Raw genomic sequence first — 72,089 nt, forward strand, 5'->3', positions numbered from 1 at the left:
GGGGGAAGCCAGGTGAGAGGAGGGTGACTCGGCACCAGGACACACCCAGACCCCTCATAAGCTCCCAGGGCAGCGGCAGGCTTCGGTGAGCCAGTGCTTCCTGGGGCACAGGCAGTGGAGAGACGTCCGCTTTGGGCAGTCTGTCTGATCCAGGTGCCATCTTGAGAGAACCAGATGTTAGAATGTGAGCTATCCCAATGCCCCAGATCAGGGACAACAAGCCCGTGCACAGCTGCTTTCCTCGATGCTCTGACCAATGACTGACTAGAGGCAACTTCAAACAAAAGCACACCGTTTGCAGGGCAATGGACAGAAATGGAAGTCTTTATGGAGATGGAACCAGACTCAGAAAGACAAATACTGCAGGCTGGATTTAAACTTCTCTCTACGTGTGTGTAAGTGTAGTGTGCACATCTGTGTGTTGTAGTGTGATGGGGGATGTCCTGTATATGCACATATATGTTTCTTTTATTGGTTGATGAATAAATGCTGGTTGGCCAGTAGCCAGGCAGGAAGTATAGGCAGGGCAACCAGACTAGGAGAATTCTGGGAGGAGGAAGGCAGAAAGGAACCACCAGGAAGACACTATATAGCTATCAGGAAGATTGGACACCAGTAAGCCAATATCATGTGGAAATACATAGATTAATAGAAATGAGTTAATAATTATGGGAGAGCTAGCCAATAAGAAGCCGAAGCCATCAGCCAAACAGTTTATGATTAAAATAAGCCTCTGTGTGTTTATTTGGGGCTAAATGGCTATGGGACCAGGAGGAGCAGGAAACTCTGTCTACAGTAGTCTCTCTCTCTCTCTCTCTCTCTCTCTCTCTCTCTCTCTCTCTCTCTCTCTCTCTCGTATTGTGTATAATGTCTTTGGTGTGTGTGTGTTTGTGTGTGTATGTTTGTGCTGTATTTTGTGTAATGTGTGTCTTTGGTGTGTTTTGTGTGTGTTGTATTGTGTGTGTATCTTTGGTGTGTGTGTGTGTGTGTGTGTGTGCGTGCGCGCGTACCTGTTTGTAAGTCATGAAACTAGAAAAGGATGATGAAGAGGAGAAAGAGACCTAAAGGGAGGTACTAACGGGGAATAGGAATGGAACAAACCACTGAGGGATAGGAACCATGAGGGAGGACAGTAGGGGAAGGTGTGAATCAGAACAAAACAATGATATTAGGAATGAAAATGCTACAGTAAAGTCCATTACTTTACTATAATAACTTAAAATGAATTTAAAATTTTTTGAAATCAGAAAAATGTTATAGACTGATCAAGATAAGATTTTCCAGGCAAAAATACTATACTAAAATACTCAGTAAAAATTATAATAGAAACACAAGATGAGGCAAAGGAAGGGTTTGCAATTTATTTTGCAGAAAGAAAATAAAATAAGATATCTATCTATCTATCTATCTATATATGGAGATAGGGTTTCACTATGAAGCCATGGCTGGCTTGGAACTCACTCCTCTGTAGATCAGGCTAGCCTTGAACTCACAGAGATCTGCTTGCCACTGCCTCCCAAATGCTGGGATTTCACTTGTCTGTAAATGATAATTTTTCTGCATAGCAGTCAGCAAATGATGCCGAATCCATCGTGGAGACAGTCCACAGTCAAGCAAGGACCCTAGCACCAGCCCCTGGGCTTCCTGCTGAAGCCCAGCAGCTCCATGGCTGAGTGGGAGCCCTCTGGCAGCCTGACTGTCTCCCTGCAGCCTCCACAACCCCAGCTCTTCTTTGTTTGTTCTCCTCTGTCTTTCATTTCCGCCTGTGGTCTGTCAGACTCTGCTTCTTTCATCTCTCAAAGCCATGTTCAGCCTTTTGATGAACACTTTCATTCTGGCATTTTGACTTTGATTTGAGTCCCCGACTTTCCTGTCTCTGTAACCCACAGCTTCCCACAAGAAGCACGACAAGTAATTGCTGCTGGCAGCGACTTGAAAGGGTATGAGACTTTCTCATGGTGACGAAATGAGAATGAAAATGAAAGGCTTGTTTTTCTTCCCTCTGACGTGTTGCTATTCTGAAAACACAGGGCACACAGTCAGGGAAATGGGTCTTGTGTGTAACTGGACCCTAACAGAGAGAACTGACATGAACACACCCATCTCCTTGCTCTTGGGGAAGGGGAGTTGGAGGGAGCTTGAATGTCCAACTCACTATTGCACTTCTACTGATCCCCATTTCCCTACTCAGAAAAAGAGAGACCCCTATGAGGTAGCATAAGATGCAGAGCTCTAGGTCACACATTAACTCTGCCCTTCTCCCCACAGCAACCCTTAAGCAGAGGTCGCTTGCTGTGCTGGGGGAGAGGGAGAAGGTTGAAGCCTTACCTTGACCTCAGGTACTGCTGCCCAAGCCTCCATTAATGAACAACTTGCTTAGTGTTTGTCTCCTCAGTGCCTTGGGGGGTGCCTCTTCTCTTCCTTCCCTGACCTAAGAGTCAACAGCAATGGACAACTGGAAAAACACTCCCACATCATTAAATGTTTCAGAAACGGTAAAATTTTGGAGAGGTATACCAGAGGAGAGAGCACTTATCCCATGTACATGTGTGTATTTGTATGTTTTCTAGAGCTCAGCTTAGATGTGTGTGTGTGTGTGTGTGTGTGTAACACATGACTTTTCTTACTTCCACGATCCTTTAAATGGTACAGTATGATAACTATCTAACATTTATATTGCTTTAGATATTATAGGCAATCCTAGAAGTTATTTGAAGTCTATGGGAAGATTACATGCAAATACTTCACTATTTTATTTCTTTTTTCTATGACACATGGTCTCATGTGGCCCAGGCTGGTCTCCAACTTGATATACAGCTGAGGCTGACCTTGAACTCCTGATCCTTCTGCATTACTGCTCCCGTGCCTGGCGTCTCCCCATTTTCCGTAAATGACTGGAGCATGATTGGATATGGGAGCTGTGGGAATTCCGTAGTAGATCTCTCATAGACACTTGTAGCCAAGATTCAGTGTATTCTATTAGCCATAATATTAGGAGATACACTGTAGCTTCATTATGTACATAGAGATTAGATTTTCTCCTTGACCCGGCCGAGGGCCTGACACTTAGCAGCAACTGGCTTTCGCTTTCACGTGGAGAGAGTACTTGCAGTCTTGGTCCTCTGGCTTACACAAACAGTAAGCAATTGCTGGGTGAAGGGAGACTCTTGAGTGGAGCTACCTGCATTTCGTGCAGGGGACTGTATCCAGACAACTGTCAAGCGGCCGTCACTTGGGCTGGGATGGGGCGTGGTGGTAGCGCAGTTGCCTTGAGCTCTCAGGATGCCAGTGCAAACTGCACGAACGGGACTGGACACACCCACCACACCCATCCCAGAGAGCACTCTGGCTTTGTTATTTTTTAACTGTAAACTTTTTATTGTGTCTATTCACTGTGCACGGCATGTGTTACATAAGAACCCTTTCATTCCTGGGTATAACACGTGCTCCGCACATCCCCATTCCTACGTTCTTTGATTCATCCTTTTATGAACTGAGGGGACTAAAGTCTTTCTACTACTTTTCCAAGTTTTAAGAACAAGATTCCAATGGATTAAAAACATGGCTACGAATCCCCATACATCCATCAGCTACTGGCTTAATGACACTGAGAGTCATTTGCACAAAATCAGTTACTGTCATCAGGTTACAAGAGACACCAAGAAGACCCTGAGGGCTTACCCTTAGCCACATGCTGTTCTAAGTCTCTCCTGTGTAGGAACTCAGTTTTCAACCAGCCTCAAGATGTACAGTCTGGGAACAGAGGGACAGGAGGAGAGCGGGGAGGGGAAACGATGACTTGGATGTAAAATAAGTAAATAAATAAATAAATACATAAATACATTTATTTATTTAAAAAGGCATGCAATCTGTCGATTTCCTCTTTTATACACACGAAAAAGTGGTGAAGGACTAGTCTTACTACCAGGAAGTGAAGGAAGATGACCGGTCTCCAACCCAGGCTGGAACTTGGCTTTTATGAATGTGTACTGAGGTTTTCTAGAGCTACTCATGGAATGTGTGTTACAAGGACAAAAGTCATGAGCAAACATAGCTCAGGGCAGGAGTACATGCACTGTAATGGGAAACAGCAGGACACAGAATTACTGTTTCAAGAAACACTTGTAATTTTAGCTCTGGGAGATAGAGGCAGGTGGATTCCTAGGGCTTGCCAGCAAGTCTGTCCAACCTAATGAGTGAGCCCCAGATTCCCATAAAGACTATCTCCAAGATAAAACAAACAAATGAACAAAACTCCCAAATCAAAACAAGGTAGACAGCCTTTAAGGAATGGAACCCGAGCTTATCCTTTGGTCTCTACATGCATACAGGTCTACCTTCACACACGTGTGTACACACACTATGTGGACTGTAGGGGGCACAAGTTAATCCTAGCATTAAAAATATGAGGGCATGAGTGAAATTGAGGGGAAGACAGCTAAGGTATCTAGATGTGACTCAGCAACTGAGGGGACTTGGAGGCTCAGGCAGGTAAAAGGACACAGCCTTTCTAGGAAGCTCTCTTGTGGGAACAAACAGCAAGAAGATATCAGAGCCCTGGAAGAGTCATACACTCAGCCAAGAACAAAGGAGCAGTGAGCCTTGAGCCAGAGAAAGATGGGGAGGGAATAATAATAATAATAATAATAAACCCCTGAAGACATCAAAACCAATTTCCCAAGGTCTGATGAGACACGGCATTGGAATACAAATTTGATTGAATTATTTATTAAACATAAATGGCCTTTCACCCAAGGCAGATCTGGGTTTGTGAAGCAAAATGGACATTCACCTCCAAGGCAAATTGCTTTATTTCTGTGGAGATAATTGTTTGGAAGGAAGCAGGGGTTGGAATGGAAAAAGAAAGGCAGAGTGTGTGGCCCATCTTCACCAGGGCTCTGAAAAGTGTGATCTTGGCTGATATGAGATTGGGAGTGGGAAAAGGCATCTGTGGTTAGAGGTGCTTGCAGCAGCCCAGGAGAAAAGATAGAGTGCCGTGATCTTTCCAACACGTAGGTGCCAGGGTGGCAGAAGCCATGTGTTTTGTTTCCTACTTTTAATTCAGTTTGAAAAGGCCAAGGTCAGGTGCCCAAGGAATGCTTAATAAACGGGAGGACCTCACCTCCCATGACTCTCCTTCCTACTCCATCCCACAAGCATGCAGGGAGCAGCTGCTTCTTCGAAGACAGCTGCTAATGATTTCTTTTGTACCAAAGACTTGTGTGCAAACACTTGAGTGCATACACACGTACACATGCACAGAAGCAAACATTTTACATTATCTTTGCTAAAGCAAAGTTGTTAATATTATCTTCCTTCTAGTTTTTGAAACTCCTATTATTATATTGTTATTGTTATGATTTATTATGATTATTATTATTAGTGTGTGTGAAGTGTGTGTATGTGTGGCTTCCCAGCTAGGACTGAATGAGGCCACAACTTGCAGCTCTGTTACCCAGAATGTCCTAAGTCATTGGTCACCTTTTTCCTTCTCTCACACATCAAACACATGAGAAAATGCTGTCGACTTTACCTAGACTATGTATTTATCCCAGAGATGCTGTCAGGCTCTGTGACCCTTCCCGGGTGTGTGAGGTGTATGTATGTGTGTTCACGTGCCACAGTGTGGAGGCCAGAGGACAATTTCCAGGAGTCGGTTCTTTCTTTCCTTTCTGGGACCCTGAATCAGGTTGTCAGGAATGAATAGGATACACAAAATCAGTCCCAAGTCTAATAATAAATATATAAAACACATGTTAATTTAAATAAATGGTATGACACCCTTGAAGTGATGCAGTTTCTTATGAGAAAATTAAGGTTGAAAGGGAAAGAGAGCCATCGGAGCTTGGGGACAGTGTCATAGATGTGAGGCAAGATTTTACAGTAAGAAAACGATATTTGTGCAGAACCTTGAAGACCCACAGGTGTGACTTTCACACACCCGGGAGGGGTCACAGAGCCTGGCGACAGCTCTGGGATAAATACACAGTCAAGGCAAAGCTGACAGTATTTTCTGATGTGTTTGATGTGTGAGAGGGAAAAAAAAGGTGACCAATGACTTGGGTCATTCACTCCAGGTGACAGAACCGCAAGATGTGGCTTCATACAGTTGTACCTGGGAAGCCACAGTTGGCCGGAGACAAAAGCAAGGGCAGTGGAAGAAATCAGCCTCCAGCTCTGCACCTCAATAGACGGTCAACCTGGAATCCTTGCTGCCAGAGTCAGATGAGCCTCAGCGCTGGGAACCTGTGCACCTTCTCCCACTACTTGGCATAATGCGGTTCAACTTTCAACAAAAATTACAAGGCAGAGCAAAAGGCAAGGTGGGGGGCTGGGGGGGAGCACCAAGAAGTTGGTGAGATGACTCAGTGTTTGCTGCTCTTCCAGAGGACCTGAGTTGGTTCTCAGCTCCCACAACTGACTATAGCTCTGGCTCCAGATAATCTTATGCTCCCTTCTGGCCTCTGGCCACATGTGCACACATGCATGCACACACACACACACACACACACACACACACACACACACACCAAGCATATATACACATATAAATAAAATACAACTTTAAAATAATGCAGCAAATTGCATGGCGAGGAAGAATGATTGACAGATTTAGTCAAACTCTGCCATTACAAAGGTTCTGGGACTATCAGAAAAAGACTTTAAGATAGCTCTCTAATCTATGCTTGTCATGTTTTTGTTGGGTTCTTACTTGTTTTGAAGCAGAAGCTGTGTGTACAGCCTGGTCTCAAATGTTCTGCCTTGCCTCAGTCTTCCAAGTAAGATCCCAGATGTGCACCAGATGCTAAGCCCAGAAGAGTTTTTAGCCAATGCAATGGACACAGTTAACAAGCTCTCAGGATGCAAGGGATGTTTACAAGCATCAGTTATTTCTGTATACCAGGAATGAACAGCTAGAATAAGGATTTAAGAATTTATATACTTACAAGATTAAATTTCAGACTTGTTCACCCAAGCATGTAACACAGCTCTGTGCTCTGGAGACCAATGTCCCTAATTTACTGTATGAAAGATAACATGCTAGTTTTGAGTCATGGGATTTTTATGATATGAACTGTGTTATAGATGCTAAAGAAGTGATCTAACCCACATCAATGCTACGATATATATACACACACCCAAGGCTGGAGAGATCACTCAGTATTATTTTTAACTAAGTCTCTATTGTCCTATTTTATCAATAAAGACTTAGGTGTCAGGGGCTGGGGTGGAAACATGTTAGCTCAAAGAAGCAGAGAACGCAGCCAGCTGACCTTCCCCCTCCACTGTTATCCCAGAAAGAGACCTATGTTGCCTCAAACAAACTCCTCAAACTGAATGACCCTCCCTTCTACTTCCTGTGAGTCTATCTGTCCTCCTAACTCCATCCTACTCTCTATGTTCACTTCCTGTCAACCAGTTGCTTACTCATTCTCTTGACCTATGATTGACTTTAGTTAATCCTGTTTACAATAGTCAAGCAGAAAGCTCTTGGATTAAAGGTATGTGCTAAGGCTGAACCACACCACAACTAGAAGCAGGCTTTTTTTCCCCAGTAAATAACACAGTCTTGGGGTTCATAGTGTAACCAAATATTCTGCAACAGCTCAGCAAGTAAAGAGAATTTTTGGGGACCAGGTAAAACAGGCCCTTCATCTGGGCCTGTGTTCCAGTGCCTGGGGATTGCCTGGGAACTGCACAGAGCTTCCAACCCCAGTGGGAGCCAAGCCCCCCAGATTCTAGGTCTTCTTTTCCACCAACAAGACCAGGAAAACAGCAGATCCAGCAAAGGGATCAGGGGACCAGGTGGGAGGCTAAGCAACCCAGATTCCTGGCCTTCTTCTCCACCCATGGGACCAGAACAAGGACGATGTATAGAAGAACTACCAGATTATTGGACTTGCTACCCACCAGACCAGTAAGGGGCCCTTTCTGCACCCACTTGAAGAAGAGATGGGAAAGAGACAGTATAAAAACACACTCAGCAACAGGAAAACAAATATGACACCATCAGATTCTAGAGACCCCACACCAGCAAGACTCCAACATTCTAATGCAAATAAAGTAGAAGAGAATGACCTTAAAACGACCTTCATGAAAATGATAGAGGCCCTAAAAGAGGATGTAGGAAAATCCCTCAAAGAAATGGATGCAAAACCAAACCAAAAAATGCAAGAAATGGAAGAAAAAAACAAAGCAAAAAAGGCAAGAAATGGAAGAAAAAACAAAGCAAAAAAGGCAGGAAATGGAGGAAAAAATAAACCAAAAAATGCAAGAAAGGGAAGAAAAAACAAACCAAAAAATACAAGAACTGGAAGAAAAAACAAACCAAAAAATGCAAGAAATGGAAGAAAAAAGCAAACTAAAAAATGCAAGAAATGTAAGGAAAAGTAAACCAAAAAATGCAAGAAATGGAAGAAAGAACAAACCAAAAAAATTCATAAAATGCAACAAATGGACGAAAAGATAAACCGAAAATTGCAAGAAACAAAGCAAACAGTGCAAGGGTTGAAAACTGAAATACAGACAATAAAAAAACACAATCTGAAGAAAGGCTGGAAATAGAAAATCTGCGCAAATGGTCAGGTACTACTGATACAAGCATTACCAACAGAATACAAGAGATGGAAGAGAGAATCTCAGTTGTTGAAGATACACTAGGAGAAATGGATTCATCAACCAAAGAAAATCTTAAGTCCAACAAATCCTTAACACAAAACATCCAGGAAATATGGGACACCATGAAAAGACCAAACCTAAGAATAATAGGCATAGAAGAAGGTGAAGAAAACCACCTCAAAGGGGCAGAAAACATATTCAGCAAAATCATAGAAGAAAACTTTCCCAACCTTAAGAAAGACATACCAATGAAGGTACAAGAAGCTTACAAAACACCAAATAGAGTGTATCACAAAAAAGTCCCCTCGCCACATAATAATCAAGACCCCAAATATACAGAATAAAGAAAGAATATTAAGAGCAGCTAAGGAAAAAGGCCAAGTAACATATAAAGGCAAACCTATCAGAATTACACCTGACTTCTCCATGGAAACTCTGAAAGCCAGAAGGTCCTGGATAGACATTCTACCAACACTAAGAGACCATGGATGCCAGCCCAGACTACTATACCTGACAAAGTTCTCAATCACTATAGATGGAGAAAACAAGATATTCCATGACAAAACTAGATTCAAGTAATACATGTCCACTAACCCAGCCCTACAGAAAGTTTTGGAAGGAAAACTCCAACCCAAGGAAGTTACCTACAACCAGAAAAACATATGTATTAGAGAATCCCACTCTACCAACAGCCAAAAGAACAAAGGGGTGAAATTCCACACATAATTCCACCACTACCAATGATTCCAAATCAAAGAAGAATGAACAATCAATGGTCACTAATATCCTTCAACATTAATGGCCTTAACTCGCCCATAAAAAGACACAGGCTAGCAGAATGGTTTCGAAGACAGAACCCATCCTTCTGCTGCATACAAGAAACACACCTCAGCCTCAAAGACAGACATTACCTGAGAGTTAAAGGCTGGGAAAATTTTTTCCAATTAAATAGACCCAAGAAACAAGCAGGGGTAGCAATCCTAATATCTAACAAATTAGACTTTAAAATAAAATCAATCAAAAGAGATGAAGGAGGTCATTACATACTCATCACAGGTGAAATCCACCAAGATGAAGTGTCTATCCTGAACATCTATGCCCCAAATACAAAGGCATTCCACATTCGTAAAAGAAATGGTACTAAAACTTAAATCACATATAAAGCCCCACACATTTATAGTGGGAGATTTCAACAAACCACTCTCACCACTAGACAGGAATACCAGACAGAAACTCAACAAAGATGCAAAGGGTCTAATAGAAGTAATGACCCAACTGGGATTAACAGATATCTATAGAACATTTCATCCACACACAAAAAAAGAATATACCTTCTTCTCACCACCACACGGAACCTTCTCAAAGATCTACCACATTCTTGGCACCATATCTAACTTCAGCAGCTACAAAATAATTGGAATAACTCCATGCATCTTATCAGACCACCATGCGTTAAAATTAGAATTCAACAACAACACAAATTGCAGAAAACCTACAAACTCATGGAAATTGAATAATGCACAACTGCACCATTCCTGGGTCAAGGAAAAAATAAAAAAAGAAATTAAAGACTTCCTAGAAGTCAATGAGAATGAAGACACAACATACCCAAACCTATGGGACACTGTGAAAGCAGTGCTACGGGGGAAGTTTATAGCACTAAGTGCCCACATGAAGAAACTGGAGAATAGTTATACTAGAGAATTAACAGCACAGCTGAAAGCTCTAGAACACGAAGAAGCAAACTCCCCTAGGAGGAGTAGATGCCAGGAAATCATCAAATTGAGGACTGAAATCAATAAAGTAGAAACTAGGAAAACAATACAAAGAATCAATGCAACGAAGAGTTGGTTCTTTGAGAAAATCAACAAGATAGACAAACCTTTGTCCAAACTTACCAAACAGCAGGAACATGCAAATTAACAAAATCTGAAATGAAAAGGGGGACATAACAACAGACTCTGAGGAAATTCAGAGAATCATCAGGTCATACTTTGAAAACCTGTACTCCACAAAATTGGAAAATTTAAAGGAAATGGACGCCTTCCTGGATAGCTATCACTTGCCAAAATTAAATTAAGAACAGATAAGCAATTTAAATAGACCTATAACCCCTATGGAAATAGAAGCAATCATCAAAAGTCTTCCAACCAAAAAAGCCCAGGTCCAGATGGCCTCAGTGCAGAATTCTACCGGAAATTCAAAGAACAGCTTATACCAATTTTCCTGAAAGTATTCCATGCAATAGAAGCAGAAGGGCCTTTGCCAAACTCTTTCTATGAGGCTTCAATAACCTTGATCCCCAAGCCACACAAAGGCACAACTAAGAAAGACAACTTCAGACCAATATCCCTCATGAACATTGATGCAAAAATACTCAATAAAATACTGGCAAATCGGATCCAAGAATACATCAAAACAATCATTCACCACGATCAAGTAGGTTTCATCCCAGGGATGCAGGGATGGTTCAACATACAAAAATCCATCAATGTAATCCACCATATAAACAAGCTGAAAAACAAAAATCACATGATCATCTCACTAGATGCTGAAAAAGCCTTTGACAAAATCCAACATCCCTTCATGATAAAGGTCTTGGAGAGATCTGGGATAACAGGAACATACCTAAACATCATAAAAGCTATATACAGCAAACCAACAGCCAACATCAAACTAAATGGACAGAAACTCAACGCAATTCCTCTAAAATCAGGAACAAGACAAGGCTGTCCACTCTCTTCATACCTTTTCAACATTGTACTTGAAGATCTAGCCAGAGCCATATGACAACTAAAGGAGATCAAGGGGATACAAATTGGAAAGGAAGAGGTCAAACTTTCACTGTTTGCAGATGATATGATAGTTTACATAAATGACCCAAAGAACTCTACCAGGGAACTCTTACAGCTGATTAACACCTTCAGCAAAGTGACAGGCTACAAGATCAACTCAAGAAAATCAGTAGCCCTACTATATACAGATGATAAAAGGGCTGAGAAAGAAATCAGAGAAACATCACCCTTTACAATTGCCACAAACAACATAAAATACCTTGGGGTAATGCTAACCAAACAAGTAAAAGATCTGTATCACAAGAACTTTGAATCTTTATAGAAAGACATTGAAGAAGCCCTCAGAAAATGGAAAGATCTCCCATGCTCTTGGATAGGTAGGATCAATGTAGTAAAAATGGCAATCCTGCCAAAAGCAATCTACAGATTCAATGCAATCCCCATTAAAATCCCAGCACAATTCTTCACAGACCTTGAAAGAATAATAACCAATTTTGTATGGAAAAACAAAAGACCCAGGATAGCCAAAACAACCCTGTTCAACAAGGCAACGTCTGGAGGCATCACCATCCCTGACTTCAAGCTCTATTATAGAGCTATAGTCCTCAAAACAGCTTGGTATTGGCACAAAAACAGACAGGTAGACCAATGGAATGGAATTGAAAACCCTGATATTAACCCACACATGTATGAACATCTGATCTTTGACAAGGAAGCTAAAAATATACAATGGAAAAAAGAAAGCATCTTCAACAAATGGTGCTGGCATAACTGGAGGCTGGCATGTAGAAGAATGCAGATCGATCCATGTTTATTGCCATGCACAAAACTTAAGTCCAAATAGATCAAAGACCTCAACATAAGTCCAGCCACACTGAACCTCTTAGAAGAGAAAGTGGGTGGTATCCTTGAACAAATTGGTATAGGACACAGCTTCCTGAACATAACACCAGTAGCACAGACAGTGAGATCAACAATTAATAAATGGGACCTACTAAAACTGAGAAGCTTCTGTAAAGCAAAGGACACAGTCAGCAAGACAAAAAGGCAGCCCACAGAATGGGAAAAAATATTCACTAACCCCACATCTGACAGAGGGCTGATCTCCAAAATTTACAAAGAACTCAAGAAGCAAGTCTCCAAAACACCAAAGGATCCAATTAAAAAGTGGGCTGCAGAACTAAATAGAGAATTTTCAATAGAGGAGTCTAAAATGGCTGAGAGGCACTTGAGAAAGTGCTCAACATCCTTAGCTATCCGGGAAATGCAAATCAAAACAACTCTGAGATACCATCTCACTCCTGTCAGAATGGCTAAAATAAAAAACACCAATGACAATTTAAGCTGGAGAGTATATGGAGAAAGGGGAACACTACTCCATTGCTGGTGGGAGTGCCAACTTGTTCAGCCACTTTGGAAATCAGTATGGAGATTCCTCAGAAAAATGGGAATCAATCTACCACAATACCCAGCAACTCCACTCTTAGGCATATATCCAAAAGATGCACATTCATACAACAAGGATATCTGTTCCACTATGTTCATAGCAGCATTATTTGTAATAGCCAGAACTTGTAAGCAACCTAGATGCCCCTCAACAGAAGAATGGATAGAGAAAATGTGGTACATTTACACAATGGAGCACTATTCAGCAGAAAAAAAATCACTGGAATCCTGAGATTTGCAGACAAATGGATTGCACTAGAAGAAACCATCCTGAGCCAGAGAGTCTAGGAAACAGAACCTTCATTCAGTGGCTGATGGAAGAAGAGGCAAACTCACATGACTAAGCACTGAGCTGAACTCAAGAAAGCCAGTGACAGAGAGGGAGGACTGATGACCAAAAGGATTAAGACTGGGCTGGTTTAACTCCCAGAAACAGCTGACCTGACAAGGATTAGCTCTTGAATCCCAGGCTGTTGCCTGGGAGTCCAGCATGGTACCGATCAAGACCCCCCCGAATGTGGGTGTCAGTGAGGAGGCCTAGGTAATCTATTGAGCCTTGGGTAGTAGATCAGTATTTATCCTGGGTATACAAATGGACTTTGGACTCCCATCCAACAATGTGAGATGCTCTCTCACCCTGAACTCTTGGGGGAGGGTCTAGACCCTGACCTGGATGAAATGACAGACTATGGACACCCCCATGGAGGGCCTCACCCTCCCTGGGGAAATGAAGGACTATTGGGAGGTTGGTGTGAGGGCACGGGAGAGGGGAGGGAAACGGAGAGGGACTTGGAATTGACATGTGAAGCAACCTTGTTTCTAATCTAAATTTAAAAATAAATTTAAAAAAAGAACTCACTTTACTTTTTCAGTGATAGAATTGTTTTCCATCCATGTAGAGAACCACATACATAAAGTTAGATAATCAAACACAAATCATTTTTGTTGACATTTCTTTAGAAAGTACATGAAAACAGACTTAAGCAGATAGAATCATGAAGAAGGGTAAATTATAATGTGCAAACTTATATTTAAAATGAAATATAAAGAATTAATTTGGCTCCGAAAAATATGACCAATGATCAGAACAAAATGTCATCTGTAAAGAAAAAAATATTAAACGTCACTCAAATTTTCTATGCTTATGAGAGAACTTGAGGCCTCAGTGAACATTCAAGATTCTGAGTACACACATACACACACTACAATGGAACTTCATTAAAATTTATATTAAGTAATTACTTCAAACACATGTCTCACAGTATTTTTATTTATACCTTATTGAGATTCTGAACTTAGTCATGATTTGTCATTTTCTTCTAATTTGGTAACCAGACTCCATTATCTTAGATCTAATTTTGTAATAACATTTGAGGTTCCCTCTAGGAGCTCAGCAGGAATGAGCTCAACATTTTCTCCTTGATATTTTGGCTTTGAGAAAATCAGTTTTCTAAATATATATATATACATGTATATATATTTCATTAAGTCCAAATAATTATAAGAAAAAAGGAAACATACTTACTACTAATCCATGTTAAAATATGTTCTGTAGCCTGGTTAAATTTTTGAAATCAATAAAAATTGACCTGGGCAACCTATTGGGCCCTGGGCAGTGGATCAGTGTTTATTCCTGGTATACAAATGGACTTCATGTGTCCATAACACAAAGAGGGATGCTCTCTCAGCCTGGACTCTTAGGGGAGTGCCTGGACCCTGCCCTGAGTGAAATGACAGACTCTAGATATCCCCTATGTGGAAGGAAGTGGGGATAGGGTGGGAGGCTGGGGAAAATGGTGGGGGGGTGCAGCAGGAGGGGAGGGAGAGGGAACTGGGATTGACATGTGAAGCTAGCTATTTAAAATTAAAGTAATAAGAAAAATTGGCAGCCTAATAAAAATTACGTGAATAAATTCAATTTGAATGTTTTAATTTTCATTTTAATCATATGTGTTCTTGTAAGTCTGTGTTGAAGTATATACACATGAATATAACTGTCTGATGAGGCCAAAAGAGGATGTTAGCTCTGCCTGGTCTGGCAGTTACAGATGTTTGTGTACTAAGAATCAAACTTGAGTTGCAAAAGCAATATTCGCTCTTAATTAGTGAGCCATCTCTCTAACATTTTAAATCATATTTATAATAATAATGAAATGTAATATGTAAACATGATAATATAATATATGTAAAAAAAGAGAGAGAATTACTACCAAGCCTCGTGATCCAAGTTCAATCCATGGATCCTCAAAAAAGTTGAAGGAGAGAACTGATTCCTGTAAGTTGTCTGACTTTCACATGCTCTGATATAGTTAGAGTGTAAGGTCTCCAATAGGATATGTCCTGTGTGTGTGTGTGTGTGTGTGTGTGTGTGTGTGTGTGTGTGTGTGTGTGTGTAGGAGAGCATGGAGTTTCTAAAGCATAAAGGTTTCCAGTCTTTTGGAATATTGTGTTCATTGTGTTAAAATAAATTCAGCATTTCTCCATACCCATTCAGGAACAATAGCCTACATACCTTCAAAAATCAAAATTCTTTCTATCATTGCCCTCATATCACTTTGGACCAGCTTACTTGGAAAATTTTGTCTGTTTAAAGATTTATTTTATTTACCTGTGTATGCATTTGCCCATGTTGCAGGTGCCTATGGAGGCCAGAAGAGGGAGCCAATCCCCTGGAGCTGGAATCACAGGGAGTAAGGAGCAGCTTGCTATGGATGCTAGGAACTGAATTCAGTTCCTCTGCAAGAGCAGCGTGTGCCCTTAGCCGCTGAGCCATGTCTCCAGCTGCTACTTGGAAAGTTTTAATAAATTCATCACAGCCAAGAACGCACTAGCAATAGATGTGTTTGCTGCTGAGAGAGTCTTCAGTCTGCAACGGGAGCCAATGCTCTTCTGTACGGATCCCAGAGACATCACTCCTGCATTTAATTAAAAGGGGAACTTTGTGAGTGGCTCAGCAAGCAACAGGGCTTCCTGTCATCGAGCCTGCCAACCTGGGTTTGACCCCCAAGGGAGAGAACCAACTTAGAGAACCAGCTTCCTTCTGACTCACCACTCCTTGGCACCCCTCCCACTAACACAAAGTAAATACAACAAATGAGATGAAGAGCAAACTTTGCCGCCGCTGCCACAGACGCCACGGATTTCAAGCCTGGAGGAAGATGGCGTGTAGGTTTCCTGCTATTTTAGGATTTCTCTGGGGGTGGATTTCTGTGGTGGGACGTGGAGGAGTTGTCTTTGCTGAGGGTTGGCAGGATGGAGGAGGCTCCCTGTGAACTGCTGACACTTCTCACCCAACTCGGAGATTGGTTATGAGCGAAGCAGAGAGATGGGGTGGCGTGGGAGAAGCGGAAGGTTCCTCACTGGGAAGCCTTGAGGTGGTGTGGTGATGAGCTCGGGCGAGAACAGACTTATCAACCTTCTGACTTTGTGTTGGCACACTTCTCAATGGCATACTGGTAGGACCTAAGTTAACTGCCTTGGGGATGCAGTGTCCCTACTGGCTAGGAAGACTGTTGCTGAGCCACCATCTGCTTAGTGGTAAGAGCTAAGGAGGAAGCAAGCTGGACCTGGCAAAAACAAGGTCAACTCAGGACCGTCTTCACCAGCACTGGAGTTCAGAATCTTCCGAATGACTTGGGAGCAAGAATGGGGAGTGAGACCAGAAGGTGAGACGATGCAGAGAGAAACAGTGAAAAAGTGGAAGGGAGCCCAGAGAAGTCCCTAATGTGACAAACAGCTTGATTTGCTTCAGGAAGCTTCTTTATTTTCTGTATTAGGTGTGTGTGTGTGTGTGTGTGTGTGTGTGTGTGTGTGTGTGTGCACTTGTGAGACTGAGAGCATGTGCATAGTAATACAGATGGAGGTCAGGGATCATTTCTTAAGAGCCACCCACCTTGTTTGCTTTTTTAAAAAAAAGATTTGTTCATTTGTGTGCATACATACTGTTTGCACGAGATTGTGTGTACCATGCACATGAAGGATCCCGGAGTCCAGAAGAGAACATCAGCTTATCCTAGGACTGCAGTTAGAGGCATTTGTGAGCCACCATGTGGGTGTTGGGAACTGAACTGGGGTCCTCTGCAACTGCTGAGCTATCTCTCTAACCTTGCTTTTGGAGATAAGGTCTGTCATTGGGACCCGGGGCTTAACAATTAAGCTAGGTTAAGTGGTCATCGAATCCCAGCATCCACCACTAGCTCCCAGTGCTGGGATTACAAGCTTGCACCATTGCACCTGACTTTTTCTATGGGTGTTGGGGATTGAACTGAGGTTCTCACACTTGTGTGGCAAGCACTTTCTAGACTTGAGCTATGGTCCCAGTGCCCTGTTCCAGGGAGCTGATGTAAGTGGGCAGGTGTTGGCTTTGGCAGATCACAAAGGAACCGGAACTTGACGGCTGGCGAGGCTTGTCTGTTCTCTGGAGTTTGGGTCCGACTATCTCTGCCAGTTGTCTCCAGTCTGTGGGGCAGCGTGCCAGAGCAGACCCTGTGAGCACCTGACCTGGAAAGAGCTGCGAAGGCGATGGTATACCCTTCAATTGTAGCTGTCAGTATGTTCCTAGAGATTCTGGGAGCGCCTGCCAATGTGACAACAAACACAGATCCCCAACACTTTGAGCTTGTCAGTAGAGCAGGGGAATGTGAGAAAAACCAGCCCATAAGCCCCACAGATAGAAATAGGCAAGCGCAGAGAACAGGCGGGTTGTGGGCTGCAGGGGTGGCCCTGACACTGCAGTGGGCCAGGGCCAGCTGTTTTCAGGGTGGCTTCTTTCTGTCTTCCCTCTTTTTGTATCTTCAGAGCTCTGTCCTGAGACCAGCCTGATTTGACTTCGCCCTGGTGTGACTGCCGCATTCCTGACCTCCACAGTCTAAAAAGTCAGGTCTTGCACCCAGCTCTCGGTCACCCACCGACCTCCTACAAAGGTGATTTTTGTTTGAATATGTGTTATTCCCACCCAGATGTGAAGCTCCCCCGAGACGGGAGACAGCCCTCCACCACCGCTCTTTCCGCTCCCTACAGGGAGGGGGCACACTGTAACAAGATTTCTGATTAAGTAGGTTGAGCTGTGTGATACATCCACTCAGTGACAGAGTGCTAAGGAAATGTCGGCATGCAAGACCCGACTGGCTCAAACTCTCCACCTTTGTTCAGCCCGGAGCTCAGAGAGGGGTTGGGAAGTCTGCTCTCTGGCATCTATGCCTCCTTATGATCAGCACCTAGGCAGAAGGGTCCAGCAATCATCTTAGAGAGAAAAACTGGTTCTCCGAGTTCCTAGTCTGCCCAGAAGGCCTCTCTGAGGGACACAGTGTGGGTCCAGAGGCAACCAGGACTGCCCTGCTGGGCTGCCTCTGCCATCCAGGCTCTCACTTTTCACTTATGCTGGTGGCAGGAGCCTGTCTCTCCTTTGTACTTGTTCCCAGTCACAATAAGCAATGTGGCTATTTCAGTGTTCTCATGTTGAGGGTGAGGGTGGACCCTCACAGCTGCTGACATGCCCCCCAGCTGCTGACACACACCCCTTGCATCTGCTGATATGTCCCCCTCCCCCACTCACCACACTCCCTCAGATAACCCACCCTTCCCCTTGCTGGTCCCTCATTCTACAACCTCTTATTTCATCTGAACAATGCTTCTACATTTAGGTTTCAGTTGGGTATGGTGTAATGTGTCCATAAATTCCAGAGGCCGAGGCAGGAGGATTACTGTTTTATGTTAGGCTGGGCTATACTGAGTGCAAGGGTAGGTTGTGAAACTCTCTCAACAAGCAAGCAAACAAACGTAAAACAGAAATCAGCAAAATCTGAAACAACAGTACACCAGCACATTCATTGTCTTTCATGGAGAGGCTTCCTGAAGGAGCCCAGACTGATCCTGAGGGGCAAGGACTCCGTGGAATCAGAGTGGTCCATTTTCTTTCACAGTGCTGAAGATGAAGTTATGCTAATACACTTTGTGTAAATTAGGTCTGAATAACTCTGTGTGCCACAGGGAGAATCTCAGTTTGACTGAGACAAGCAGATATTCTAGCAAGCTGTGTGCTCGCCATCACTTTGGGACTATTTGATGTTATTGAGTGTGAGAGAGAGAATTCTTTTACTAGGTTGCAGGACTGATAAAATCCCAGCTCTATGCAGTTAGTATTTTTGCAAATTATTTAAATAGTAGTTTCCATTTGGGGCTGGAGATGTGGTGGAGAGCGTGCACTGCAGGGGACTCGTGTTGGATGGTTCACACTCCCACCTCCAGGGGATCAAATGCTCTCTACTGAACTGGGGGGGCATCTACACTCACAATATACCCCCACATATACATGCAATTGAAAATAAAACAAATCATTTTTTAGAAGTTTTTATTTCATGAGTTTCCTATGAAAGTCTCAAGATGAGTCCCATTAAAAAGTTGTTCTTGGTGTCTTCAAAACTCAACAAATTATACACTGACTTCTCTCCACCACCATGAACATCCACTCCTCTAGAAACACCACAAAAATCCATCATTGCTGGGTGCAGCCTTCCCCGCCAGCCACTTGGGCCCTGTTGCACTGTCTGAATCCCCAAATAACACACAGGACACTGTATTAATTATGAAGCTGTTGGCCATTTGCTTGGTTTCTTACTGGCTATCTCTGACTTTAGTATTTACCCCATAATTGCTAATCTAAGTATTTCTCTTGCCGGAGAAAGGGTCTAGACTTCTTACCCCTATGGCGGCTACATCATGACTCCCTGTGTTTCTCTTTTCCAGAATCCTCCTCGACTCCTAGTCCCACCTATCCTGCTTCCCTATTGGCCAACAGTGCTTTATTGACCTTTACACAGGACTTCCTGTCACCTATTGCTCAGCAGCCTCAATGTCAGCATTGTGTTGCTGGATTTACTGCCCACAAATATCACCCTCTTTCTAGCACCTTTGCTCTGGTCATCTTCAAAACCACCTGGATTCCTACCTTGTTGACCCTCTCTGCTTATCCAGTGTGTCACCTCCCTGTCCTGCCTCAACTTGTCAAGCACAGTGAATTTGCTTGTCTACATTGTAATCACTTCCTTTTAATACATGCTCATATCTTACGATTCTCTCAAACCTTAACTTCTCAAGCATACCTTCAGCCCAGTTTCCCATCAGTTGTAATAGTAAAGGAAACCAGGGAACTGTTCCAACAGGTTCACACCCTGCTGTGGCTACTCCTTGGAGTTTTGTGGGTGATGGATGGCTTTCAAAGGAACTAAAATAACCCAAGAGAAGTAATCTCTGGTTTGCAGCATTTTAACTCTCTATAATTTCCAAATCCAATCATTTGGCCTTGTAGAATCTTTAACTGGAGTGCAGTACACTCCCTCCCTCCCTTCTTGCCTCCTTCCCTCCCTCCTTGGCACTTCAATTCATACTGTCCAGTGCTACTTCTACCTGATCTTATAACAAGTCTTTAACTGTCTCTTTCCAATTGAGCCATTCTCTCCTTGAGGAAGGAAGACTCGAGAAGTTAATGAAACTTACAAGCCTCAATAAACTTAGAAAGTCACTTGCCTCACACCCCCTCCCTGAGGCTATAAAAGCAGGAAACACTTGGTCTCAGGTAGAGATGCATGCCAGGAGTGCATGGAGCCACAGGGATGTGGCTGTCATGAATGGTCACGCTGGATGGATGAGCTTTCCCGTGATGTCTTTGAGTCATCAGTGATCCAGTAAGTTGCCCCTAATCTAAGCTTCTGTTAGTTGCCTGAATAAACCCATTAGTTCACCAAGCTGGACTTGAGCAGAGCTGTTTCTTTGGTGTGTTGTCAGTGCCCTGTGTGGTGTGAATAGACATCTGGCCACACCTCCCCAGGAAATGTCCTGTAGTAATGCCACACTCAACCATGTCCAAAGCCAGACTCCTTTCCCCCAGCTTACTGTTGCTATCAACATTACATCCTGTTGATGTTGACATCTCATCACTGTTCTTATCTGAGTTGTTGCTATGGAAATTGATTCCAACATGACCTTCCACCTTTGGTCCTACTCTACATTCTTGAAAGGCTGACATTTTATAAAATGCAAATAGTATCCCTCATCCCCCCACACACAAAAAAAAACTAAAACAGCAAAACCTATGTAGGATCTTCTCCATTCCAATAAGTAAAAGACTTGAGAATCCATCACAAGTCCACCCAACCATGTATGAATCATTCTCAATTATGATGGTTTGAAAACCAAAATTTCCTCACAGATTGTATGTTGAAGGCTTATTCCCCAGATGGTGGCTCTATTTTGGGAGGTTCTGAACATTTTAGGAGGTATGGAGCAGATAAAGAAAGTGGGTCGTGGGTACGTGTTTGAAGGTACAGGTCTTCTCTCTGCATTCCCTGGTCACCATGAAGTGATCCCATAGGTATGTGACCTGTTATGTATAATCATGCACATTACTTGAAATATTCTATATTTACAGTCGTTAGTTACAGACCCACCCCATGGGGACACGTGTTCATGAGGCCAGGCACTAGAGTCTTACTTTGTTGATGGTGTACTTCTACCCAAGTTTCATACAAAACAAAGTGTATCACTTTACTCAAGAGCTCTTGGATTCCCTGGGTTTGGGTTGGGGTTGTGTAAGAGTGGGGAAATGAGCTGGTAGTAAGCACGTGTGCCTTTGTTCTCTCTGTCCTTGTCTGCGGATGTGATGTAACTCAGTCCCTGCTGTTGTGTTGTCCATGTGGTGATCTACTGTGACCTGGAATTGTGACCTAAAACAACCCCTTTCTCCCCTAAGCTGCCTTCTGCCAGGATATTTTATCATAGCAACAGAAATGAAACTAGCATGCAAACACTTTCTCCTTTTCCTTCGGTCCCACATGGAATGATGCTGCCCACAGGCAGGATGGGTCCTCTCACCTCAGTTAACCTGATGGAGATAACACCTCACAGACATGTCCAGAGGGTTGGTTTTGGTTTTTTTCCCATGATGATAACAAATTCAGTCAAGCTGATGTCAAGGTGAGTCATTACAGATATTGGCAGAAGGGAAATGCAAAGAAATGGGGGTAGTCCCCAAAGCAAGTACCTCCTGCAAACTGACTACAACCCCCCCCCAAAGCTTGTCTACCTGTCTCCAAGGCAATTGTGGGATAATTGTAGCACTATTAAAGAGAAACCACTGGAGCCTATACACTGCTCCCTGTGGCTCTCTTATGCTTGTCCTTCTATTTGGCACCTGTTAGATCCATGACAATTGTGAGCCTTTGTTGGAGGGGAGGGAAGGTTTTCTGTCCTTGAAGTAAAACCGTATCTCAAAAATCAGGGGGTGGTATCTGACAGTTGAAGCTGTCCACTGACTTCTGCTCACATTCACACAAAGACACAGACATGCAGACACAGACAGACAGACATGCACACACACACACACACACACACACACACAAACACACATGCACAAAATCTTTTTTTAAAAAGAAAAATGCCTTAGAAATCCATGTAAGTGTTCTCTTGCAACATATTAGCTTAGAAGTTATCAGCAGATTGGAATTTTAAATGCCAGCCCTGGCGTTTGGTTTAGAAACCATCAAGTCCACCTCCACCTCCTTAATGTCATAGTTGGGAGACTGTTATACAGACAAGTGAGAGCGAGAAGGAGGGAGAAGGCGAGGAGAGAGGGAGGCGCTGCGGAGAAGGCACACGCCAGGCGCTGCGGAGAAGGCACACGCCAGAGCTTATTTAACGTTCTAGAGCTTGCTGTGCATGCAGAGCCCCGCACGTAGCACATTGAGGTCTGTCTGCAAGCATGCATGCCTGCTTGCAACCACTCACTCTGGCACAGGCTGTGCTGTACAGCAGCCCCGTCAGCCCTCCCCCCAGGGTGACTTCTTTCTCATGTGTACTACTAATGCACACACTTAAAACCTCAGCAGTCTCCGCAGCATCCCTCAGAACTGCTCTGTAGGCTGGCCTTCTGTGCGCAGCCGAGGTGAGCTCGCAGGCGTTCGCTAGGCTGTCTTCCCATGCAGGTTGGTATTCGTCTGCATTTGGGTGGTAACTGGCTCTCTGCATCTGCAGCTGCTACCAACTGAGCTGTTCTGAAACCATTCCTTGTTTGTTTATTTATTTAAGGGAGGCCCACTGGTCATGCACTCAGGCAACAGACAGGAAAGCATTTTGGATCTCCTGGCAACTGTAGAGGTCTACGGCTAGAGTGTCGTGCCACCGATGAATCCATTGAAGTCCACTGTGGTCCTGGCCGGAAGCCCACTAGGAAAACAGGTACAGGGATGATGGGGGAACATGCTGGGCCTCCAGGGTGTGCATAAGCCAGGCAACCAGGACAGCCAGTGCAATCTGTAACAGAGCAATGTAGGAGACTAGCCACGTCCAGGCTGGAGTGAGACTCGAGGCATTTAAAGTTGATTGGAGCCACACACATTTGATTCTGGTTTTCCCTCTGCCTTTCATCAAAGCACTGAAATGCTGGCACTTTGCCCTAGATTTATGGGCCTCACCCAGATCACCACTATGGACTTAAGTCCTGAACTCACTTTTATCATGGGTACGGGTCTCATGCCATCACCACCTGCTCACTCCAGCAGGCACAGAGTTAAGTCTTTGACAACATTCTAGAGATTCCCTTGTGACTTCGGGATGCATTGAGAACACAACTGTGTGTTGGATAGATGGATGGAGTGACAAAACTGGCATCAAGTGTCTCCAGTGACATAGGTCCTTTTTGCTAGAATTTAAGATATTTTACAGTGTGCCCACTCCTGGATTCATGTTTTTACCATTTGTAGCTTTAGCTACCTGTGGTCAACAGAGATCTAAAAATAGTAAATGGGATATTCAAGGAACAAGCCACAAAGTTAAATTGCCATTCCAAGTAACTTGAAATCTTGAGCCGTCCCTCTCTGTTTTGCTCAGGACATGAACAAACTCTGTTCAGCATATCACCATCATATATGCTATCTTCTCGTTAGTCAGTAGGCAGCTGTGACCATTACCAAGTAGACTGTTGTGATGCTACAGAGTTTGATCTAAGGGTCACTATTTTACTCAGTATTGCTGTTGTTCTATTTAGTGTCTACTATGCTTGCTTTACACTTTAAATTTCATTTTGGATGTGTGTGCTGAGGGGTGCTACTATATCCAATTTCAGGCCTATAAACCAATAAAGAAAGCCATTTTCTTTATTGTAATTGCATATAAATAAAGAATTACTTCAAGCACAAACCAACTTTCATCTGGGGGAATTGGAAGGGAGTCACAGGAAACAAATTCAGACCTTGCAACTTAAGAGTTTCCCTCAAGACAGACACATGGCCTGGGAGCCACCACACATGGTTAGCATTTGAACTGGAACTTAAGCTGTGCAGGGGCGCCTCAGGTTGTCACAGCAATGAGCAAGAACTGTGCCATAATATAGGAGAGCATTTGTGTAAGGCAAAGCAATGTTTATGGAGATGAAGCCAGGTGACCTTGAGAACTGACGCTCAAAATGTAGGCAAGCGTCAGAGGTCAAAGTTCAGCATGATGCAGTGAGCCCAGAGTTCCGTCCACACTGGAATACGATGAAAGGCTGTGCTCTGGGGTTTCTTATCTGCTGTCTTCTCCTCACACTGCACAGATCCAGACGTCACTGCTGGAATCTACGGGAGAGCGTCTTAAAGAGATAGATTTGGAATCAGATTGTGATAACTCTGGTCTCCAGATACTCTACAAGGAAGCCTTCCATATGAGGAAAACTGCCTTGAAAGACCTTTGAAGTGACTTCAAATGTCCGTGGCAACATGAAAACATGCTGTGTGTGGCTCTCAGGCCACAAATCTCAGTGGAACATGATTGTGATCAGAATACCTAGAATTTGCCTCTAATGGAGGTACATTCCCCCACATTCCACTGACATACTGGGTGTGTATGGACACACAACTGTATGAGGCTGGTATTAGTGAGTAAACACAATAACAGTTATCAAAAAGCATCAGGGCTACTTTATTTGTGTGTGTATGTTTATGCGTGTGGGTGCACATGTATGTCGGGGTGTGTTTGTGTATGTAGAGACCAGAGTCAGAGGATAACCTCAGGTGTTGTTGCTCAGGTTCTGTTCCCCTTATTTTGTTTGAGATCGTGTCTTCAGCGGCCTGAGGCTTGCACTTTAGTCTGGGCTGTCTGGCCAGTGAGCCCTAGGGATCCACTTGTCTCCTCCCCCCCAGTGCTGGGCTTACAATTGTCAACGATGCGATGCGACTCTTTTGGCCTTTTCTCTTATTAACACATGGGTCCTAGGGATCAACCTCAAGCCCTTTACCAAGGGAGCCATCTTCCCAGCACCACCCCCACTTTGGATTATTCTGCTAGAATTACTCCTATACCTCATGTCCAAATGAGGTAAACATCACAGACAGCCCTCAGATCACTGATGTGCAGGCTGGCAGGGACGGTAGCAGGTAGGGAGAACGATGCTGCTTTCCCATGTGGGTCCAAGGGCATCCCCAGCTCACCCTCCAGAAAGAACAGGCTTGGTCTGGGAACGCAGAGCAACTGCAGGACCCCCTGGAGGACTTGGATCATCTGGCAAATTAGAATGAGAATTCCTCTGTCCTGCATCCCTTCTACCCCACATTTTGTTTTGTAGAATCAGAGAGAGAGAGAGAGAGAGAGAGAGAGAACATAATTTGTTCATTGCCATGAGATCTTTCTTCAAATATTGTTTCTGAAAGAGCAATTAAAAGTGAATTAAAAATGAATTGTGGGCAGTTTTTGAAATGAGTGCCTCGTTTCTAAAGCTGTTGAGATAAAGTTCAATTGAGCCTGCAAGAGTTCTCTCCAAAGCAATTTCAGAAAACAAAGTGCTGTGCAAATTGTAATCACCAGGGAACTCTCGTCCACTCGGCACAGCTTTGCTGCCCAGGGCCTGCACAAGCGCATCGGCAGCTGGTCTCGCCGTTCCCACAGTAACACAGGAGAACAAAAGCCAGGGTGAGGTGCTAACTGGAGCGGGAAGAAATCAGACTGCAATCATTGTCAGGCTCACAAGGCAAGTTGGCCACCGTACGGCAAATCCTGGTCTAAGAGCTCCATCCTACTTCAAACAGCCCGACTCTATCCGGCTCTCTGTCCCAGGAAGCTGCACTGGTTTCCCATGGTTCTTAGGGAACATTGTGACCTTTGCAGACATCTGCACACATGTGGCAATGACACACACGTGCACACATGTGGCAATAACACACGTGCACACACGTGGCACATACACACCAAATAAATAAATTCTTAAAAATATTTCTTTATAGGAGTTTACCAATGGTCACCTCCCCCTCATTCATGAATCTGTATGTGTGAGCATGTGTGTACGCGCGCGCGCGCGTGTGTGTGTGTGTGTGTGTGTGTGTGTGTGTGGTCTGCCGATCTCTCTTCTGAACACTCCCATGCTTCCTCAGCCTGCACCTCCACAGACCCTTGTGCAAGTCAGGGAAAGGCAGGTTTTATGCTTGAGTGTGTACAGAGGGAGGCAGCCCTGCGGGCTCACGCTCTCTCCAGCAGAGGATTTTTCTAACTCCTTTCAGGTTCTGATGGCCATGTCTCCCTCTAGTCCTGTCAGGGCTATGTTGTTGGACCGTGAAGACGCACTGCTGTGACTGGTGCGATCAAAGGCTGACTGGCCCATAAGTAGGTGGGGTGCGGGGTGACTTTCAGGCACAGAAACAGGATGTAGGAGGAGGCAAACGAGGTGCAGGGAGACACCCGTGAGACATGGCATCGAACATGCAGAGTAAAAGAAAGGTAAAATGTCATGGGTGAAATGTAGATTAATATAAATGGGTTCATTTAAGTTATAAGAGATAGTGGGAGAAGCCTAAGCTAAGGCTAAGTTTTCATAATTAATAAGCAATCTCCGTGTCATTATTTGCGAGCTGGTGGCCCAAAGAAAGCTGTGAATACAAGGCTAAGGAGTGACAGTCACATGCTGACATAATTACTTTTATGGATTTAGTTAGCGGGCATTTCTAAGTGTGCCTGTGAGGTAAGGATGTTGCTAGTAGAGTCAGCATTTTGCCCGAGAGACTGAAGAAGGCAGATGAAATCACACCACTAATCCATGCTGGCTTCAACAGGACAGAAGCTCAAAGGAAGATGGAATGTGCTCTAGGCCTGAGTGTTCCAGCATCATGTGGGCCTTCTGCTCTCCAGAGCAACCCCTGGTCCTCAGATCTGGAATCAGAACCACTAGCCCTGAGAATCTTGACCCTTCAAGACAGGTCACCTGTTTTCCCAGTATCCTGCCTGAAGATGGTAGACCACAGGGCTTCTCAGTTCCCACGGCCACACGAAGAATATCATTGGGTAAGTCCAGATGTAAAGTATCTATCCACCTTCCTATGTCTATCATCTTTCTACCTATTGATCTCTATCATCTATATACCTATACATCATCTACCTATCTATCATCTGTTATCTATCCATCTATCATGTATGTATTGTCTACCTATCAATCTTCTACCTACATCTATGTATCCATCCATCCATTGCTAGTACCTACCTACTAGTCATCTATCTATCTATCTATCTATCTATCTATCTTTCTTTCTATCTATCCATCCATCATGTATGTATTGTCTTTCTACCTACCTACATATATCTATCTGCTTATCCTTTATCTGACAGTCATCTACCATCGATGCATCTCTTTACCTATTATCTGTTTTTCTACTATCCATATGACTTATGTGCTTCCCTCTCTCTGGCCATCTACAGTCTGTGTATCTATCTGTGCATATCCCTGCTATTTATTCTTCTTCCCTAAAGAAACTCACAAAAGCTTCCCCACTCTGTGACAGTACTGCTGTCTCCCCATGTTAGCAGACTATTTTTATAAAGAAACCCTTATAAACTATTTATTTGATGCTCTATTTTTCCTCACAGATATAAACAGTAAAGATGGAGTGTAAGTCTAGGAGATGTGGATAAAATGATCTGACAAGCTTGCCCAGTGGGTAAGAGCATGTGCCACTAAACCAGAAAGTCTGAATTCTGTCCCTAGAACCTATATAGTGGAGACAAGTAACTGATTTCCATAAGCTGTCCTCTAACCTGTATATATACACTATGGTACTTGTGTGCCTACACATGTGTAGATACAAAGAAAGAGTTATACAAAATAAAGCAAGCAGCATACATTGCCCCTAAAGGAGAAATGAGTTGTGAGAGATAAAAGGAATGAAAAGAAGGAAGAATGGAGTGAGTATGTGGTAAAGAGAAGGAGTCAAAAGCTCAGCCCTGTCCTGAGCTCGGGACGCCCCTTTTTTCTTGAGATGAGCTCAGCCCCTCCCATGCTGTCATGACTGAAGCCCAAGCATGGATCTGATGAGGAAGCATGGGGACCTCAGCCAGGCTTATCAGCTAACAGACACGCAAGGAGCAGCTGTTCACACAGACACACAAGGAGCGGCTGCTCACACAGACACACAAGGAGCGGCTGCTCACACAGACACACAAGGAGCGGCTGCTCACACAGACACGCAAGGAGCGGCTGCTCACACAGACACGCAAGGAGCGGCTGCTCACACAGACACGCAAGGAGCGGCTGCTCACACAGACACGCAAGGAGCGGCTGCTCACACAGACACGCAAGGAGCGGCTGCTCACACAGACACACAAGGAGCGGCTGCTCACACAGACACACAAGGAGCTCACACAGCTCCCATCATCATGCACTTAATGCTCACTTTCTTTTGTCCTTCCTTTTTTCTCCCTCCCCCCTCCCTCCTGCATCCTTCCATCTTCCTCTCCCCCTCCAACTTTCTCTCCCCTTCTCTCCCTCTATTCCCTTCTTCCCTCCCTTCTTCCTTCCTTTCATTAGTATAACATAGAAATTCACCCTTATTCCAGAACATCAGCAACTTCAGTGAATGTAAGCAAACAACAGCAGCAACAACCAGTGTAGGATTTGGATGGGCTAGAAGTCTTTTTCTTCCTCCTCCTTTGCAAAACAGTGCTGGACACTGGATACATTTATTTTCAGTATTTTTACACAAGTAAGGAAATAGATTCTTTAGAAATTGGACTATAGAATATGTACGTTTATATGAAACCATATTTACATATGCACCCCGTGTTTTGAAACTGTCTCCTTATCATGTACAGAAAGCTCATGTGGAGGCTACACAAGATGCCGCTGGAAAGGCGACCTCATTGTTGCTAGTAACGGGCTGTTGTGCCGGTTTTTCAGGCTTTGTCTTTTCCTCAGTGCCCCTTGGATATTTCTGTTTATGAATCTTATGTGATGGCTTTGTCAGTAGCATGTAATTTGCTTATTTGATGTGATAACTGAATGACTTTCATCATCCCACAGACTAGCGGTGGTCATCATATTGATGTCAGAGCATTTTTGTCTCCTTTGAGAGGAATCCCCTAGTCTGAGTAAGTAGGGTCACCTCTTATTGTGGAATATTTGTTTACACTGTGTGAAGTTGTGTCACTGTGATTGGTTTAATAAAGTGCTGAATGGCCAATAGCTAGGCAGGGGAGAACAGGCAGGATTTCTGGAGAGGGGACTCTGGGAAGAAAAGAGGTGGAATTGCCAGTCAGATGCAGAGGAAACAAGGTGAGCAGAACGAAGATGAGGTAACACCATGTGGGGCAATGCAGATTAATGTAAATGAGCTAAGTATTAGAGCTAGTTCAGAACAAGCCTAAGCTAAGGCTGAGTTTTCATAATTAATAATAAGTCTCTGATGGGGGAAGTCCTTCTGTGTATATGTTTGATTGGTATAAATAAAACACTGTTGGCCAATAGGGAAGCAAGATAGGTGGGACTAGGAGTCTAAGAGGATTCTGGGAAATGTAGTCAAGGGTGAGTCGTCGCCATGTGATTATGGGAAGAGGATGCATGAGGCTGCGTCCTTGGAAAGGTAAGTCCTTATAAAAATATATATTAGTAATTCTGGGTTAATATTTAAGTCATAGCTAGCCAATTAGAAACCATAGCAAACGGCCAACAGTTTCATAATTAATATTGTGTCTTGTGTGTTATTTGGGGGCTAAAACTGCAGCAGGACCCAGGCGTCGGGCAGGAAGACTACACGTTACAAGTCTCTGCATCAATATTGGGGAACTGGCGGTACAAAGACTCGTTACAACCTCTGTCTTCATTGATGTTGAGCATTGTTCATTAGCTTCATGTCCTTATGGATTCACTGATTGTGGCTTTTCCCATCTACACAATTGTACAATGTGTGGCTGTTGTTTTTGATCTGTGTTCTTTTACTTGTCATGCCATTCCAAGATGATGAGGCATGCATTAACTCTACTTCTTATCACTAAATAATAACCAATTGTGTTAATGCGGTATTGCTTTTAGTTCATCCCTGATGAACTCTGGATGTGTTATGCCATATGATTGTTAGTAACAACACTGTCCTCTCTACACTCATGTGCAATGGGATAGGATTCACAACAGTCAAATAACAGAATTCCCTAGGAGTCCATAAAGAGATGAAGCAATAAAGCAAATGTGGATTATTTGCACAATGGAGTTTACAACACAATTTGGCTGTGAAGAAGAATAAAATTATGTCATTTTCAAGAAAATGGATAGAACTGGAGATCATCGTGTTAGCAAAATGAGCCCAGTGGAGAAAGGCGAGTACCATGTGCTTTCTCCCACACATGGAACATTGTTGCTGCCAACTTTCATGCACAAATTCTTGTCAGAACATACTTCTTCAGACCTCTTGAATGTAACCCTAAAAGTAGAACTTTAACTTTATGAGGCGATGTGTTTTCAAGTAGCTACCCCAATTTTTGTTTCTGCTGCCATGGTAAAAAAAAATCAGTTTCTCCATGTGTGCCTTAGTAGTGTGGTGTTATAGAATTATGGTTTTAATTTGCGTTTGCCTGATGACTGACAATTTGGGGCAGGCATTTTTTCATAGCATTATTAGACAATAATTTATTTTCTTTGAAGAAGTATCCATTGAAATGGTTGACTGTTTTAATTTGAGTCATGTGTCTTGATGCTACTAATTCATAAGAGTTCAATGTATTTTGAAAGCAACTATCCAGTGTTGAGCTCATGTCATATCCCCGCTAACCAGTGCAATGCGATTAGGAATCAGCAACAAAATGAAGACTGGGAAGCATATTAAGATCTTAAACAAGCAGCAAGTAAAAAAGGAAGCCTTGGGGCCAATTGGGAAACTCCTCTAAGTAAATGAGAACACAATGTCCCCAAAGTGATGATTACACTGAAAGCCCTGCCTAGATGAAGTGTGCATAGGTAATCCCTCACATTAGAAATAGAAAAAATATCTCCAATTGAGGTGTTATTTGGCAAGTGTTCTTAACCACTGAGCAATCTCTTCAACTCTGAGGTAAAAGGTCTAGATAAAACAGTGGCAAACTGTAATGTACTTTGTTTAACACATTGGAAGATCTTCCACCGTGACCAAGCTGGGCTGACTGCTGAGTGACATGGGCAGAGCTACCAAAATAAGCAAGCAAACAAAATAATCACCAGGTGGAAGTGGTGGTTTATCATACCAATGATTTCAGAATTCAGGAGGCTGAGTCAAAAGGATAAGAGGCCAGGCTAACCTGAGCTACAACGGCAGACCCTGTCTCAAAACAAAAAGAAGCAAGAAGAAGTCACATTTAAACGAGTGTATATTTTAGGACTGGGGCGGGGAGTTCAGCTCTCCAGAATCCATCCACATAAGAAAAAAGTACCGAGTGTATTCTTGTAATTCCAGCACTGGGGAGACAGAGACACGAGGATCCCGGGTTTCATAGCCACTCAGTCTAGTCTAATGGGTGAGCACCAGGGCTCCTGAGAGACCCTGTTGCAAACAAAAAAACAAACAAAACAAAAATCCCCCTCCCCCCCAAAAAACAAAACCTAGTGCAATGCAATGAAATAAGGAAAACAACAAGTGTTGACCTCAGGCCTCTGTATGTGTAGGTGTGTGTGTGTGCGCGCACACACACACACACACACACACACACACACACACACACAAACCCCTCAGTGTCAACTTGAAGGACTAGCCCAGCTTTCTGTTCTTTTTTCTTTCATTTGAGTACACATTCAGAATAGAAACACAAAACCCAAGTAAATGCCACCTTCAGAATTACATAAGACATGTTTACTTACCTTCTACATTAAGAAGTGAAAAGCACGAGAATATTATCTTCCATACTACCTCATTTGCCTTTTAGAACATTAGATATAAAAGCTTCACTTGGCAAGAACTTGGGGCCATCTCATTAAACTTCTCTGTCAATCAAGGAATGTTTTCCATCCATTTCTGATAATCATGCATTGTCTATTACATTGCTTCACGGGAAACTAATTGCTTTTTGGAACCAGTTTAAGAGATTTAATTTCAATATTGCTATTCATCATTTGCCTATCTGGTGCTGGGCGCTCATTCTGATTCTAATTGTGCTTTTGTAATGGCATCCAGAAAGTTTAATCCCACTGAGCTGTGACAGTGTTTCCAGAGTTTCAGGCTGACTGCTCTCTGTCACCAGCTGCTGCTTCCCTTCTGGGTCCATGTTCATGCCACCACACACCTTTTTCTTGCTGAATGAACCCTCATTGTGTAGCATCTGGTTTAACAAGATTGTGCTAACTTTGCCTTCCTTTTTAACAACAGAGGTCTCTGTCATTTGGTGCCTCTAGCATACAAGTGGGTTAGAACTGAGCATTAGTTGTTATTTTCCAAATATTTGCTTTATTTACTTGTTGGTTTATTTATTTTGGCCTTTTTGAGACAGGGTTTCTCTGTGTGGCCTTGGATGGCCTGGGATTCACTCTGTAGATCAGGCTGGTCTTAAACTCACAGAGATCTGCCTGTCTTGGCTATTTGTTTTGTTTTTTAAGTGTATGTGTGTGTGTGTGTGTGTGTGTGTGTGTGTGTGTGTGTGTGTGTGTGTGCTTGCGTGCATGTGTTCATGGGAGTCAGACAATGGTATCTTCTGGAGTTAGAGTTACAGGGAATTGTGAGCTACCCAACATGGAAGTGCTTGAAAGTGAACTCAGGTCCTCTTGCAAGAGCAGAAGGTACTCTTAACCACTGAACCATGTAAGTTCAACCACAGAGCTGGAGAGAGGGCTCAGCTCTAGTGATTAATTATGCAAGCTTGAGGTCTGGAGTTTGGATTCCCAGAACCCAGATAAATCATGGGTGAATATATCAACCCATCTGTAATTCTAGTTCATAGGAGAAGGAGAGGTGAGCTTGATAGTGAGACTAGTTGTATTGATTACTTCCAGATTCCATTGAGAAGTCATGCCTCAATATGTAAGTGAGGAAACTCTTGATATCAACCTCAGGCTTCCACAACCACAAGCATATGCATACACAGTCACATACAGTGTGCATCTCCTGCACATGAGAACATACAGGCACACATGCATGTATATGCATCATGCATACAGATTTGCCAATTAAAAAAAGAAAAGAAAACATTTCCAGGAGATTATTTAGCACTGGTTTGTTTGACAGTGTTCTCCTGGTCAGTGATTCAATGCTTGAGATGCTGAGGAAGGGCAGAGCCCACTGACTCTCGTTTCTCACCTGCCAGTGGGGAAGCCCAGGCAGCCTTGAGCCAGGCTGGCTAAGCACAGCAGGGCCGCTGAAGTCAATGTAGCCAGCTTTCCATGCTTGAGCCAATACAATGCAAACACAGCAAACATCTTAGCTTACACAATACCACGTCCCTGTGCTATGATTTTGACAGTTCACTGATGCACCAGTCATGACTTAGAAGCTAGATTTGCTTGAGACATGCATTTGTTGGTGATGCTCAGTGAGTTGCTAATACAGCTCCACTGAGGAATCCACCACCCAGAGAAATGGCTCAAGAATCCCTTCAGCACCGATGACAATATACCACTTTATACCCAACCCACCCATCATAGAGAGACCGAAAAATGTGCAATAAATCACTGACATCATTAAACTAAGCCATTAAAAAGTCTATGGACATAAGCCGAACCCCAAAAAATTGAAGATTAATTTTTGCAATAGCATCATTAATTCTTTTTGTTACAAAATTCCTTAAATGCTTTTGTACTTTTATATCTGCTGTGTGATTGAATTATGGGGACACAATATTAAAGCGACAGCAAGGATTAGACATGCTTTGGTAACTTTGACCCAAAGTCCTTCATATTAAAAATTGTCTTAAGATTATTTGAGTTACACACACTATATGAGCACATCCTGCCACATCCCACAGTCTCCTTCCATGCTCTGTTTCTTAATTTCCAAGGTAACTACTGTCCCCAAATATATATTATCGTTATGATGTTTTACAAAGTTTAATTTTAATATGAAGAGTTCTATAAGCCCTAAAGCAAATTTTGGCAGTTGTCCTATTTAACAAGATAGTAATGGTCATATCAACAAGAACGGTAACTAATATATCTGGTGATGAATGCTGGTTGTTTCTAATATATCTAATATTCTAATATGTATTAGATATATTTAAATATATGCATATATAGGCATTGATATGATTTGATACACATCTAATGCTTGCTTGCAAAAGTTGAATACATAATTTTTATTAAGATTACATCCAGGAATTGAATTCCTTAGTTACTACTGGATATACAAGCACTAAATTTATCAGTATGCTGGATTTAGATTTGAAGGTTCAGCCAGGGACCGCAACCTCTGTACTTACTGTCCACCCCGAGGTGAGAACCACTGCTCCAGCGTGTCACCCCCTTGTGGCATTCCGCATCACCACAGGGGCAAAAAAAAACCAACAAGGTCCCTGTAACCAGGAGCCAAAGTGAACTTTTCTTTCTTTTAAGTTGATTTCATTAGGTATTTTCTCACAGTGATGGAAAGCTGACCAACACACAGTAAAATTCCAATTTTTCTCCCAAAGTTGATTATACCAACCTACATTTCTTTTAAAAATGTATTCATTTTATGTGCCTTTTACATGGCATATCTTGATCCCATTCATTTTCCTGTCCCTTCGCATGTACCCTCCACTCCTGCATCCTCCCCTCCACTCAAATAAAACAAAACTTCGGAGAAAAAAGGAAAAAAATAAAATAAAAAAGGAAAAAATAAAATAAAAAAGGAAAAATTTAAAATCTTGTCATGGAAGCTGCAGTGTGACATAACAAGTCATGCTGTAAACTGCTTTATCCAAATATCTTTACTTGCAAGTGTCCATTGCAGGGTCTCTGGTTGTTACTACACTATGGATGCTGAGCCCTCACTAGGACTCTTCTTGAATATCCTGTTATTGCCCTGTCCAACCTATATTTCTAAACACCGTGTTTAAGTGTTTCTTGACCTCCAAATGTCCATCTTGTAAAATAAGGTGTCAGCCCAGAATGGCAGGTGTGCTGACAGAGTTTATAAAGAGATCAGTTATAAATCCTGATGTGTGCCCTTCCTCCCTTCCCTTGCACTGAGAAAACAGGAGGCTCAGTCTTAACACTTTGTCTAGATACCCTCTTCTGCCTGTGGCTTATGCTTGTCTATGGTCTCAACAAAACCCTGTGTGGGTTCATCTCTCTATGTTGCATCCTGTTTATTGTAACTCTTCTCAGAAACGTGACCTCGCAGGCGAGCTTGGCTGTGAGTAATTTTCTACTGTAAATTTCAAGATAGGGTGGGTGGGAACACATCATATTGCTTGAGTCAGTCTTGGGGACAGCTAAACTAGAAGGCTTTAACAGGGGTCTGTGATTTCTGTCATTTGTAGTGAGGCCTAAGCTGGCTCAAGGCACCTTTGGAAACGAGCCACCTGGATTTATTTCTCATACCAGCAAGGCCTTCATCACTGGACTAACCTAGTCTTCTTTCTCTATCATTCTTAGCCACTGGGCACCGTGCACTTACATTTCGTTACACAATGTGTGGTCTGTATCCTCAGAGTGTTGTTTACAGTAACTATCTCTCTGTTGACGAGTGAAGGAGATGTCTGACGTTCTCTGTCAGGCTTTGTCTCAGGATTGTACCTATCTGCTGGAGGGAACAGATGAGTCATTTTCCCTCATTCTCTGGAGAGGATCATGTCACTTGCCATGGTCTTGTTGGTCACAGCCAGGGAGAACTCAGAGGCAAAGCCATATGAATCCAGTGTTGTTCGTCAGAAAGTTTTGAATAGCCTTTATGAAATTTACGAAATGTAGTACCTATGTTAGATTAAGTCAGTTATAGCCTGGAATCCCCTTCCCCATTTAATCTAAGGTTTCAAGTCCAGCATGTCACTAATGTCATTGTGTTAGACTATTTTCTCTTTCTCTTTTCTTTTTGTCACTACCAGAGGTCAAACCCAGGACCCCACGCATTCAAATCAAGCGCTCTACCACTGAGCTACAATCCTTTGCATTTGTTAGGCAAATGATTAAGGAATCATTTTTATGGACTTCTTCCCATCCCCAGCCCAGTTTTTCACCTACAATTTGTGTTTTCTCTCTACTTCTTAGCTTTGCAGGGACTTAGGGAAACTTTTCCAATAACTGTCCCCTGAAAGACACCATTCTTAGTACTGCCAGGGGGACTGGCCTCACTTTGTGGCCTCATGTTGTGTTCTGCCTCCAGGAAATGCCCACATCCTTCCATGGGAGCATCCGGGCCTGTCTCCAGTCCAGGAGTCTCCTGTAGGGGCAGGAATGAAATTCATGTGCAATTGCATAAATGAGTCTAGATTTCAAGTTGGGTTTCCAAAATAAAGTCTTAAAAAATGTAATGCCAGCCTTGGAAGGAAGCAGGGGAGTCTGGTTTGTGTTGCTTTCTGCCATGCCAGGGGACCTTCTTCCAGCTCTGATCATTGGTCTTCACTCTTCTCCTAGCTCTGATTGGTCTTCACTGAGTACCTGGTAATGAGTCTGAACCACAGGAGGACACAGAATTGTTCAAACTATAACATCATTGCCATCTCTATTTCCACCTCTTCCTCCTGGGTCACACTGTCATGTCCTCTTTTGGATGATGTGGTTTCTGTAACACCACAGCACTTTCTGGATGACTGTCCTGGGTGATACAACATTATTTTCATACCAAATACATCAAAACAAACCTTTATATTTTTTTGGGAAATGCTGTTTCAATACTGTTGTTTGAGCCAGAACATTTACCAACTTACTGGACCCAACTTCATCTAGCCAGAGAAGTCACTTAGCCAATAAGCCTGTCCACTTACGTGAGCCAGGAAAACAGTAAAGATGGATGGTCACTGACACTCTTCATTCAAGTAGATCATTTGTGTCTATTTTTAGCCATCAGAGACAGTTTTCTTTGCACAGCCTTTAAGCACAGTCTGAGTGCAAGATGAGGAAATTAGAGAAGACAGAAGCATTAGTTAATAAAATGGAGCAGATAGAAATGTTCCCTTTCAGAGTGTAGTTTCCTGCAGTCTTTCCACCTCCTACTCCCCCATCTACCGCCTCTTCTTATGAAGAATGTGAAAAGCTTCTGCGACATTGCAGCAGAGGGCAGACTACACATCTGACTTCCCAGTCTTTCCGTCTTCAGCTTGTGATGCCTCCGCCCACATTTCTATATCTTCATCTCATGATTTTCCCATTCACTCAGCCACCATTTAGGCCCTGTCCATTGCCACCTCTCTCCTGGGCCATGCTGTCGTGGCCTGTATGCACTCCTCTCTCCTGTCAGTTGATTTTTGTCTTCTTGTCTTCCAATCTCCCACAGTCATAAATAATTGCACGAGGCATCCATTGACACCAGGTGTTGAGGATATTTGATAACACTGTGACATCCCAAGATGGTACTAATAAAGTTAATCTTGAATTAGGGGGAGGAACCAGTGATTAGATGACCAGAATTAACCATAGAGAAGCCAAGAAGAGATAGAGAAGACTCGAAGGAAAGAGTAGGGAGGGACTTGGAGATGTCACGCTCATCTTTGATCTGGGAAGTGTGGAGAGAAGATCCTGGTTGCTCCTCTGCCACTTTGTTGATCTATTAGGTTTCACCCTGATATTTGACTCCTGAGTCTTTCTTTGCAATAAAACAGCTTAGATAAACACATAAACAAAGCCTTTTAATGAGCCCATGGTAACCTGACGCTGAACTCAGTGTAGTTTGTCCTTCTTACAATAGCCTGTGAGTTCCTATATTTTGTTGTGTAGTGATTTCCTTCAAATTGAAATGTTCCTCCTAAAATAGTATGTCCATGAGATTCAGGAAGTATGCAAACTTCACCTGCTTGGAAATCTGGAACTTAGAAGACTTATCACAGATCTCCCAGTGTCATAGAAGCAATAAATAAATGCTTGGGAGGAATCCCTAACCAGCCAGGCTGCCCAGTAGAGAGTCTCGGACTGTTGAGCTGCCTGCTAGTTATAACAAGTTATCCAGGTTCTGGTTTTCATAGGCTATCATTCATAATAGGGAGGGGTTTTCAGAGATGCAGCTGCCTATGAGTCATCCACACTCCCATAAGCAACCCCTCACCCATACTGTTGTAACTAACCCAAATTAACCCATTAGTTCATCCAGTTGGACTTTTGGGCTGTGGTTACTTTTGTGGGGATGGGCTTTGTGGGGCTACAGTTGGAACCAGCTGACTTTTCCCTGGTTCGTATCTGAGAGCGGGAGTGTGGATTGAGAAAGGGCTAGGTAAAGATATTAGGAGAAAGACAGAGACACAGGATAGAGTCAGAAGGGCAATTCAGTGAATACTGAATGCCCCAAGTTTACTCTCCACCATTCTTTGTGTGTGTGTGTGTGTGTGTTATACAGCTTTCACATAAGTATTGATTTCTTTTTTTCTCAATATATGTTTTTATTTAAATTAGAAACGTGAGTGTTTCACATGTCAGTCCCAGCTCCCTCTCCCACCCCGCCTCCCTTGTCCATTCACCAGCCCTCCCAGCCCCCCACCCAATCCCCACATCATTCCCCAGGGAGGGTGAGACCTTCCTTGGGGGATCTCCAAAGTCTGTCATTTCATCCAGGGAAGGACCTAGGCCCTTCCCCATGTGTTCAGGCTGAGAAAGCATCCCTCTATTTGGAATGGGCTCCCAAAGCTCATTCATTAACCATGGTGAACACTGATCTACTACCCAAGGCCCCAGTGATTTCTGTGGCCTCCTCCCTGGCACTACATTCATGGAGTCTGGATCAGTCTCCTGTTGGCTTCTCAGCCATCAGTCTGGGGTTCAAGAGCTCCCCCTTATCTTGTCAGCTGTCTTTGTTCTCCACCATTCTTAAATACCTTCACTGAAAAGGGGAACATGGTATCATGTATATGAACAAACAGACTTTCTTCCTCAATTCTCCAGGGATTTGGTAACCACACCTTAGATTCAATTTCTCATTATCTGGCCTTGAGGGTCAAGAGTAACCACATCTCATACCAAATCTGTTGTTATTTAGATAAGACACCCAAGACCAAGGTCAAACATTCTACTGTAGCCATGCCTTGGATCGTTAGGTTTTATGACTTACTAAGGACAGTTTTGAACTCTCTGACCCTGTGTGATGATGAAGCGGAGCCTTCTTTATGGGCTCTGACATACTTTGGTCGGCTGTGAGTCCTCTACTCACAGTGAATAGATTCCTGGCTGCCCTTACATGCCCAGTCCGGTCAGGTATAAGTGACATATCGTAAGCAAGGCTTGTCTTGCATGGGGGATTCATGTCCACTGCTCTTGCAGGAAGCCTTTTCTTTGGGCTCCTGCTCTAAGACAGACAGCTCCGAAGCCTCAGGACACCTTCAGGTCCTCAGTCAGACCTTCTCTGACTCATCTACCCTGCACCCCAGCTCCTCTGACACCATGACCCTCCCATCACAGTTACATCCTCAGCTGGGAACTTTTTTATTCTTTTCACTTACATTTGCCCCCCCCCCGCCCCAACCCCCATCCCCAGCACTGGCTGGTCTTCCAGATGACCTGAGTTCAATTCCCAGCACGCATATTGTCTTAGTCAGTGTTCTATTGCTGTGAAGAGACTCTACCACAACCATGGCAACTCTTACGAAGGAAAGCACTTCTGGAGGTTTAGTCTACTATTGTCGTGGCCAGGAGCATGGGAGCACACAGGTAGGCATGATACAAGAGAAGTAGCTGAGAGTTCTACCTCTGGATCCCCAGGCATCGGGAAGAGACAGTCACCGGCCTGGTTTGAGTTTTTGAAACCCCAAACCCACCCCCAGTGACAAGGCCACACCTCTTAATCCCTCTCAAGTAATACCACTCCCTGATGACTAAGCATTCAAGCATATGGGCACAAGGGGGCCATTCTAATTAAAACAGCACACATATGGCGGCTCATAATCATCTATAATTCCAGTACCACAGGATCTGACATCTTCTGGCACCAGGCACAGAAATGGTTCACATATATATCTGTAGGAAAAAAATACCCATACACAAAATAAAAATGAATAAATCTTAAAAAGATCCACCCCCCACACACACAAGGTAAAGACGGCATACATATTGCCCATTGTTGGATCTTCTCAGGATTCCTGGATACATCTGCATGGTAGTTGGCACACTACTTTTCATAGCAAACAAATGGGTTGGGGACAGTTCAAGTCAATCCCTATTTTTAATATCCTGTCTGTCAGTAGTTTTGACGGCAGTTTCAGTGTAACAGTTGACAAAGCCCTGGTCCTTCTGAACTGGGGCTGCTTCATGCTTCCCTGTGTCCTTCCCGTGTTTGACCTGCTCACTAAAACAAAACAAACAGAGCCAGGATTCACACAGCCCAGACCTTTAACTTCTGACCTCTCCACCTCCGCCTCTAGAGCTCTAGGATTGTAGGTGTGTGCTATTACTCCAGATTATGCAGTACTGAGGACTGAACCCAGGGCTTCCTATATGCCAATCAAGTATCCTACCAACTGATCCACACCCCAGCCCCTAGTCCCTCCCTGCAGTAAACTCGTCACCTCACAGCTTCTAGCCTGGGCTCTGCTCCGTGTCTCATACTCACAAGAAGATGCCTGCTGGTGACCACTTATGCAATTGTGCCATCCTGTGGGTCCCGGGGGGATGCGGGCTGCACCATTCAGTGTCTCCCCGAATTCCACAGGACCATTTTGAATTGCACACAATAGGGCAGGAGAGCTCACGGCACACATGGAGCTCCCAGATGATGCAGATCACAGGACAGTGAAGAAAGCCTCTGCATCCCGGAAATGATGCTTCACTGGCCTCTGGGACCATGACGTCTGCCGCCAGGGCAGACATCTGGGGCATACTGCAAAGCCACTGGTGGTGAACAACTTTTCACCCCCGGGCTGCACGTAGTACAGGTGAAGAAATCGACAAGCATAAAGCTCCAAAGTGGCCAAGTTTCCTTCCTGATGGAGAATGCTACAGCCAGAATCCTCATTACGAGATTTCACCCTCCCCCATTCCTACCATTCGAGCGGTTGCTACAGACTTTGATCATCTACAGGATTTTGAAAAGTAGACATCAAAAATTTTAAAAATTGGACACGGTTGATAATAGAAAATCAAAACATAGCTGTGTTCTGACGAGTTTTGGACAGTCTGGCTTATGTGTGGGCTGCATGACTCAGTACTTATCAAAAGTTACAGCTCAGGATGAAGTTATTACTGCAGAGAGAGCTGAGAAATGAAGACTGGGCAGAGAAAGTGTCTTGGGATCCAGTGTGTGAACTGGTCTCAGCAAAGACTTACTCCTGCACAGTATTTACTGGAAATAAAGGCAGAGCCAGATAGATGAAATATCTTCCTTTCCCTCTCTCCCTCTCGCCCTCTCCAAAACAAACAAAATGGCTAGCAACTGGTAGAAATGGGTAGCGATCATTTTTCTTTGATCTCGTTCCCCCCAGGGCTAGAGAAAAGCAATTCAAACTCCCACAAGCGCCTGGAGGCTCCCTAGCCAATGCATTTGAAAAAAGCTTTCTTTTCTATATCTGAAGGCCGCTGATCTTTTCCCCCACGAGTACTGCTTGAAGAATATGGAGCAGGCAATCACCATGATCAATCGTTCGTGAAGATGGTGATGGCCCACGCAGACAGGGCCTTGAAAAGTCAGCCCTTTTCCAGGAGATGGCACCCAGCGCCCTGCTGCTCTTGGGGTAGTCATTTGTAGTGGCTGTAATCTTGCCAGGCTGTGTGATCTGTCCAGCTCTCGGCTTCCTCCTGTATAAAGTGGATTAAAACACAGCTCCTTCACCAGCTACTCGAACATAACGTTTGGTCAGTCCTGATTTGGGAGTGTAAGCAAAGGTACAATGATAGCCCCTAAGTGAAACACTCCTTGGGTAGAAAGACAAGTTTATTGGGGATTTTTAAGCTGCCTGGGCTCTCTCTCAGGAGCAGAGGGAAAAACAAAGCGGCAGGAAAGCTTCACCAGGTTTTAAAGAGAAAGGACGCACAGGCTGTCACAGAAGCGACCCTGCAAGCCAGAACAGCTGAAAGTTAGACCAGTGAGGCAGGTTTGCTGGCCAGAAGACCCTGGAGCTACTGTGGGGATGTGATGTGTGTCACAGGTGTGTGCTAACAGGGACCTGGTGCCAGGTGAGAGCCATTGCTCCCGCCTCCTGGTTACAGACACGCAAAGATGATGTCACCTCACACTCCCACCACTCTGCCTCCCTCACCTTGATAAACTGCGAATGGTCTGATGAGGACTCAGGTTCACAGAAATGGGTTGTGGGGGCAGTAAAACGTTTAGGAAAATTAACACCTTGGACAGACAGACAGCCAACAGCGCAGAAGAGGCCCTGAGGAGAGTTTAAGCTCAGCGTCAGAGACAGAGGGTATGGCTCAGAGCCTGAAGAGAGGGCCTCCATGGCAGAGCCTAGCACCCTTCTTATCTTTGATACCAAGATAGCATTTGGGGAAAGGATGGGGAGAAGGCTCTGGGGCCAGCAGCACCTTCTAGGATGTAAACTCTCATCCCCGGGTAAAAAGACCTGGTTCTTGGAAATGTACTGGCAGTATCTCAGCAGGGGCCTGGCGACACCGGAGAGAGGGGACGGCCAACTACAGGTACTAAGGCCTTAGCAGCAGCGGCTGGGTCTGGACTCTCATGCTACAGACTGTGTCCTCAATGTTATCCAAAACGAACGCCACTTATGGTGCTCTTGTCACATTAATAAGAAAAGTGACTGGAATATGCTTCCTAAATGTACGAAGGGACCACCTGTGGGCAGCAGCTACAGCAAGGCGGTGGAATTTGTGCTGTAGGGTTAGATGTACAGCAAGCACCCTTAGCTTCGGGCTGAGCAGCGGGGTGGAGGAGCTATTCTCTGCTTAGAGGTACGGCCTTAGAAGATTCTTTTTCTACCAATAGGAACTGTTAGCTCAGGGCATCAAGGATGAAAGTCAAAGGCTAGTGGTCTAGTCACTGTTCTATTGCTGCGAAGAGACACCATGACAGAGCAACTCTTACAAAAGAAAACATGGAATTGGGGGTACGGTTACAGTGTCAGAGGCTTTCCCCCTTATTATCATGCAGGGGAGCATGGCAGCATGGCAGGCAAGCTCTGGAACAGTAGCTTAGAGCCACATCCTGATCTGCAGGCAGAAAGAGAGAGCCTGGGCCTGACATGGGTTTTTGAGACCCCAAAGCCCAACCCAAGTGACACACTACCACCAACAGCACCACACATCCTAGGTCTTCTAATCTTTCCAAATGATGCTACTCCCTGGTATTCAAATACCTGATCCTATAGGAGCCGCTCTAATTCAAACTACCACAGATAGTAAAAGACATGAAGTGACCCAAGACAATTTTGGTCCTCGACGGGATCTCCCCAGTCAGCTGAGTCAATACTGCAACGCCCTGACTCCAGACTCGGCGTCCTCAAAGGGCTGTGGACAAGGCCATCAGGACATTCAAGTGACGTTCAGGAATGATGGACAGAAGCTGTTTCTGAACAGTCCCGAGGTTGTCAGGGCTTTGGCCCTGTTGGTGGCTCTTCTTACGGGCCCTGCCGCAGCTTGTCCTCTTCCCACCCCAGGCTTTCTCCCCTCTGGACCGTTTGCTGTCTCAAGGATTGCTGAAGCAAACTCCATGACTGTGCCTCTCCCTCCAGGGTTTTATTTTGATTAAACAGTCATAATTAAAACTAAATTTGATGAAGCAGAGCCACAGCGTTTAGTTGGCTTTCTCTCAATTGCTTCGCTTGTTTAATTTAACAAAAATCAGAGAATGGAAAGGGGATGGTTTCTAATTCATTAATGGAAAGCTGAGAAATAGACTCATTTTCTGGGTACAGGAGCCATCTGCGTTTTCTTTGTGTGGGTACCTTTGCATTTGTTGTTTAAAGGCAACTTTCATGTGTAGAATAATCAGTATAGATTGTGAGGGAATGGACTTGGGTATTTGAACTAAAGGACTGCCTTAGTATTTTTGTGCTATGTAATATAACAGTTTATGGTATTTTTGTTTTTGTGTTTTGATTTTTGAGACAGGGTTTGGCTTTGGAGGCTGTCCTGGAACTTGAGCTCTGTAGACCAGGCTGGCCTCGAACTCACAGAGATCCTCCTGCCTCTGCCTCCTGAGTGCTGGGGTTAAAGGTGTGCACCACTAACACTCAGCTTATGTTTCTTACTAGTAGAAAAAAAATACCAATACTGCCGAGATAACTCATGTTTACACTTACTTCTGAACATGTGTATGTGAAACATTAAAAAGTAGAATGCCCTAGGTTTATAGATTAAAAGCCTCTTATTTTTAAGCAATGAAGTAAGGTTTAGAATGTTACCCAAGAACCAAAATTTCATTTATTTTTAATTATTTGTACTTTTGAAAGATTGATTACATTGAAAAAAAAAAGCTAATTGGTCTGGCAGGAACAGTGAGTGAGGGGTGGGAGAGAGGAAAGAAACACAAAGTCCCAAATAAGAAATGAAGGAGGAGGAGTTTTCAATCAAGTAACAATTTCCTTATCAAACTGTGCCCTGGTAATTGAAAAGGGAACAAAGAAACAGTGTGAATGATTCTACAGCCACAAAACTAGTAACTTGAATAGCTAGGTCTAGCAAAAGCAAGTCAGTTTTTAAAATGAGAAAGATCATGTCCCCCATTTCTCTTTTGGAATGGTAATGTGTATCTTGTTGAAAGTATGTGATCTGCTTTTGGATTTTATAGAGGGTTGTAGTTAGGATAGCACCACTAAATCTTGGAAGAGATTTGAACATTGAACCTTTAAACACTGTTGAGACTGTGATAGACTATGGAGACTTTTTTATTTATTTATTTATTTTACGAGACAGGGTTTCTCTGTATTGTTTTGGAGGCTGTCAGTCCAGCCTGGCCTCGAACTCACAGAGATCCGCCTGCCTCTGCCTCCTGACTGCTGGGGTTAAAGGCGTGCACCACCACTGCCCGGAGACTTTTAAAGCTGGACTTAATCCATTTTTGCATTAGGATATGGAAAAAAGTCTATGGGGGCCAAGGAGTTGAATATGGTAATTTGAACAAGAATAGGCTCATAATTGAATGCTGGATCACCAGGGAGTGCCACTATTAATAGGTGTGGCCTTTTTGGAGCTGGTGTGGCCTTGTTGGAGAAAGTGTGGCCTTGTTGGAGGAGGTGTGTCACAGAGGTGGTCTAGAAATCAGAAAACAGGAAGGCTTAGCAGTGAACTTCTGCAGAAACTGCATGGAGAGAGGGCTTTCTGGGAAATGAAAATCCAGTATCTCATGAAAGGGATAATTATTCCTCCTAAGTGTTAAACAAGGGGTGGTGTCTTAGTTAGGATTTCTATTGTTGTAAGAAGACACCATGACCACAGCAACTTTATAAAAAACAAAACAAACCATGTAATTGGGATGACTTACATTTTCAAAGGTTTAGTCCATTATCATCGTGGTGTGACATGGTGCAGAAGTAGCCCAGTGTCCTGCATCTTGACTTGTAGGCAACAGGTAATGGTCTGAGATAATGGGCAGCATCCTGAGCATGAATGAGACCTCAAAGCCTGCCTCAACGGTGATACCTCCTCTAACACAACCACACTACTCCAACAAAGCCACACCCTTTATGGTGCCACGCCCTTTGAGGACCATTTTCTTTCAAACCACTCAAGGTGGTATTCTGGGAAGGTTATCTGCTCTTAAGGGTAGAGAACAATAATATGTCAGGATATAATCTTTAAGGCGGATCAGAATGTCATGATCCCAGCTAGGAATGGAACTCAGATTCTATTCTTTGGTCAGAAAGCATTAGCTTTCCCTTCCCACACCTTACCAACGCTTCAACACCTCTAACTTGTCACATGATATTTTGCATCTTAAGGGGCAGTTGTACTGCTGCCCTTGGTAGTGTCCCCAGGAAAACCAGGGGTGATTTCCAAAGTTGCTGATGCTGAAAAATTCCATCATCAAAGGCTTCTAAGCACCCCCCATGCCTGCCTGCTATTCAGAAGGAGGGACGATGGCCTGCTTTGCTGCATACATGAAAATATCTCTCTACATGCTACTCCTATGATTTTCCTGCAGTCTTGACAGGCTATGCACAGGGACAGAGATGCAGATCAGGTTTTATCCTTTAGAACACAGGTCATGTGGCAGAGTAAACCAAGTGGAACATAGGGCAACAGAAGGATCTATGCAAACCTGGACATCCCAGGCGGAAATAGTTTTCCCTTTGGTGGGTCTGGGCATCCCAGCCTCATCCCTCTCTGGGCTGTTTATCTCTGCAGTTTGCCTCTCACTGGAACTTTTCTTCTCAAGCCAGAATTTGTGCTTCTTTCCTTCCTTACAAATACTGTGCTAACCAGAGATACACAAGGTGAGGCCAGGGTGACTTTGAGGAACAGGATGACAAGGTCTAGGGTGACTTTGGGAACAGGAGTATCAAGCCTGTCCCCTCCAGCTCCTCTGTTCAAAGACCTCAAAGGACATTTCTTCAGACAAAAAGTACAGAGGGCTGAATTCTTCATTACCTCTTGGGTTCCATATGAGCTTTCCTTTGGGGAAAAAGGAAGTGATTTTCATGGAGATGAACTGGCTTAACACAATTTCCAAGCCTGGCTTTCAATGAGACCCTACCTGTGCCAGCAACAGATCACATTGTTAGTGAGAGAAACCAGCCTCCCTCCAACCCTGCATCTCTTGGTATCTCGGTCTTAACATCATCATCTCTAATAATAAAACAGATCAATGTATGTGCCTAATAAACACCTTAAATGAAGAGAGGAGAACATTGCTCCAATCCCCATGCCCCTAGGAAAAATTCTCTTTTGACAGTAGTCATCTGGCTGAAAAATATCTCTTGATACCAACCACTGTGTCTGAGCTCTTGGGTTTCTGATGCTACAAATGATGACTGTCTTAGGGGGAAGTTCTGTTGAAGCTGCTTCCTCTCAGATCCTTTATGACTCAACTTGGGCTGTCTTGCAAATGGAGCATCTTATTATAGCATCTCAGTCAGGGGCCACTGCCCTTTAAACCAGGAGATGCTTAAAGCCAGAGGATTTTTAAATCACCAGTGCTGAGTGGATGAGAGCTGTAAAGATTAAATGCAGTTAGAGAATCTTAGAGCATAAGTCTTAAGGGTGGTGATGCAACCAGGGTTCAGTTTCCAGCTGGTAAGTGGCAGTATCCATAACCCAGAGAAGCACAAAGTTTCTAATCTATACCACCATTGTTCCTGTTGCTCGTTATTATTAAGCGGAAAATACCTTTGGGGTGGATTCAACGTGACGGGGTCTGCACTGAGAAGAGGCACAACCCTTAGCTATGTGTCCTGGAATCACAGCACTAGAAACTTTTAACTCACGTAAGGCCTCACTAGAATTGGAGGTCAGCCTGTGCTACATAGTTCTATGTAGCCTTGAGCTACAGAATGAGACATTGTATCAGAAAACAGTATCATTGACTAAAGATACCCGGACAGTCTGGTGCTAACTGGCTGACCACTTTGCTCCAAGGCTCTCAAACTGGACTGTGTGCTGCTCCAGGAGACAGGGCTCTTATTCAGTGATTCTGTGTCCCTGGAAATGTATAGATGTGCATTCCTTCCCAGCAGCATCCAGAAGAGGCTGTGTGTGTCCCCGTCACATGACTTGGTCCCGCCCACATCAGCCATCGGTCAAGACCTTTCCCCAGATATAGCTATGGGCTAGTCTGATTTGAGTATCTTTCACCTGAGACTCCAACTTCCCAGGTGACTCTTGATTGTATCAAGCTGACAATGAAACCTAACCAGGACACTTGGAGTCCTGACAGTGAGTTCTATAAAGCTGTATGTGACACTGGGTCACTGAATTTGTCTGGGATTCCAGAGAAGCACATTCTGGACTGAGAACCTCTGGTCACTTTTGGCAGCCAGTTAGCACATGGTCATTTCATGTGTACTTCTGGAACCTGTTTTCTGCTTTAGTTTGTTTTTCTGACATGGCGTCTCATTCTCATTCTGTAGCCCAAAGTGGCCTAGAACATACTATGTAGCTCTGGATGGCCTCAAACTCACAACCATCCTCCTGCCTCAGCCTTCCCAGAGCTGGGATACAAGCATGAGTCTCCATACCTAGAAAGTGTTCCTGTTTTGGAATACCTGATTGACTATGTATGACTGAGTCAGTCCCCTTAGGGCCCTGGTCACAGCCTTGGAGCTGTTAGCTGGATGACACTTCTCTGCACACAACTTTTCTATGGTTAAAGGTGCTTTCAGCCGCAACCTGGGTCTGCTGCTTGGAACAAAGTAATGATAGAAGCAGAGAACTGATTACGGAAAAATTATCCTATCCCCGATACACGTGCATGCATATTTGTGTGCCTATGTGTGTGTTTGCATGTGTGGATGAGAGCGCGCACACACACACCACTGAAAAGTGCAATAAAAAATTTAAACATGTTTTATATGATGGTGAATCTTTGAGGTCATCAAGTTCGCTCTGCATCCCAACCAGTCCACATGTATTGGGTGGCAATGTGTCTTCTCTGTCCACCAAGGAAGTTTATATATGTCCATTAAATCGAGCTTGCCTGTTTGCTGTGGGCAATTTTACTATGCTTATCAGCTGTTTCAAAGAGGTGTCTGTTCATCGATTCTCTGTTTGTCAAGCTGCTACTAGTAATTCTTTTAATTTCTTTCGACTACTAGAAACCATGTGGCTGGGGCAGCTGTGTCAGTTACTTTTCTGTTGCTACCATAGAAACAAAACCTATAGAAGAGAGTTTATTTGTGTTTTCATTTCCAGGGGAGAGAAATCCATGATGGTGGGGCAGAGGCTGCTGGCTCACAGCTTGAGCCACAGAGAGTAGAGAGAGCAAGCTGGGTGTGGCCGAGGTCTTTAAACTACCAAAGCCTGTGTCCATAACACACTTCCTCCCAACAAGGCCACAACTCCTAGTCCTCCCCAAACAGTGCGACTCCCTGGGGACTAAGTACTTAAAAGGAGAGACTTTGGAGGGACAGTCTCAAACTACACAGGCCTTGTCCTGATAAGATTTTAATACACCTTGTTCCCCTGCGATATCAACCCCTCCCTTAACCTTATAGGGTGGCATTCTTTCTACTTCAGGGAAGAAGGCTTTGCCAGTCTATGCTTCCTGGCAATCCTGGACAAATGGCCTTCTTCTTGTGTCTGATCAGGACACATGGTTCTGGACAAATGGCCTGCCTCATATGTCTGCTCAGAATACATTCATCTTCCATTCTCAAGATGAAGAAGAAGCCTGCTTATGGAATGCAATCCTTCAGGGCAAGAAAACAAAACAAAACAAAATCCTAGCAACTGCTTTATACAGTAAAGAGGAATGTAGAACAGGGCTCAGCTTGACTCTGACAGGATGCAGCCTTCTCATGGGCAAAGAACACTTCGAAGCAAAGCAAAGAGATGATGATGCAGGAGCATCAGACCGGGGCCACGTCTTTAGACCAAGAAGACACATGCACGGAGAATATGGCATCTCTGGAGACTGGCGTTATTCTATTAATACATTAAGAAAATGCCCGTGGGTTTTGCAATTAGCAAGTGAAGCCACCAACCATGTCTAAAGCCAGGCTGTCTGGCTCCAGGCTGTGCTCTCAGTTCTGAAATGCAAATGTGGTCCAAACTTCATTAGAGCCCCTAGTACAGCAGCGAATTCTCCCCATGTAGTCATCATTAGAAGTCAAGCTCACACGAATACCATTGCTCTGAAAGGTTCTGTGTACAGCAAACCACAGTTGGGCTTGTAAGTCTTTGTGGTTTGATTCCCTATGAGACATGTGCCGCAGGATTTTTTTAACACAGAAAAGTTACCTTTTCTTTCTGTCCCAGAGATGCATTTTATGCTCAGGGAGACAATCAGATATTTGTGTACATGCCCTCACCACTTTCCTTCATTGATGCATGCATTCTTTGTGACTGGCCGTCAGCTTCCATAATTCACGAAGTCTTCTATGAACATCTTACCACGCCATTACATATACACCCATTTGATTGGCTGCCTATCACACTTAAATAACTCTCAAATGGCTAGTTATATATAAGATCCCTTTTTTATATGAATTTCTGGGAGGAAATGAGAGGAGAACATTGCTGGGAATTGAAAAGGCACGAGTGACAGTCATCGAATCTCTTAACTGCTTGTTCCTAGGGTTCATCTGATTCTACTATCTGGAAGCTTCTTCATATGCTGAGGAGAGCTTGAGCAAGCAGAGACGAAGTACTGAAATAGTGAGAAGCCAGAATGTCTAGTTATTATGTAGTGCGACTGGCTTTACACTCTAGACTTGACATTCACTCTTGTAGGTGGGATTTATGTAAAAAAAAACAAATAAACAAACAGACTGCATCCCTTTTAAAGATACTGCAAAATGGTTCTGACTTTTGCAGGGCCTTTTATATATTTAAAAAATTTTATGTCCGTTGGTGTTTTACCATGGGTGTCACAGCCTCTGGAATTGGATTTGCAGACAGTTGTGAGCTGCCATGGGAGTTCTAGGAATTGAATCTGGGTCTTCTGGAAGAGCAGTCAGTGCTCTTGACCACTGAGCCATCTCTCCAGCCCCCTTTTCAGCGTTTATGTATATAAATTGTGTGTGTGCGCACGCGTGCGCGTGCATGTCTGTGATGTATATTCAGGTACCTGCCATAATCAGAGGAAGATGTTGGATCCCCTGGAGGTGGAGTTGCAGACATGTGAGCTGTCCATGCAGGTACTGGGAACCGAACTTTAGCCCTCTGAAGAGACACAAGTGACTGCCAAGCCATGCCTTGGCCTTTGCTAATCACTGCCTAGTCTGAATCATGAGCTTTCAGAGGGGCAGAAGAGGAGACAGGGTGGGCATGGAGTTCTCTCAATGTCTCTGAGTGTTGGCTGTGCTCAGAAAGAACTGTGGTACCTGGCCATGCTCAGGTGGCATCATTAGGAGCACTCTAAGCCACGCTGAACTGGGGATACAGGTGGGGAGGGAGTCTGGATGTTGACCACCAGGTTTTCTAGGCTCCTGTACCCATAACAATAAATTAGACAGGAATACACTGGAGAGCAGTCAGGGTTTATTAAGAAAGAGTGCTTCCAAGCAAGAAAGTATGTCAGGGCTGTGAGAAAAGCTTAGAAGACCATGGGCTAAGACATGACTCAGTTAATATCTTGGTTATTTTTTTATTCCTGTGATGAGACACCATGACTGAGGCAAATATTGAAAGAAAATGTTTATTGGGACTCAACAGTTTTGCAGGGTGAGTCTGTGTGATGGTGTAGAAAAATATGGCCCCCAGAGGGAGTGGCACTTTAGGAGTGTGGCTTTGCTGGGTTGGGTATGGCCTTGTTGGAGGAAGTGTGTCACTGTGTAAGTGGGATTTGAAGTTTCATATATGCTCAAGATACCTTCCAATGACTCAGACCACTTCCTGTTGCCTACCTGTCAAGATGTAGGACTCTCAACTCTAGCACCACATCTGCCTGCACACCTTCATGTGGTATTATGATAATAATGGACTAAAATGTAAGTCAGCCCAATTAAATGTTTTTTCTTTGTAAGAGTTGTTGTAGTAATGGTGTCTCTTCACAGCACTAGAAACCCTAGCTAAGATATACGTTGGTACCAGGGACTGGGGTATTGTGTGATAGGTTTGGCCATGCTTTTGTTGAGGGAATGCGTACCTTGGTACTGGGGATTAGAAAAGCAATCTAACACTTTAAGTGGGACATAATAAGCCATCCTAATAGGAACATAAAAGATAGTAATGCTGAGTATGATTTTAACTGTGGGGGGTTGGCTCGAGAGATTTCAGAGAAGAAGAATTTAATGTTTCCTACAGATCATTTTTGTGATATTTTGGTGAGGAATATGACTGCTTGTTGCCCTAGTGCAAAGAGTCTGCCTGAGGCTAAAGTGAAGAGATTTAGATTAATTCTGTTGGCAGAAGAAATCTTAAAACAGCCCAGTATAGACTCTGTGATGTGGTTATTAGTGGTAACTCTAATGAAGATTTACAACAAAAATGAGCAAGCTGATCAAGGAGATAAACAGATTAGGAAATGGGATAAAGGCAGTGGTGACCTCAGGGCAAGATCCCTCCCAGGTAAGGGTCCAATTTGTGAAAAGGAATTTAAAAAAAGCTTAGAGCCAGCTGTGGTGGTGCACACCTTCAATCCCAGCACTCCACAGGTAGAGACTGGTAGATCTCTGAGTTTGAGACCAACTGGTCTACAGAGTTAGTTCCAGAGCAGCCACACTTAAGCAGTGAGGGGAACCTTGGTAAACAGAAAGCAGTGAAGATGTAATTAAATTAGAGGGACATGATCCAGTTCTAGCAAGCATCAGAACTTGGCAGCTTTGGTCATGTGGTTCTGGCTGTAGAATTAAGGATAGAAGAAATGGGTTATGGAATTTATCTGCTGATTAAAGAAAGCCACCGAGGTCAAGCATGTGTCAGGGGTATCCCTGAGTGGAGGCCTAGAGATGCCATTGCATTAAGCTAAGCTATAAAGTTGAAGTGTGGATCACCTTGGAGACCCCAAGATGTTGGAGATGCCAGAGCCATGGGATACCCGCTGAGGAGAGCTGCTAACAGGGAGTGGAACCAACCCAAGAGAGAGAAATGTGTTACAGTCAACAAAGAAGACATGAGTTGGAGATCTGAAGAGAGTTTTGATATCACGAGTGGAGATACAGAGTTTGGAGTTTTCCCAGCTGGTTTTTGGTCTTGCTTTGGTCCAGTGTTTCCTCGCTGTGCTCCATTCCCTATGATTGAGAATGGTAATGTATATCCTCTGCCATTATGAGTTTATATCTGTTTTTATTTTAATTTTATAGGGGATTACAGTTAAGAGATTGCATAATTCTCAGAAGCAACTTTGAGACTTTGGACTTTTGAACATTGCTGAGACTGTGATAGACAGTGGGGATTTTTGAAGTTGGACTGAATGCATTTTTGCATCATTATATGAGTACAAGCTTTGGGGGCCAGGAAATGGAATGTGGTGATTTGAAAGAGAATGGCAATATTAGGAGAAGTGGCTGTGTTAGAGCAGATGTGGCCATGTTGGAGGAGGTGTGTCTCTGTGGAGCAGGCTTTGAGGTTTCCTATATGATCAGATAGGTGAATGGCCACAACTACCTGACATGAGATTATAGGTGCATGGCCACAGCTGCACAGCCTGAGATTACAGCACAGCATGAGATTACAGGTGCATGGCCACACCTGTCCAGCATGAGATTACAGGTGCATGGTCACACCTGCCCAGCATGAGATTACAGGTATATGGCCACACCTTCCCAGCATGAAATTACAGGTGTATGGCCACACCTTCCCAGCATGAGATTACAGGTGCATGGCCACACCTGCCCAACATTAGATTACAGCACAGCATGAGATTACAGGTGCATGGCCACACCTGCCCAATGTGTACAGACGCTGGAGATCTGGAGTCAAGTGGGCAAATGCTTGACCCACTAAGCCAATGTTCCAGACCCCTTCTGAATTTTATTTTTAATTTATATATTTTTCTCTGAGATGTTAATTTTACTGTCTCAGTTTTTTAGCCTTTGATTCTCTCACGCACTTCTTGAACTCCCTCCATCTTTCCTTTAGTTCAAATTAACCTGACTCCCACATTCTCACACAACACTCATAGGAGAATAGAAGGCATCCCTAACTCTTAAACACGATCCACATCCCTAATTGTTAAACACGATCCACTCCTTCCCATTTCTCCAAAGCTTAATCCCAGGGTTTAATTGCTGTCTCTATGCACATTCTGTAGCCTCCTGCTCAATTTTCCATACTGTGATTCATGTGTTGACTCACTTGCGGAACTGCCCATCTTGTTAGCCAAGGAGCCTCTCAGAGGAAGATTCAGCACCCTGGCCTCCGTGAAGGAAGGCCCCAGGAACGGTGTCGATGGTGAGGTAGAGATCAGATGGGCTGTCTCCCAGAGGAAGCAGCAGTCCAGTGTAGGAATCCCAGGTCCACTGTTCTGAGCTAATGACGTCTGTTCCACCCACAGCTGCGATGTGCTGTAGTCTCCGCAGGCGGCTGTGAAATGACTGCCTTCTTTTATTTCTGATTCGTGCTGCACCCAACCCAGAGGACCAGTTACCGGTTCTTCCCACGTCTCCTGCTCTCCCCCACAAACAGAAGAGCCAGGCTGTGGGAAGCAAACAGAACACTGATGTCCGACCAATTGAGGAATACGGAGGAGAATCTCTCCTCACCTACGCCTGCCTCTTGCTGCTTTGTGGACGTTGCTGTTTCCTGCTCTGCTAGCTAGGGAAGTCTGAAGGGAAGCTTCCAGGTCATCTGTCTCCCTTTGTAGATGATAAAACTTTTACTTTCGAGGGCCAAAGGATCCCTGTGTTTCTGTTTCCTCAAAGATTTATTTTACTGGACTTTTATGTCAGTGTGGGGGTATGTGCACATGCTTGCAGTGCCTCCAGGAGTCAGAAATGGGGGCAGACCCCTGGAACTGGAGTTTACAGGTGGCTGTGATCTGCCCGGTGTAGGTGCTGAGACCTGAACTCAGACCCTTTGCCAGAGCAGCAAGCTTCTTGAATACTGAGCCATCTCTCCAGCCCCTTTCATTTACTCTTAAATATTTCTAATCCTGTAACTTTATTGAAATATATCATGATGTTATTGTGCAGATCCATGGTATACCTATAAAAGAGTCACTAAGGTTACTTTAAAAGAACATTAGCTCTTATCTTTAAAACATAATATATTTCTGATTCTTTTTTATTTTTCATTTTGTTTATTCTCCTCTCATACAGTACATCCCTACTGCAGCCTTCCCTCCCTCCACTTCTCCCAGTCCCCCCACCTCTCCTCTCCCCAGATCCACTCATCCTCTGTTTCCCTTCAGAAAATAGCCCTCTTCCCAGGGATATCGACTGAACACAGCATAACAAAGATGCAGTAAGACTAGGCACAAACCCTCATATCAAGGCTAGATAAGGCAACCCAATAAGAGGAAAAGGGCCCCAAGAGCAGGCAAAAGAGTCGGAGACAGCTATCCTCTCCCACTGTTAGGAATACCTGAGTTAAACAACTACAACATATATGCAGAAGATCTGGTGCAAGACCTATGCAGGCTCCACGATTGCCACTTCAGTCTCTGTGAGCCCCTATGAGCCCTGCTTGATGGATTCTTTGGGCCCTGTTCTGCTGTCTCCAATCCCTCTGGCTCCTGCAATCCTTCTCCCTCTTCCACAGGGTTCCCTGAGCTCCGCCTAATGTTTGGGTGTAGGTCTCTGCATCTGCATTCTCCCATAAGCTGCTGTATTTCCTTATTCTTTAATTTCATTTTATTCATGAGACAAGAACTCATTTTGGAGACTAGGCTGTCCTGTAACTCGAATTACCTGACTCTTCCTCCCAAATAGGGGTATCAAAAGTGTGTACCACCAGGCTCTCTTTATCCTTTAAATTTTTTGATTGTATCAAGAGGAGGGGAGAGACAGGGAGAGGGAGAGAGTGAGGGAAGGGAAGGGGAAGAGGGAAGGAGAGAGAGGCGGGGAGAGAGAGAATGTGTGTGTGTGTGTGTGTGTGTTTGAATGTGTGCAAACGTGTGTGTTTGAGTACGAGGCAATAGTGACCGTGTGGAGGTGGAGGACAGTCCCCCTGGTTAGTTGTCTCCTACCATGTGGCTCTCAGGGTGAAATGACCAGGAAGAAGGAATGGCAGATAATGGAGCAAGCCATTGAAGGTTCTGTAGGCCTTTATTTGAGGAGTTCTCTGCAAGCATCAGGACACATTATCTGCTTAATAAACTGTGATAGCTATTGGACAGAAGGTACGAGGCCTGTGCATTTAAAGTTTCTTTACGGTCTGAAGTTGGCCAGTGCCAGGGGTAACCAGTGAGGAGTCCGTTGTCAGGCATCTATTGTGGAGGCTACGCAGGAATTTTAGTTAAAAATACTGTTTTACCTCTGGAATGCTAATTACACTGGTTCTCAGAAAATGTCACCACTTAACCAAAATGGGAGAAGTTGTACAAAATGACATGGCCCTGGCTACCTTTAAGATTGTCAGGTTTGGCAGCAAGCATCCTTACCTGCTGACTCAGAAGCCCTGTTTCCTTGAGCTTAAACACAGAGTTTGGCATTCCTTTACTAGACTTTAGCAGCAGGCCATTTCCCCTAACTGTGTCTTGGTTTTTCTCCATCTTCTAGTTCTTTCCATGCAATTATTAATGACTCAGGCCTAGTCACCCTATCTCTGCTGCTCCAATTCAGCTTTTGTTTCTGTAAAAAATTCAGTCATCTATAAATGTAACTGAAATATATATATATATATATATATATATATATCTTCAACTTGCAAACCAGCTTCTATTGTCTGCCTCTTTCCCCTCGGAGGGCAATAGTTTCCATGTCATTTTTTGCACTGTTGACCAGAACTTTACCAGCAGAGCTGTCTCATCGCTCATCGTCTCCCTATCCCTCATCCTTTTTAACTAGTTAGATCAGGAACAAAATTTCTGTAACTTCGAAGCAAAATTGTTCCCTACCAGTTGTATGAGGAAGGGCTCCACTCCAGACACTGTTTCTATCCAGGAAGGTCTGTCCACTGTACATCTACCAGCTGAGGAGCCCTGGGATTTAGCATGCTGCTGCAAAAAACACAACTCTCACGTCAAAGGGAATATGAGAGGCTTTATTCTGGAGCCAAAATGAGTGACTATAGCCTGGGAAAACACAGATTAGGTTACCCCACTTCTAACACGGACATGGTTTCATGGAGCTTTAAAGCAATGTAACAAAGAAAGTCAGAAACTGGGGCACTTCCAAAGATTCATTGGTGGAAACATTAAGTGGTCAGTTACAGCAGGCAGAGGACTCTCAACCTCTGATGCTATAGGATGGCGTTCTTAGTCCTGGTGGAGAATAGCTTTTTGTTATGCTAACATATCCTAAAGGTTTCTGTTTACTGGGATATCGATATGATACAGAGCAGGGCAAGGAACATCTGGAGAGACAACGTGATTAGGCTGTGGAATTAGCAACCTTCCAAATTCTCCATAGTCACTGAAGTTTTCATAGGCGTTTGAAGACAGCTTCTTTCCAGGAATTCACATTCGCAGGAAGTACAGTGATGCTTTGGTTACAAAATGGTCCAGTGATTGCAGAAAACGGGTTAGAAGTTTCTTGTAAAGACACTCACTGCAGGACTCAAAGATGCCATGTTAGCTGTTTTCCAAGAGAGATGAGAATTTGCAACTATTGGGAAAAGGATGTATGGAGGTTTGTAGAGGCAGCATTCTCTTTGTGGAGGTTGGAAATATTGGAAACAGCTCTTTTGTCTGCACACATAAGAGCCTCCAGCCCTAAGGAGTCCCTGCTTTGCAAGGATGAGAAGGGCAGATCCCTGGGGCTCACTGGCCAATCTGCCTAGCCTAGAGGCAAATCAATGAGAGTCTGCCAAAAGCAAAGTGGACAGATGAAAAGTAAGGAATGGCAGCTGAAGTTGTCTTCAGGCTTCTGCATGTGCACACACATACACGTGCGTGCACGCACGCACGCGCACACACACACACACACACACTAAAAAGAAGAAAACAATTCTACCCAGTGACAAAGACAAGAGTGCAGACATGCATAACTCCATAGGTGAATCTAGAGCCGACCAGGGAATATTCTGTAGGATTATATTTACCTGACATTGTACAAAAAGGCAAAACCACAGGATTAGGAAATGGCAGATGTGGGCAAGGGCTGGCGTTGGGGACAGGGGCATGAGGAAAGCCTGTCTGTTCAAATGAATGCATCTATAGCATTCTTGTCTTTTGAAAAAGTCAAGGTGAGTTGTATAACGCATTCCAGAGAACCGTCTGTCTTGCCTCGTGAGACTAGGAATCAAGTCCGTCCGTTTGACGACACCGGCGCTGCATCTGTAGGATGCAGATGGCTCTGCCTGAGTTCGGAAGGAAGCCTGGAACCTGTTCCTTTTCTGCTGCACCCTCACAGCTGCATAGGAAGTAGGAGTGGAAAGAAAGGTGAGCGAGGAGGTAACACGGTCTTGCTGCTTCTCTGCTCCATCTGGCAGACGACACCTCTCCTACGTGTCTTACACATCACTCCCAGCTATTTTTGTTAGAGTGGCCCCAAGCATCTTTATAAAAACCCACCCTGAAGTAAAACAAAATAAAGGTGCTGACCTCATGTGGAGTTAAATTGCCAGAGGTGTTTATCTCCCTCTCACCATACTGTCTTTCCCAGTCACCCTGGTCTGAGCATGTTGGCACACAGAGCTGGTTGTTTGGGGGGATTATTTTTTTTTTTGGTTGTTGATTTTTTTGACTTGTGTCTGGTTGGTTTGATCTAAAAACACCACTAACTCACATACTTACAGACAATAAAGATATGCTACTTACTTTTTTCTGTCATGGGGAACCTGAATAAGACCGAACTAGACTCCCTTAACATAGGTGACAATGGTGCGGCTGGGACAATATATGAGGCAACTGGCAGTGGGTCCAAGATCTAACTCTAATGCACAAACTGACTTAGTGGAGCCCATTCTATATGGAGAGATACCTTGCCCAGCCTAGACACAGGGGAGTGGGGGTGGAGAGTTGCCTTGGTCCTGTCTCAACTAGATGATGGGACAGACTTAGTAGACTTCCTAGGGGAGGCCTTACCTTCTCCGAGGAGCAGGTGGGAGGAGAGGAGGGAGGGGGAACTGGGGTTGAAATGTAAAAAGTAAATTAATAAAAATATTTAAAAAATAATACTCATGTTGGGGGAGGTTGTGGAGATGACTGGATACGATGAGTGCCTGATGTACAGGCATCAGGATTGGGTGTGGTGGTACATATCCATAACCCTAGCATGGGGAGCAGAGACGGGAGGATCCCCACAGCAAGTCTGGTCATTCGGTGAGGACTGGATTCAATGGGAGACTCCATAGGTAAGGTGGATGGGCTAGAGAGATGACTCAGAGATTAAAAGCACCGGCTGCTCTTCCAGAGGATGGGGGTTCAATTCCCAGCACCCACATGGCAACTCACAACTGCCTATATATAACTCCAGTTCCAGGGGATCTGATACCTTCACACCAATGCACGTAAAATAAAAAGTTAAATAAGTTAATTTTTAAAAGGTGAGGTGGAGAGTGATTGAGAGAGAAGAGGGATGACTAGAGAGAAATTTGCAGACTGCTAGTAAGGCAATACAGCTCGGACCCCAGAACTGCCCAGGAAGACTGAGAGTCTCCTGTCCCTCCTCCAGTGGTGACGTTGATGGTTAGTGGTAATTATCAGCCTGCATCCCACACCTTATTTACACAAATGATAGCATCTTGTATGTGATGTGTAGATGTACATTTCTGTATGTGTGTGTGTGTGTATGCGCATGCTCACACACTGTGGGTGCCCTCAGAAGTCAGGAGAGAGCTGAGACATTACAGGCAGAGCAGGCATTACAGGAAGTTGTGAGCTACTCCACCATATGGGTGCTGGGAATCAAACCTGGGTCCCTCTGCAAGAGCAGCAGATAAGAAATTCATAATCTGTCATTTCTATCCTTCAGAACTTGGGAGTGTAACACGTTCTCCTTCTCAGCTCCTGGGTTGGCACATGGGTTGGTGTCCCCAGAGAGACAGCGTATCATCATCTCTGTCCCGTCTCTCTGCGTCCCGTCTCACTAATGACTTTCTCTTGGTCTTCACCTTTCAGAATGTGGTGATGTTTAAGCTTCCTGGGCCCTTTTAACACAGCCCATGTGCTTCCCTCAACCTCGTGAACCTGTGATTTATATACTTCTAAATTTGGAGGGATTCTAGCCATTAGTTTTTAGTATTTTCCTTTTTTTCTTCCCATTCTCTGTTAACAAAATGTTTGTTTTTTGTTATTGCTATTTGGCTACTGGGCTGTGGGTACTTGCTAAAAAATAACACTCTTTTATTTCCATTTTTACTCTATTTTCTCTCTTTTCTTTAAATTGAATGAATGAAACTCACTCATCTTGATGTCTTTGGTTCTCTCTTCTCCACTTAAATTTCTCAACGATGTTTTTATTGGTCACATTTTTTAAAATTCTAGGAGGTTTTTTTTCCTTTTGATTTTAGCTTCTACTTCTTTGCTCAGATTTTCTATGTTGTACTTCTTTCATGAGGATTCATAATTGGTTAACAATAAATGACTTAGAAGAAAATACCCTCCTCAGAGAGTCCGAGCAAACTGTGCTGACTGTTTCTTCCCTGTGCTGGGATTGCCCTGCACTTCAGTGAGATTGCCTTCGAAAGGTGATTAGGATACAGGGCTTTGATGCAGTGCCAGACGTAAGGTGCATGTGACGACACTCTGGACACTTCACCAAAGCCCTATATCCTGTTACCTCTCTGAAGGCAATCTCACTGAAGTCCAGCACCAGGGACAATGATGGTCAGAGAAGTGTCATCTACTAACATCAGCCTACAGCACCATGGCCAGTGTGTCCTGAGACACAGGCATTAGCACCCTCAAAACTTCCAACTCCCTACTCACAGCTTCCAGTCAATAACTCAGGACCTGTCTTCATCTCCATCTTCCCCAGCTCGCAAAAGCTCTTTTCTCTTGCTAGTTATAGCCCAGAGGAAGACACATGTCTGCATCATGTTTCATCAAGAGTCTCTACCAAAGGGGCCACACGTCCTTCCGCAGCATCCATGGGTAGCACAGAACTGTGAGCTGGACCAGCAGGCCATTTCTCAGTGACAGGGTCACGAGGAGGAGGACCATGGGATGAGAAAATGAAGAAGACAGGAAAGTTCAGAATCAGGAGGTCTTGTACAAGACCATGTCTCAGGCAAGCACGTTTATTAAGAAATACAGCGCCTTATATACAGTTTGCAAGGGAAAATGGGACAAAGTCAGCAGAAAGTCATCACACAATGGGACAAAGTCAGCAGGAAACTAACAAAGCAATGCTGCATAAAAGGGCACACAGGGTATCTCACATATATCACAGATGAGCACACAGCAGCCTTGGGACTGATCATCACAATCTTTCTGGGTGGAAAGAGCTGAGTTCTCAGAATGGAGTCATAACTCCCCCAGTCTCTGGCCCCAATCCATTACCAGCTGTGCTACTCTGTTAGACAAGGAAAGATGTTCCCTCTCCATACACCAGGGCCTCAGGGAACACCTTGGGTGGACCAGGCTCCCAACTGAACAACTGCCTGGGCTTCCTTTTAAAAAGCAGTATCTGGGATGGAGAGATGATGCCACTGGTAAGTGATTGTCTTGCAAGCACAACACCAGAACCCATTACGAAAATAAAGCAAAGTGACTCGCATTTAGAGTCCCAAGTATGGGGACACTGAACTAGGCAGACCTTTGAAGCTCACTAAGCAGCAAGCCTTATACATCAAGTTCCAAAGAAAAGCTCAAGAACCCTAAGGAACAATACTCAAGGTTATCCTTTGGCTTCCTCATATGAGCTCGTACTTATGCATATGCATCCATGTAAATGGACACACACACACACGCACACACACACACACACACACAGAGTCATACCGCCATGGCCTTGTTGCAATAGAGTGGCCTGTGAATTTATTGAGTCTCCTGGAGGAACTTACCAGGTCCCTGCCTCTGCAGAGTGAGAGAAGCTATTGCTCCACACAGATGGCCACACTTTCCCCTCATCTGTGGAGTCAAGATTACCTTGTGCTGTGTTCCTCCAGACCCACACTGTACCAAGCACGCCCACATAAGCTTAGCCTTTTACAGCTTGCTCAAGGAGCATTCCTGATCAAGGCTGCCAAGCAGAGTTCGTGTTCTAGATGGGAAGCCACAGTATCCCCTGCTGAGCCATCTTGAAGATACTGATTTTCAGTGTGCAACTGTCCAGGGACATTTATGGCAGGACATTGTTTTGTGCTTTGTACTGCTGTTATATAATTGCTGGGTCTGATAGCCCATCATGCTGCTGGGCTTCTTCAGACTGAATCAACATCTTCAGAACATTTGTGTGTGTGAGAGAGATATTCCATATTTATAAAACTATATAAAAGATGCAATATAAGAATATAAGATGCATAACTATATATATGTATACATGTAATAATTTATTTCATGTGTGTGAGAGTTTTACCTGTATGTATTTATGTGCACCACAATCATGCCTGGTGCCCTCAGAGATCAGAAGATGGAGGCTGTGGCTTTTCCTGGGACAAGAATTACAGATGGTTGTGAACAACTATGTGGATACTAAGAATTGGATCTGTGCCCTTTGCAAGAACACAAACTATTCTTGGCCACTGAGTGTCTCTCCAGCCTGGATTTTTCATTAACTTTAAAAAAAAAGATAAAGAGACATACACTATTATGTCTGTATGACACAACGAAGTCCAAATGCATCACATCAGTTCAAATGAGAAGTGAAGCTCTTTCTACAAGCTCTCTAACCATGTCTTCTGCCTTTTTCCTGAGATCAGTGATGCCTGGGAGGAGGCATCCAAACACTGTCATCTAAGCTGGCATGGTTTCCCATTACAGAATCTGTGCTCCATTTGAGTATTTTATTTCAGCTCAGATGCAAATTCTCCCAAACCTCCCAATGACCTCGAAGGAAAAAATAATGCATCATATCAGAAGATAGTTATCAGTCATGTGTCTAGTTACTGTGACAAAATACCTGTCATCAACAGCTTAAGGCGATTGGGTTTATTTTGTCTCACAGTAAGATGGAACAGTCCATCATGGCAAGTGCGGTGTTTTGAATAGGTATGGCCCATGAACTCATGTCTTTGAATGCTTGGCCCATAGGGAGTGGCATGGCACTATTAGGAGGTGTAGCCTTGTTGGAGGAAGTGTGTTACTATGGGGATGGGACTTGAGGTCTTACCTGCTCAAGCTCTGTCTAGTGTGGCACTCTGTCTCCTGATGCCTGTGGGTCCTGATGTAGAACTCTCAGCCCCTTCTCCAGCACTGTCTCTGCCTCTACACTGCCATGCTTCTTGCCCATCCAGCTAAGCTTTCCACTTGTGGAAAGAAATCAAAGAACAGCTTATGTCCAGGCATAGTGGTACACACCTTTAATCCTAGCACTCTGGAGACAGTGGCAAATGAATCTCTAAGTTCAAGGCCAGCCTGGTCTACAGAGTAAGTTTCAGGACAGCCAAGCCTAGGCAGGGAAGGTAACCACTAAAAACAGAGAGCTGGTGATGATGTAAGAGAACAAGGGGGCCATGTTCCAGCTGCAGGAAGCAGGAGAACTTGTCAGCTTCAGACACAAGGTTCTGGCTCTAGAGTCAAGGATAGAAGAAAGGGGTTATGGAGTCTCCTTCTGCGACTAAGGAAATCCACTCAGGCCAGGTGCGTGGCAGGTGTGTCATTGCACAGAAGCCCGGATAGGCCATTGTGTGAAGCTGTGAAGGTAGAGCCTGGATTGCCTTGGGGATCTCAAGATGTTAGAGATGCTAGAGTTGTTGGGTACATGCCAAGGAAAGCTGCTAACAGGGAGAGGAATCAGCCCAGGAGAAAGAAGTGTGTTACAGTCAACAAAACCGAAAGGAGTTGGAGATCTGAAGAGTGCCAAAGTCCTGCTCCAGATGAGGGCAGGGTCTGAAGATTGGTGGTGATGGGAGGAATCAGACATGGAATACTTCTTAGTTTCCATTTAGGAGAGATGGACAGAGAGGAAGCCCCTGCCTTCCCTGCAGGCGACAAGAAGCAGGTCCCAGCAGGGGATGTAAGGAGTTGGTGGCTGGGGAGGGAGGGAACCAGGACCAGGACATGGTGGTCAGGAGAATCTTGCAGCCTAACTGACTAGAAGGCAGAGTGCTTCTTTATTTATACAGAATTTAGTAAGCAGGGATACATTCATGCTGTTTCAAAACATAGAGATGACCCCAACTAAGACCCTAAGCATTAGTGGAGAGGGTACCTGAACTGGCCTTCCCTTGTAACCATATTGATGACTACCTGAATTATCATCATAGAACCTCCGCCCAGCAACTGATGGAGGCAGATATGGAGATCCACAGCTAAGCACTGGGCTGAACTCCCAGAGTCCAATTGAAGAGAGGGAGGAACGATAATATGAGCAAAGGGTTCAAGACCATGTTGGGGAAACCCACAGAGATAACTGACCTGAGCTAGTGGGAGCTCACTGACTCCAGACTGCTGGGAACCTGCCTGGGACTGAACTTGACACTCTGGATGTGAGTGACAGTTATGTGGCTTGGGCAGTCTGTCAGGCCACTGGCAGTGGGACCAGGCTTTATCTCTAGTGCTTGAACTGGCTTTTTGGAGCCTGTTCTCTTTGGAAGGATACCTTGCTCTGCCTTGGTCCTGCCTCAAAGAGATATGCCAAACTTCTTTGACTCCCATGGGAAGCCTTATCTGTTGCAGGATTCCCATCTGGGTCCCATCGCCACTTTAGCCCCCAAATAACACACAAGACACTATATTAATTATGAAGCTGTTGGCCGTTGGCTATGATTTCTTATTGGCTAGCTCTGACTTAATATTTATCCCACAATTGCTAATCTGAGTATTTCCATGTCTCTTACTGGAGAAAGGTTCCGGACTTCTTACTTTTCCCTCATCCTACATCGTGACTGCCTGTGCCTCTGTTTCCCAGAATCCTCATCAACTCCTAGTCCCACCTATCTTGCTTCCCTATTGGCCAACAGTGCTTTATTTACGTGTACACAGAAGGACTTCCCCCATCACTTATCCCCTCTGAGGAGTGGATGGGATGGGGTTGGGGGAAGGTGGGGAGAATGGGAGGAGGGGAGAGAGTGGGAACTGGGATTGGTATGTAAAATGAGAAAAGACTGTTTTAAAATAAGAAAAATCATGTCAAAAATAAGAATAACACTGCCAAAAAACAGATCATATCATTTTTGTTTTTGGACATGTGTTTCACTTCCTCCTGCTCATCTTTTAGTCATCATTAATAAACTATGACAGAACATAGTTATCATTTCCAATCATTTTCCCTCAAGCTTGATATCATTGATAAACAAAGTTATCTTTTATAACATTTCTTACTCATTAACCCCATAACCCAATTTAAGGATCTAGAGGCATATGACAGCCTGTTCTCAGGTTGGTAGCTTTTGTGGCTACAAAGACACTAGACCAAAACAAAATCCCCCCATAGACTCGTGTGTTTGAATGCTTGGCCAATAGGGAGTGATACCATTAGGAGGTGTGGTCTTGTTGGAGTAGGTGTGGCCTTGTTGAAGGAAGCGTGTAACTGTGGGCTGGGTTTTGAGGTCGTCCATGCTTAAGCTCTGCCCAGTGTGGCACACTGTCTTCTGTCGCCTGTGGATCTTTATGTAGAACTTGCAGCTGTCTCTCCAGCCAACATGCGCCATGCTTCCCACAATGATGATAATGAACTAAATTTCTGACACTGTAAGCAAATCTTAATTAAATGCTTCTCTTTATAAGAGTTGCCATGGTCATGGTGTCCCTTCACTGCAACAGACACCCTAACTAGGACAGCAGGGACAATGTGGTGGGAGCTTGGGGCAGATGGCCACATTGTATCCATAGTCAGAAAGCAGGGAGGTAATGCTGGTGCTCAGGTTGCTTCCTCCGATTTACTCATCCTCAGAACTCAGCCCATAGGATGCTGCACCACATTTAGGGTGTGTCTCTGCACCTAAATTAACCCAACCTAGGAATTCCCTAACAGGCTCGCCCAGAGGCTTATCTCTTCTATAATTCTAGAATCCAAGTGGTGATTAATGCTAATGATCTCAGAGATCAAAAAACACAAATTGTTCCTTCTCCTTCTGAGTTTAGAGTCATTTTAAATAAAGGACATGAGAGGGATACCCTGAGATCAAAGCTAATTTTTTTCTAATATATTTTTTAAATTTAAATTAGAAACAAGCTTGCTTCACATGTCAATTCCAGCTCCCTCTCCCTTCCCTCCTCCCTAGTCCCTCCACCAGTCCCCCCCCAATCCCCACACCATTCCCCTGGGAAGGTGGGGCCCTCCATGGGGGATCTCCAGAGTCTGTCATTTCATCCAGGGCAGGACCTAGGCCCTTCCCCATGTGTCCAGGTTGAGAGAGCATCCCTCCACTGAAAGACTCCAAATTTATAGAAATAAAATATAAGCTTAAACAGGGAGGGCACCCCACTAGAGAACTCAGAAAGTAAAAAAAAGGGCCACATCCGAGGAACTGGCCAAACCACAGAATGGGATGTATGGTTTAGCAACCTTAATTGCAGAAGGGCTGTAAACCCACAAAAGGCCAAATTCCGGGCTGCTGACCACCTGTGAGGAACTGACCAGGGCGTCAGAGATGGACAAACAAGGTTCGTGGGAAACAAGGAGATGATAACCACCATTTACTTAGGGAGAGATGATTAACTCATACCAAGGTTTGAGGAATTTACAATGTGTAGGTCAGGAAGACATCTACTTCCCCTGGTCAGTAGTCACGTACCCCACCCCTGCCCATCACAAGATAGGGACCCCTCCCAAAAGCTTGTGGTTTTTGTCTTTAAAAGCTGATTGTAACTGAACCTCGGGGCCAATCGGTCTAAAAGCTGACCGAGAGGCCCATCTGCAGATGCCTAATTAAAGCCTCTTGTGTGTTGCATCGATTGGCGCGTGGACTCTTGATTCTTGGGGTGACGAATCCAGCTTGGGGACCCCTTCTCAATTTGGGGTACCCCAACACCACGTGGAATGGACTCCAAAAGTTCATTCATAAGCCATGGTAACTACTGATCTACTACCCAAGGCTCCAGAGATTGCCAAGGCCTCCTCATAGACACCACATTCAGGGGGTCTGGATCAGTCCCATGCTGTCCTCTCAGCCATCAATCTGGGGTCCAAGAGCTCCCCGTTGTCAGGTCAGCTGTCTCTGTGGGTTTCACCAGCACAGTCTTGACCCCTTTGCTCATCACTCCTCCCTCTCTGTCACTGTGTTCCAGGAGTCCAGATAAGTGTTTATCTGTGGGTATTTGCCTCTGTTTCCATTAGTCACTGGATGAAGGTTTTAGGATGGCATATAAGGCATCAAACTCATTATCAGGGAGGGGCATTTAAATTAGTCTTTCCACTATTGCTTAGTTTGCCAGTTGGTGCCATCCTTGTAGATCTCTGGAAATTTTAGTAGTGTCAGCTGTCTCCTCGAACCTATAATGACTCCCTCTATTATGGTATCTCTCATCATACCCTCCCCCTATTCTTCCCCCAACTCAACTTTCCTGCTCCCCCATATCCTCCTCTTCCCTCATCTTTTCCACCTCTCTTAACCCCCCCCCCTGCCCTGCTCCCTCTCCCCTCCCTCCATGCTATGCTCCCAATCTGTTCAGGAAATCTTGCCCCATTACCCTTCTCTGGGTTACCATGCATATCTCTCTTAGGGTCCTCCCTGTTTCCCAGACTCACTGGCAGTGGGATTGCAGGCTGGCTCTTCCCTGATCCATATATGAGTGAGTACTGTGTTTGTCTTTTTGTGACTGGGTTACCTCAATCGGGATGGTTTCTTCTAGTGCCACCCATTTGCCCATTTGCCTGCAAATTTCAAGATTCCATTGTTTATTCCACTGAGTAGTACTATATTGTGTAAATGTACCATATTTTCTCTATCTACTCTGCTGTGGGACATCTAGGTTGCTTCCAGGTTCTGGCTATTACAAATGATGCTACTATGAACATAGTGGAACAAATGTCCTTGTTGTATGAAGGTGCATCTTTTGGGTATATCCCTAAGAGTGGAATTGCTGGGTCTTGTGGTAAACTGATTCCCATTTTCCTGAGGAATCTCCATACTGATTTCCATAGTGGCACTGTATAAGTTGGCACTCCTACCAACAGTGGAGGAGTGTTCCCCTTTCTCCACATCCTCTCCAGCATAAAATGTCATTGTTTTTTATTTTAGCCATTCTGACAGGAGTAAGATGATATCTCAGAGTTGTTTTGATTTGCATTTCCCTAATGTCTAAGGATGCTGAGCACTTTCTTACGTGTCTCTCAGCCATTTTAGACTCCTCTATTGAGAATTCTCTATTTAGTTCTGTAGCCCACTTTCTAATTGGATCCTTTGGTGCTTTGGTGGCTAGCTTCTTGAGTTCTTTGTAAATTTTGGAGATCAGCCCTGTCAGATGTGAGGTTAGTGAATATCTTTTTCCATTCTGTGGGGTGCCTTTTTGTCTTGTTGACTGTGTCCTTTGCCTTACAGAAGCTTCTCAGTTTCAGGAGGTCCCATTTATTAATTGTCTATCTCAGTGTCTGTGCTACTGGAGTTATGTTCAGGAAGTGGTCCCCTGTTCAAATCATTCAAGGGCACCTTCCACTTTCTCTTCTAAGAGGTTCAGTGTGACTGGATTTATGTTGAGGTCTTTAATACATTTGGACTTACGTTTTGTGCATTGTGATAGACATGGATCTATCTGTAGTCTTCTACATGCCAGCATCCAGTTATGCCAGCACCATTTGTTGCTTTCTTTTTCCATTGCATAATTTTAGCTTCTTTGTTGAAAATCAGGTGTTTGTAGGTGTGTGGGTTAATATCGGGTGTTCAGTTCGATTCCATTGGTCTACCTGTCTATTTTTGTGCCTACACCAGGCTGTTTTCAGAACTATATCTCTGTAATAGAGCTTGAAGTCAGGGATGGTGATGCCTCTGAATGCTGAACAGTGTGTTGTTTTGGCTATCCTGGGTTTTTTGTTTTTCCATATAAAGTTGAGAAGTGTTCTTTTAAGGACTGTGAAGAATTGTGCTAGAATTTTGATGGGGATTGCATTGAGTCTATAGATTACAAAGCTAATTTTTAACTTTACCTAGTATGTGTTTCTAACCTGGGACAAGAGGCTGAGGTACCTATCTAACATATCAAAGCTGCCAAGTTCTCCCAGAGTCCCTCAATCCCTACCTGCTACAGGGTGGGGCTCATATATCCTGTCCTAAATTCAAAAATTTTAAAAACTAACAATGGTTCCACCTTTACCAGCTCCCAGTTCAAGGCCTTGTGCTCACAGTGGGAGATTGCCTACCACAAGGCTATACCTTACAATCCAGGGACAAGGGATCATTTAAAAAATCAAACTCTAAAGGCTCAACTCAGAAAACAAAAAACTAACATCTACATCTCTAATAATGTGATTGGCAATGACAATGGCCACCCTAGAAGTATTCAGTATCTACAAAGACTCCAAAGACACTACCATCTTGGTATGATGGAATTATCCCATTGATGGGCTATGGAAGGGACCTGACCCCCTCTACATGACAGAAAGAAGTTTTTTGTGTTTTCTTCCACATAAAGAACAATCAAGGCCTATTCAGATCCCAGTCAGAAATGCCCAACCTCACCCTGCCAACCAGGAAGACGGTTCACCTCTCAGTAACTGGTCAGGAGCAGAGGAGATGGAAGAAATGTCGTCATCCCTTACAAAACAACAAAATCTCCTAAAAGGACATCCATGACCTGGTGGCCACTGCCCAAGCCATATGTCCTCCCCAAACCTCCCTCTCCGCTAATTTTAATAAGTCTTTGTTATATTATAGACTATCCTGTCATTGTTTAACCCCCTCATTCTCAACCCAACACCCACCACTGGTAGTTTTTCCCCCCTTCAGGAAACCTATGAGGACAAAACAAAACCAAAAACAAAGAAAAAAAGAGAGGAGGTTGGATCCATGGACCAATGATGCTATTCCTATTTCAAAACCTAAATAACCATCTGGAATGAAAGATAAAGAGAAGGAGTCATGGGAAAAATATCCCACTGATGATACTATGTATCCCTCTGCTGATATTCATATTTCTCAGCTTCCCAGTCCACACTAACCCATAAAAGTATTCTTAAACAGGAGATACCGCAAAGAAGAAATACTCATTCCACCCCAGCTACAGTATGTTCATTATGTTGGTAGCTGTCTCCCTTTCCCCGCTCACCCCAATGCCTCTAACTGCTTCTTTTATTCATCCAGTAATAGATCTCCGTTGACAGCTGTACTGGTCAATGCCACTCTCCTTTACTCCAGGACCAATGTCTTGCTAACAGCACTCTTTCCAGGTCAACATGCATTGCCCCCCTTTCTTCTTTCCTGTAAGGGAAAGATAACTTCTTGCACAGACACCCCCTTGCCAGGGATTTGCACCCCTGTTGTCATTATTCTACAGGTCTATCTATATGAGGAGAAAGAAGTGACACTTCTGCTAACCAAAGATAAAAGATATTCCTTCCTTCACCAGTAGGAATAGGACTTGTCATTTCATTTGGTCTTCTGGGGTTACAGCAACTGCCATCGTCCACACACATCACCTGGCTGGAGACTTCAGATGCAGACTTGGTCAGACAATGACATCTACAACTGAGAGCATCCTGTCATTCCAAGGACAGATGAACTATCTTTCCTGGGTTGTGTTCCAAAGCAAAACAACACTAAACCCTGCTGAACATGGGGGCGGGGACTTGCTTGGTATTGAGGAAGAATGTTGCTTCTATGTAAACAAGCAGATGTTGTTAAAAACTAATGGTAATCCAGGTGGTGGTGGTACACACCTTTAGTCCCAGCACTTGGGAAGCAGAGGCAGGAGGATGTCTGTGAAGTCAAGGCCTGACTGGTCTACAGACTGAGTGCCAAGATAGGCTCCAAAGCTATACAAAGAAATCCTGCCTCAAATAAATAAACAAACAAATAAATAAATATAACTAATGGTCAAAACCCTCAAAAAAACAAAACAAAACAACAAAAAAATCCACAAAGACCTACTGTCAAAATTCCATCCCATAGAGCAAATTAACTAGTTCTATAATTCCTAATTTTCTTGGCTCTTACCCTTTTTAGTCCTCCGATTATTCGATGTTTTATTTTGATACTTGCCCCATGCCTTATTCAGTTCCCCCAAGTAATAGATTACCACCATTGCTAAAATTACCAACAATCACATCATGGTTCACTACCAGGCCCTGGACCCTTCTGACACAGGTGACAGGTTTCTCGGGGCTTGTGATGACACCTCTCCATTATAAAATAAAACAGGGGGAGATATTGGAAGACATTGCTGGCAGGTAGAGGTCACAGTCTACCACAGCCTGGCAGCTTTCTCTAAGCTCACTATTATGGAAACTCCCTCCCCAGCAAGGCTTTCTGCTCTTTATCCAACCTTATCTGGAGGACGCCACTAGGTCCAAGATGCCTGACTTATCTCAAGGGTGACCTTTGATACAGTTACCCATAAATGTTCTTCCCTTGATGACTCATGATAATCATGCAAGTGCTCTAGCCATTTTGATTGGACCCTGCTGACACACACACAGCCTTATGACAGGAGCATGCCATTTAATGCAAGTTAGGGTTTGTTTCCAGGCTCCCCAACCCTATATATTCCTTACACTCCAGAGTAAAGCTGAGCTGATTCACTTGAGTCTGTTTCTGGGAGAGCTGTCTTTGTTGGTATCCACAGTCGTCTTGAACCCTGTTCCCTGCTTCTGTTCCCTCCAGAACATCTGGAGGGAGAAGCAGAGCCACAAGCAATACCACAGTCCCTGACCCCAACTTCTGTCTTAGAGTTTGCACTGCTGTGAAGAGACACCATGGCCATGGCACCTCTTATAAAGGAACACATTTCATTGGGGCTGGCTTACAGTCCATTATCATCCTGGTGAGAAACGGCATCATGTAGGCAGACCTGGTGCAGGAGAAGGAGCTGAGAGTTCTACATCTTGTTCTGCAGGCAGCAGGAGCAGACTGTGCCACACTGAGCATAGGAGACCTCAAAGCCTGTCCTTATAACGATGCACTTCCTCCACCAAGGTCACACCTACTCCAACAAAGCCACACCTCCTAATGGTGTCACGCCCTATGGGAGCCATTTTATTTCAAGCCACCACAGCATGTCTACAAAAGAAAATAAGCTCTCCTGTAGTGTCAGTACTGAGAAGGCTGAGACAGGTAGACTCCTGAGGCTTGCTGGCCAGCCA

At 44.1% G+C, this 72,089-nt stretch overlaps 1 long non-coding RNA gene across 3 annotated transcripts; it reads left to right on the plus strand.

The window, feature by feature from the left end:
• Positions 1-15,577: 15,577 nt before the first annotated feature.
• LOC106020813 lies at positions 15,578-30,157 on the plus strand. Of its 3 annotated transcripts, XR_005880955.1 has the most exons (8): positions 15,580-16,025; positions 16,320-16,525; positions 17,658-17,782; positions 22,941-23,090; positions 24,445-27,158; positions 27,738-27,808; positions 29,167-29,234; positions 29,867-30,157. It is a non-coding gene; the product is annotated as an uncharacterized LOC106020813 (long non-coding RNA). The 3 variants fall into 3 exon arrangements; XR_005880956.1 differs by lacking the exon at positions 16,320-16,525 and having other exon boundaries at positions 15,578-16,025; XR_005880954.1 differs by lacking the exon at positions 15,580-16,025 and having other exon boundaries at positions 16,032-16,525.
• Positions 30,158-72,089: the final 41,932 nt, after the last annotated feature.

This window comes from Mesocricetus auratus, unplaced genomic scaffold (genome assembly GCF_017639785.1).
Source record: "Mesocricetus auratus isolate SY011 unplaced genomic scaffold, BCM_Maur_2.0 Super-Scaffold_100013, whole genome shotgun sequence".
Taxonomy (NCBI): Eukaryota; Metazoa; Chordata; class Mammalia; order Rodentia; family Cricetidae; genus Mesocricetus; species Mesocricetus auratus.